Source organism: Phaseolus vulgaris, chromosome 3, assembly GCF_000499845.2.
Source record: "Phaseolus vulgaris cultivar G19833 chromosome 3, P. vulgaris v2.0, whole genome shotgun sequence".
NCBI classification, from domain to species: Eukaryota; Viridiplantae; Streptophyta; class Magnoliopsida; order Fabales; family Fabaceae; genus Phaseolus; species Phaseolus vulgaris.
In genome coordinates, this window is record NC_023757.2 from 25,538,496 (window position 1) to 25,610,584 (window position 72,089).

General features: G+C 36.6%; 3 protein-coding genes and 2 pseudogenes across 3 annotated transcripts; 2 read left to right on the forward strand and 3 right to left on the reverse strand.

Moving 5' to 3' along the window:
• Window positions 1–3,617: 3,617 nt before the first annotated feature.
• Window positions 3,618–3,977, reverse strand: LOC137839433 (uncharacterized). Its single transcript, XM_068648549.1, has one exon. It carries the CDS (start codon window positions 3,975–3,977, stop codon window positions 3,618–3,620), a length of 360 nt encoding a protein of 119 aa, XP_068504650.1.
• A 7,230-nt stretch (window positions 3,978–11,207) lies between these two features.
• On the reverse strand, window positions 11,208–11,681 carry LOC137839434 (uncharacterized). Its single transcript, XM_068648550.1, has one exon. The coding sequence runs from the start codon at window positions 11,679–11,681 to the stop codon at window positions 11,208–11,210; it is 474 nt and encodes a 157-aa protein (XP_068504651.1).
• A 963-nt stretch (window positions 11,682–12,644) lies between these two features.
• LOC137808886 (small nucleolar RNA R71) lies at window positions 12,645–12,750 on the forward strand (annotated as a pseudogene).
• A 7,944-nt stretch (window positions 12,751–20,694) lies between these two features.
• LOC137806935 (uncharacterized) lies at window positions 20,695–21,448 on the reverse strand. The gene is made up of 2 exons (XM_068607333.1): window positions 21,219–21,448; window positions 20,695–21,141 (listed from the first exon to the last, which is right to left on the reverse strand). Exons 1-2 carry the CDS (start codon window positions 21,364–21,366, stop codon window positions 21,014–21,016), a joined length of 276 nt encoding a protein of 91 aa, XP_068463434.1. The 5' UTR covers window positions 21,367–21,448; the 3' UTR covers window positions 20,695–21,013.
• An 18,308-nt stretch (window positions 21,449–39,756) lies between these two features.
• Window positions 39,757–60,496, forward strand: LOC137839435 (G-type lectin S-receptor-like serine/threonine-protein kinase SD1-1; annotated as a pseudogene).
• Window positions 60,497–72,089: the final 11,593 nt, after the last annotated feature.

The following is a 72,089-nucleotide window of genomic DNA, read 5'->3' on the forward strand; positions in this document are numbered from 1 at the left end:
TAAATAAGTGTTGTACAAAATAAATGTCATTTTCATTTATTATTAATTACTTTTTATTTATATTCTAATAATATTAATGATAGGAAACTAAAACTGTAAATAGATTAATGATGAGTAGTTAATTTTATATAACTGATATCTCTCTCATTTAAATATTATACATCTATATTATAATTATATAATTATTATCACATCACAAGGAAATCAATTTTAGAGACAAAAAACAATTAGTTGTTATAGTAACAAAATTAGAAACCATTTTAAAGATTTAAAAAAATGGTTTCTAAATTAGTTTCTATTATTGTTGGTAGCAAAAACTTTTTTTTGCTAATTAGATACCAATTTAGAAACCATTTAAGAATAATAGAAACTAATTTAGAAATCATTTTTTTTTTAGTTTCTAAAATGGTCTCTAATTTAGTTATTATAACAACTAATTATTTTTTATCTTTAAAATTGGTTTCTATTTCATGATTTTCTTGTAGTGTTATTAAATGAAGAGGATACATCATTGCGTAACTTTATTTAATATTATCTTTTAATTGGAGATTATATAAAGATACACTATTTTGGTAACTTTCTTTGATATTATATTTTAATTGAATAATTTTACCATTTAATAAATAAATAATTATTTATTTAATAAATTGAATACATTTTTTATTTTAAAATAACTTAATAACTTCCTTTTTAAAAATAACAATTACATAATCTATTTAATACCAGTTTTATAAAATTATATATATATATATATATATATATATATATATATTCTCGAACAGGTTTGGAGCCTAGAGAACGATTCCTTCTTCTTTTACCTTCGGTCGGTCACTGACGTTTTAAGCTTTTTGTTTCTCCTTCCTCCTCTCGGTCCTCTGGCTCCACCGACGAGGATGGTACCTGCAGAAGGTACTCCAACGCTCAAGTCAGTTAGGGTGTCGGCACTCGGGTGTCAGAGTACTATAGATAATGATGTACCTTTCTCCTTGGAATATGTGTTATTTATATTACCTTAATGGGTCTTCAATGGTGGACCAAATTAGGAGGTTGGTTCATGTTTAGGGTTGTGCTAAACAACCCTTAATCGTAGATTAACCTTGCTGACTTGGTCAACCCATGGCTCGTCTCCAAGGGTTGGTCGGTCACATGTCATCATGTGACCTTCTCATCGTGGTTGATTGGTTGAGTGGTGAAGTTCCTGACCGAGTCATTGAGTCACTCGGTCGTCCTAGTACACTTGCCCCCCAGGCTTGAGAGCTGGTACAGCCAAAGACTCTAACTGAATGGCCTCGGTCGGTGGGGTGATGATGGGTGAAGAGACTGGAGGCGACGCTTGAGCGGGTGATGTGACGTGAATTTATGAGGGGTTTTTGGGCTCCAAGCAACGTTGACCATTGGATCAAGCAGATCCAATGGTTGAGATTTTGTGACGTTTGAGATCTCGAGACACCCTCGAGTTATAAATAGAGGTTGGGAACAGTGGCCTTTCACGCTTTTTGAAATTTACTGAGCTCCGAGACCCGAACGAATCCGATCGATTTGCGCTACGTTCTTCATTCGTCTAAGGTTATTCATGTCTTCTCATTCGCGTCCCACGTCCTCTTCTTCTCCCGCTCGGTCTCCTCTTCCTGAACCCCCTTCCTATTCGTCCTCTTCGTCTTCCACCTCGGTCAGGGCAATTCAAACCATTGCCCCACAGGTGGAGGAAGTGAGGGGTGATGACGTTGGTAACGCATCAGACCGGTCGAGCTCATCTGAGCGACTGCGCCCTCACGAGGGCCCTGCCTGGGTCGATCCCAAGGTGTATGGGATCGCGTCTATGTTCCATACGGATGCCTCAGTAGCTGATTTTTTGATTAAGGTTCTTGTCTTGAAGGCTTCGGCCGAGGAGTCCTTACTGTCGTTCGGCCCTTGTTCGCTAGACGACCAGGTGTACAAGGAATGGTTATCTACCGAACCCCCCTTTTTCTTCATGTATAACTGTCTTTTTTCAGACTTGCACGTGTCGCTTCCTTTCTACAAGTTCACGGTGGGCATTCTTCAGGCGCTTAACGTAGCACCGAGTCAGTTGCACCCGAATACATGGGCGTCCATGCAGGCTTTTCGCATGGTATGTCGGGCGTTTGTGGTGCGTCCCCTTCCAACCTGTTTTCTTCATTTTTATGCCTCTCACCCATTCAAGCTGGTTGAATGGCATTCCTTGGTCAGCCGGGCGGGCAACGTCCTGTTCAAGGCTTTCATGACCTCCTATAAGAACTTTAAAGAAAGGTTCTTTAAGGTTTTCGTGGATTCGGCGGGCACGTCCCACTTCTTCGACGTGGTCGGCCAGCCGAGGTTTCCCTTGTTTTGGACAAGGAGCCCCACCAGGATAAAGGATTGGCCACGTCCGGTCAATCCAAGTGATAGCGAGCGGGAGGTCTTTGCTTTGTTTGATAGCCTTACGAGGAAGCTCCTCGCTCGGTCATTGATGTCGTTGTACACAGAGATCGATCGTGAAGCGGCCTTTGAGGGTATGTTTCAAATCTGTAGACCTTCGGTCGTTCATTCTATGTTTATGACTAACATCTTGTTTTTGTTTCAATGATCGCAAAGAGAGAAATACCGCAGGCGGTCGGTATGTTGATGGTATGTTGATAACACCCGGCTGAGGAAGGCCCTAGAGGAGGCCGAACACAAAGGGGCATCCATGGAAGGGAAGATTGCCTCTATGCGGCAAGGGAAAGAGGCGGCGAAGGCTGAGGTGTTGAATACCATGGAGGATACCATGGTCTTAATTACTTAGAGGTTTGACCTGGCCGTCCAGCAGGCTGGGGTGTTGTACGGTGGGCCTCCACCCTCTGGTCAATTTGACCAAGAGATGGAGGTCTTTAACGGCCGACTGGTTCCTGCGGACGAGGTCCAGAATTTGCAGAGCGCCGACCAGCCTACCCCGAGCGAGGATGTTGAAGATCAAAGCCTAGGCTTTTAGGTTTTTTCTTTCGTTCATTTTGTTCCCTTGAGGTCGGGGTGTGGCCTCCACCTTTTGCTGGATGAATAGAATCGATCGTTTTCATTTTCAATAATTTGCACAAGTCTTTTCCTTCGGTCGGTGTGAGTGTGAGTTAATAATAACCAACCTAATGAACCTAATTGGCGTAAGTTGATGTGATTGGTCGTTTATAAGTAAATTGTTTAACGAATTGAAGGCAGTTGGCCATTAAAACGTAGCAAGATAAAAAGTGCCTAGTTTAGACAAGTAAAATTATGCGGTCGGTGTAGCTAGCGGTATCAGGAGGGAATGTCAGTTAAGGCTGCATCCTGGTTGAACCGTTGTGACTAGGTGTTAGGAGGGTATGCCGATTAAGGCTTCATCCTGGCCAAACCGTGCCTCTTAGGTTGATTTTATGGTTTGCACGTTGTTTGATGAAAATGCTTCTTTAAAACCTCTCTGACCGCTGGTGTTACCGGATAAGGAAAGAGTGCGTGAATTTTATTCATTTGTTCAATTGAAATAAAATTTGAGGTGTGTGGAATTCCACGTCCTCGGTACAACCTTTCCCGACAACCATTCTAGGTGGTACGCTCCCCCTTCTCCTACTTCTCGAATTTGAAATGGTCCCTCCCAGTTTGATGAGAACTTACCGTCTGACTTCCCTCCAGACAAGGTCACCCTTGTGGAAGCTCCTTGGCCAAACCTTCATGTTGTACCTTCTTGCTGCTTGAAGCTTGCAGGCGGCTTTGCGGATCTTGCTTTTATCGCAAAGCTCGTTGATGAGGTCGAGCCCGACTGCTAAACTTTCCTGATTGAGGGATATGTCAAACAGCTGCCGTCTGATGGACGATTCGCCCACTTCTACTGGGATCATGGTCTCGGTGTCGTACATGAGGTTGTACGACGTTTCTTGTGTTGTGGTCTGAGGAGTGCATCGGTACGCCCACAAGACCTCGAGCAGTTCCTCGGTCCACCTTCTTTTCGCTGTGTCGAGTCTCTTCTTCATTCGTTTAAGAGAACCTTGTTGGCCGCCTCTGCTTGATCATTTGTCTAAGGGTGCTCGACCGAGCTGGTAACGGATTTGATGTCAAGGTCCTCGTAGAAGGTCTGGAGCCCTTGGTCAATGAACTGCAGTCCATTGTCTGACACGATCATGTTCGGTAGCCTGAACCTACAGACGATGTTCTTGCAAACAAAATTTTGGACGTTTCTGGCCGATATGGATGCTAGGGATTCGACCTCTATCCACTTCGTGAAGTAGTCCACTGCAACCAGCAGGTGCTTTGTCTAACCTTTGTCAAGTGAGAAAGGGCCAATAATGTCCATTCCTCATATGGCAAATGGCCACGGTGATGTCATGTTTTGGAGTTCTTCTGGTTTTGAGTGGTGTAGGGGCCGAATTCCTAGCATTTCAAGCATTTCTTGACGTACTCTGCGCAATCGCCTTAGACGGTCGACCAATAGTATCTTGCTCGGATGACCTTGGTCGCCATGGTTTTCACCCCGGAGTGATTGTCACACGCTCCATCGTGGATTTCCTGCAACACATATTGAGTTTGCTCCTTGGTAAGGCACTTCAGAAGTGGAATTGAGTACCCCCTTCGGTATAGGTCCTGGCCGATCATGGTGTAGCGAGCGCATTGCAGCCTGATTGCTTTCTCGTTGCCTGGTTTGCAGGTTCCATGTTCTAGATACTGGATGATTGAACTCATCCAGGTATCGACTTGGAGGGTAGTCCCTCCCTTTACGGCGTTCTCGGCGAGGATCATCCCCCTTCGGCCGGTGCGGTCCCTCTTCCTTGGTGCTTCTTCCCTACACGGGGAACGCCATGTAGTGCGGCCGCCCCGCACAAAACGACGTAAATGCCCGGCCTGAATTAGCTCTTCTATCTTGTCCTTCGGTTGAATGATCGGTATTCTGATGATACCGTCACTTCTTGCTACGGTCGGCACCATCCGGACTTAGAGCCCTTCTAGGTGGTGGCATCAGCTCCGCATTAAAGGCTTCCTGCAAGATTTTCCCTCTATCGGCGTTGAAGGGTGTGTATCGTGAGAACCGGAGTCCACGATTACCCCGTCTGGGATCACCTCGTCCAGACCCGGACCTTCCCTGCCGCTCTTTCTCATCCTTCTTCTCATCGTTGGTCTCCGCCCGAGCCTGGCTCCTGAATTCGCGTAGCTCTTCAAACTGCATGAACTTTGCGGCTCAAAGTCTAAGTTCATCCAAGCTCGCCGCAGGTTGCATGCACAAGCTGTCTACGAAGGGGCCCGGTCGGAGGGTCGTCAACATATGATGCATCGCCACCTCAGGACTGAGGTTCCGAATACTCATAAAGACCTTCCCGAATCGGTCGATAAACTTCCTTAGGGACTCTCCCTTCTCCTAGCGGAAGCTGACCAGGGCAATGGATGTTAGGTGATGGGGTCGGCTGGTTGCAAACTTGATATCAAACTTTGTCACCAGCGTTTCAAAACAATCTACAGAGTTCAGAGGGAGCTTCGTGAACCAGCTCAAGGCTCCTCCTTTAAAAGAAGTTGGGAAGACTCGGCACAAGAACATGTCATCGTTCGTATACAGACTCATATGAGTGGTATACGCATCCATATGTTCATCATAATCGGTGATGACTTTTTACGGCAAATGCACCGCGTTTGTCAGAAGTAATAATTGTCCCTAAGGACGGATATTGATCCCACAAGGAACAGTGAATTATCAAGTACAATAGTCGCTAATTATAACAATAGAACAATGAAAAAAGTGTTGAATTGAGTGTGTTGACAATGATCAATAAGAAAACAAACAAAGAATTAGTTGTTTCAGTTGGAAAAATAGGGATTAAGTTTCATCTCTCTCACTCTCATGTATTTTGATTAGCATGTCAATATTAAGTTCTTTGATTGAGATTGATGCCCGTAGAAAATTCATTTATATCGATCTCTCGCATATAAAATTCTTAAGAATGTTTCCTAAATTTCGATCTCTCGCATACTTATAAAAATAACTTAGAAATCACTACCAGACGTTAATGGCAATTAACATTTCAAGTCTATCTCTAGCACTCAAATATGCTAAGTATTGATGTTTAGGTCCGAACCCTAAAAATACCTCTCGGTCAGATTTAAGATTCTCAATTTGTCACGGAAAGTTAAAAGTAAAACAACAATACCAATAATCAATCAAGAACTGAATATTAATATATAAAATATCACCTCAATACATAAGAGTTTGAGCATATTACTCTCAATCCCAAAGGGTAGAATTAGTCATGCATACTTCTAACACCTTCCATTCTCCCATAAATTAAGGATTATTTTATATGTAAATTAGCAATAAATCCTCATAAGTGCCTATATTTTAATATGAAATATTACTGAAATTAGACACTTATCACTCTTCCCAACTTAGAATCTTGCTTGTTCTCAAGCAAAGTAAATGAATATATTTGAATTTAAATATCAAACAACTTAATTCATTAAACAATAGATCAAATTAAAAACTTATGATGCGTCCAAATTCAAATATTGAAAATATAAACACAGTCAACTTCCAGGATCAAATCAAAACAAATAAATGGCAAATTATCAAGGAATATCTTCTCATATGCTCACGGGTATATGTTTCTCTCTATTTTCACTGAATCATAACAAATCACAATTGTTTTTCATTTCATCCTTAAATCACAAACATATTAGAAACATGAATCTTGAGGTCTTTTCCAGGGTTGTAATGAGGTTGAGCTTCCAAAAAATATTGGTTTTTCTTAGATAACAAAATGCACATCTTAAAGAAGAAGAACATACCTACAATCCAATTTATAGAGAACATATATGTTATCTAATCACCGCTTTCTTTCAAGATCACACTTTTCCTCATTTTTCTTTCTACCTTTTTTATGATTTCCAACAACTTTTCTTTTCTTTTTTTTCTTTTTTTTTCTTTTTTTCAATCACTAGGAATAGATTTTTCCTATTTTCAACTTTTTGAAATTTCAACAATTAGAACCAACCATTCCCTTTTCTATATGTATTGCATATATGTTCTCCTTCCTTAAACATGCTAAAGGGTAGGAAAATATATCATTAAAGGTTAAGGTGCAATATTAACAAAAAATTTATTGGCCCAAAGGGGATATATAAAAAAAATGGAATTCTAATAAGATAAAGGTTGACTCTTTGGCCTTGGATTCCTAATTATCACAAACAAATGCCTCAATCATCTTCATGTTCTTTTATGATGTAACAAAAATAAAAATTAAGCAACTACAATTGTCAATTCATCAGTAAAACTCTCAAAACTGTTTAAGGTTCACACACTCACTTGGTTTAATTGGTCTCATTCCTTTTTCTCTTGTCATTATCTATCCTAATCAATCATCCTGTTAAATTTTCATGTATCATAATTTTAACTACATTTGAATAGGGATTCAATCATATTTTCTTTTCTAATATGTGTCTAATTTATCTCACTATTTAATATTTAAACACAAATTATTTTTTCCACAATTCAAAATTAATATTCTAGTTCTTTTTTATTTGAAAAAAAAAACTAGAAATAAACAAATTAAAAGTGAAATTTATTCAAGAAAGATAATTCAAAACCTAAAACTAACAAAAACAACAAATTTATTCAAAATACAAAATAAGCAATTAAAACAAACTAAAAAAAATAAGTAAATAAAAAAAAACAAAATAACCGAAAAATAAAATAAATAAATAAATAAACAGAAAATAAAATTCAAATAACTGAAAAGAAAAGAGAATTAGAAAGATAAAACCATATTTTTGCTCAATCCTCTCTTCTTAAGAAGTCATCCAGCTTTTTGTTAAAATCTTTATCTATAGTCTTGCTTCATTTGTTGGATCTGCCCCCTTGAATAATAGATCATGTCCCTAGGTCATAACCTGCAAAATGATTAGGAGGCATACGAGATTTTTTTTATCTTTTTTGAAAAATTAAATAAACAAAGGTAACAATATAAAACTAAAATGTGGTCTGGGTTGCCTCCCAGTAAGCGCTTGTTTAACGTCATATAGTTTGATGCCTGTTTATTTAAGGGTCATCTAAAAGGATTATCGTAGTGAGGTTTTCCTGTTCATTACCCAAGTAAGGCTTTACCCTTTGACCATTTACTATCCATCGTTCATGTGATTATGGATCTTCTAATTCTATTGCTCCATAAGGCTTCACTTCTTTCACCACATAAGGTCCTGACCATCTAGATTTTAACTTCCCAGGAAAAAGTCTTAATCTAGAATTAAATAACAGCACAGATTGACCAGGATGAAAATTTCTTTCCACAATCCTCTTGTCATGATATTTTTTTGTGCGTTCTTTATAAAGCTTTGAAGAACTGTATGCATTTAACCTCATCTCTTCAAGTTCCTGGATTTGAAGTTTTCTCTTTTCCCCTGATGCTTTAGCATCTAAATTTAATGTTTTTAATGCCCAATATGCTTTATGCTCCAATTCCACCGGAAGATGACAAGCTTTCCCGTAAATAAGCTGAAATAGGGAAAGGCCAGTAGGTGTTTTAAATGTTGTTCTATACACCCACAGAGCTTCATCAAGTTTGATTGACCAATCTTTCCTTGATGCAACCACTGTTTTCTCTAATATTTTCTTGACTTCTATGTTAGAAACTTCTGCCTACCCATTCGTTTGTGGGTGGTAGGTTGATGCTACTTTATGACTAACCCCATAATGCTCTAACACTTTCTTCAACTGGGTATTACAAAAATGAGATCCATCGTCACTTATCAATACTCTTGGAGTGCCAAATCTGCAAAAAATATTCCTTTTAAGAAATTTAATAATTGTCTTGGAATCTGCATGTTGTGCTGGAATTGCTTCCACCCATCTAGAAACATACTCAACTGCCACTAGTATATATTCATTTGGAAAAAAAAGATGGTAAAGGCCCTATAAAATCAATGCCCCAACAATAAAAAACCTCAATTTCTTGAATATTTTGCAATGCATCTCATGTCTTCTAGAAATGCTTCTTGTCCTTTGGCACCTGTCACATCTTTGTACTAATGCATGTGTATCTTTAAACAACGAAGGCCAGAAAAAACCTGATTGAAGAATTTTTGCAACTGTCTTTTCCCCATTAAAATGTCCTCCATATGCTGAATTATGGCATTGCCATATAATTTTCTTGGCTTCATCTGAAGAAACCCATCTTCTCAGCAAATTATCTGCACAAATTTTAAACAAATGAGGATCATCCCACACATAATGATTGGCATCCTTAAAAATTTTTCTTTTTTGATGCCAGTCCAAATTCTCCGGGATTGTTCCAGTAGCTTTAAAATTGGTCATGTCTGCAAACCATGGCCTCTCTTTGATTATCAGTAGCTTCTCATCTGGAAATTCAGCAAGAACCTCCGACTCCAATGTGGTTACCTCATCATTTGCTAGTCTTGATAAATGATCTGCTACATTGTTCTCACATCCTTTCTTATCTTTGATCTCCAAATCAAATTCCTGCAACAAAAGTATCCATCGTATAAGTCTTGGCTTAGAATCTACTTTATTCAATAAATATTTTATTGCAGCATGATTAGTGAAAACAATGACTTTAGAACATATCAAATAAGATCGAAATTTCTCAAATGCATACACTATAACTAGTAATTCTTTTTCTGTTGTGGTGTAATTACTTTGAGTTTCACTCAAAACTTGACTCGCATAGTGTATTACTTGAAAAATTCTTTCTTTCCTTTGTCCTAAAACTGCTCCTATTGCATAATCACTAGCATCACACATTATCTCAAAATTAAGTTTCCAATCAGGAACAATTATGATAGGTGCAGAAATGAGTTTTTCTTTCAAGATATTAAAAGCAGTTAAACAATTATCATCAAATTTAAAAGGAGTATCCTTATTGAGAAGGTTGCATAGGAGTTTTGAAATCTTGGAGAAATCTTTAATAAATCTTTTTTAAAATCTAGCATGCCCTAGAAAACTTCTGATTCCTTTGATGTTGACTGGTGGAGGTAACTTCTCAATGACTTCAACTTTTGCTTTATCTACCTCCAACCCTTTATGAGAAATTTTATGGCCTAAGACAATTCCTTCAGTGACCATGAAATGACATTTCTCTCAATTTAGCACAAGATTTGTCTCCACACATCGCTTCAGTACGAGATCAAGATTAGCTAAACAATCATCAAAAGAAGATTCAAACACAGAAAAGTCATCCATAAAAACTTCAATGCATTTCTCAATCATATCTGCGAAAATAACAAACATACACCTTTGGAAAGTTGTTGGCGCATTACATAAACCAAATGGCCTTTTCCGATAAGCAAAAACGCCAAATGGGCAAGTAAATGTTGTCTTCTCTTGATCTTCAGGATTGACCACAATTTGATTATATCATGAATAAACCATCCAAAAAACAATAATATGCTTTACCTGCCAATCTTTCCAACATTTAATCCATAAAAGGTAATGGATAATGATCTTTTCGCGTAGCTTGATTCAGTTTCCTATAATCAATACACATCCTCCATCCTCTAACAGTTCTTGTAGAAATTAATTAATTTTTTTCGTTATAAATAATTGTCATACCTCCTTTCTTAGGTACCACCTGTACTGGACTAACCCACGCACTGTCTGAAATGGGATAAATCATTGCTGCTTCTAAAAGCTTTTGTACCTCCTTTCTAATAACCTCCTTCGTGGAAGGATTTAAGCACCTTGGTGGTTGAGCCACAGGTGTGAAATCTTGCTCCATGTGAATTTTATGCATGCAATATGATGGGTTTATACCTTTCAAGTCAGCAAATGTCCATCTATACCTTTTTTATTTGCCTTCAACACTTTTATCACTTTTTGTTCTTCCTCTTTGGATAAATGGTTGCTTATGATAACTGGCTTCTCCCCATTTTCTTCAAGAAAAACATTTCAAATGAGTTGGCAACTGTTTCAACTATATTTTCTAAGGGGTGTTGGCTTTGTTCCGTTCTAATTCATCAAAAATCCCTTGTTGAACTTCTTTTGCCTTTCCCAACTCTGACAAACATTTCTTGACTTCCTTCTCCTCCCAGTCCTCGCAATTTCCATTATCAGTTAGGACTGCTTTCATCAATGAATCATCTATAAATATTTCTCTGTGATTTTCTAAATACAGTTCATCCAGTGCATCCATCCTAAAACAATTCTTCTGATCAATCGGATGTTTCATTGCTTCAAATACATCAAAGCTAACTTCTTCATCCTGCACTTGAACCTACAACTTTCCTTCATCCACATCAATCATAATTTTTGCAGTCTTCATAAATGGGCGTTCAAGAATGAGAGGTACTTCAACATCTTCCTTTATGTCCATGATCACAAAATCAACTGGGAAATAAAATTTGTCTACCTTCACCAAAAGATCTTCTACTATCTCATGTGGATATTTTATTGATCTGTCAGCTAATTGCAATGTCATCCTTGTAGGAAAAATTTCAACATCCCCGATTTTCTTCAACATAGATAGTGGCATCAGATTTATGCTTGCCCCAAGATCTAGTAATGCTTTGGCCACTGTAAAATTTCCTATTGTGACTGTCAAAGTAAAAGTCCTAGGATCTTTAGATTTTTGTGGCAATGATTTTTGAATAATGGCACTACATCCTGCTTCTAGCTCCACAATTCCTTGTTCTTTTAATCTTCTCTTCTTGGTCAACAAATCCTTCATAAATCTGGCATACGTAGGCATTTGTAGGCATTTGTTCCAAAGCTTCAGTGAACAGAATACTTATCTGTAGTTGTTTTAGAATTTCACAGAATCTGATAAACTGTCCTTCTATATTCTTTCTAGAGGGAGCATGTGGATAAGGTAAATCTACAATTGGAACACTTATTTTTTCATTCTCTTTTTCCTTTTTTTCTTTTCTTCCTGTACCCTATCATTTTTTTCTTTCTCTTCTCCCTCTTCACTCTTGTTTTTTCTTCCTCTTCTTTTTTCTCTTCCCTCTCAATTTTTCTTTCCTTACTTTTCTCTCTTCCTCACTCTCTATGTCTCTTTCCTTACTTTGTATATTATCACCAATCCCCTTTCCTACAACTACTCCACTTCTAGTAGTGATTGAATTACATTTCTCCCCGAGTTCCTTCAACTCTTGTGTAAGTTGCTTAATTTGTGTCTCCAGATTCTCAACGTTCTTTTGCACGACCAACATGGTGTGTAGATTTTTCTGTAAAATCTTCCATTTTGCTCATTCTCTCTTGGGACACAGGATCTAATAGTTGGAGTTGTTGAAAAGTGTTTTGCTTTCCTTGATCTTCCATGTAAATTACTTTTTCTTCAGAAGAAATATTTTGGTAAGCACATTGCTCACTAGAATGCTCACATTCACACAGTTCGCACCTTAATTCTTGATTATGACTTTGAATAACATGTAATTGTCGAGGCAATTTTGCCATTTTTGTGGTTAACTGCTCAATCTGCTGTGTCAAAATTTGATTTTGAGCCAATAGTGTATCTTCCCTCCATCCTTTCTTCTGAGTACTTCGTCCATCATACTGGTCTTGAGAATCTACTAATTCCAATGCATTAATAATCCTCGTTGCTTGTTCTGCATCAAGAGTCATCATTGTGCCACCAGCTGCGGCATCTAAGAGCATCTTCATAACATATTTGAGACCATTAATGAATATGTTCAGTTGAGCAATGTCTTCAAACCCATGATTTGGGCAATTTCTCAATATCATCTTGAATCTTTCCCATGTCTCACAAAAAGACTCATCTGCTCCTTCTCTGAACATAGAGATTTCAGACTTAGCTTTAATGTAGCGAGACATTGGAAAAAAAATTTGCATAAATTTTTCCTCTACATCCTTCCAGTTAGTGAGGCTTTGAATTGGAAGTGATCTAAGCCAATTTTTAGCCTTTCCTGCCAATGAAAAAGGAAACAAGCGCATACAACATTATCAACATCATTTGATTCAAAGCCCATTACTCCCACCAATTCATAAAATGTATTCAAATGTGAATATGGATCCTCATGTTCCATTGCTGTGAATTGATGGGCATTGATAAAAGTGAGAAAACCGGGATCTATTTCCAAGGCCTTGGCGGTAGCAGGTATTGCAATACTAGAAAAATGCACGGACCCTTGATACATGACATAATCTCCGATTGTCTTCTTTGCTTGTTCTTCTGCCATGTTGCTTTCCTAAAATATTAGTGAAAAAAAAAAAGAATAGAGTATATTTTTTTTATTTTTTTTTAAATAAACAGGAATTTAAATTGCTAACTAAAATAAAATCAATAACCGTCTAAAGTACAAATTAAAACTTAAAGATAAAATAAAACAAAACACTAAAATGATACTAAGAGAAAATAAAACCAAAATAATCAGAAAAAAAGAAAAAAATATAAATAAAAGAAAAACAGAATAAAAGAAAACAAGAAATAAAAAAAGAGTAAAATAAATACTAGGAATAAAATAAAAACAAAATAAAATAAAGTTAAAACAAAATAAAACTGAAAACTATAGTTGTAAATAACTAACTAACTAAAATTCTACACTAGCTTACGTAAGAATACGAATTAAAACTTGTAAAGAAAATAATTAATTAAAACAAATAAATAACAACTACGTAAACTTAAATAAAACTACGAAAACTAAACCAAAAACAAAAAAATTAAAATAAAATATAATAAAACAAAACAAAATCAAAATCAAAATCAAAATAAAATAAAAATAAAAATAAAAACAAACTAAAATAAAATATAATAAATTAAAATCAAATCAAAGAAAAATAAAAATAAATCTAAAAATAAATAGAAACAAATAAAATCAAAATAAGAATAATAACAGCAAATCTGAAAATTAAAAATAAAATTAAAACAAAATAAAAAAGTAACAAATATAAACACAAAACATTTAAAATATTCACAATATTTATGAAACTATACTCAATAAATCAAATTTGTTTACGATAAGGTGCCAAAATCTTGATGATTTTTTACGGCAAGTGCACTACGTTTGTTCGAAGTAATAATTGTTCCTAAGGACGGATATCGATCCCACAAGGAACAATGAATTATCAAGTACAATATTCGCTAAATATAACAATAGAACAATGAAAAAAAAGTGTTGAATGGAGTGTGTTGACAATGATCAATAAGAAAACAAACAAAGAATTAGTTGTTTCAGTTGGAAAAATAGGGATTAGGTTTCATCTCTCTCACTCTCATGTATTTTGATTAGCATGCATGTCAATATTAAGTTCTTTGATTGAGATTGATGCCCGTAGAAAATTCATTTATATCGATCTCTCGCATATAAAATTCTTAAGAATGTTTCCTAAATTTCGATCTCTCGCATACTTATAAAAACAACTTAGAAATCACTACCAAACGTTAATGGCAATTAACATTTCAAGTCTATCTCTAGCACTCAAATATGCTAAGTATTGATGTTTAGGTCCGAACCCTAAAAATACCTCTCGGTCATATTTAAGATTCTCAATTTGTCACGGAAAGTTAAAAGTAAAACAACAATACCAATAATCAATCAAGAACTGATTATTAATATATAAAATATCACTTCAATACATAAGAGTTTGAGCATATTACTCTCAATCCCAAAGGGTAGAATTAGTCATGCATACTTCTAGCACCTTCCATTCTCCCAATTGGGTTACAATTCACTCTATGGTGTTTTCCTCTCAATCTAGCACACTAGGGTTGAGCCTCTAGCCCTCTATTTATCCTAGTTTTCTAGGGTTATTTCGCTTCCTATGTCGCGCTAATGGGCTAAGTGATAAAACATAAAAAGGCCCAATCTTTCTTGGCATCTTTTTCCATTTTGGGACCTTCCAGCTTTCTCTTTTTAGCTCTAATTATTCTCCTTTACTCCAAATCTTCAATCCTCCCTCAAAATCTGCAATTAACACCAAATTTGGGAATAAAATGCTCTTATTCGAATAAAACTCATAAAAAATGTAAAAAAGATATAAATTCATAAATTAAGGATTATTCTATATATAAATTAGCAATAAATCCTCATAAGTGCCTATATTTTAATATGAAATATTACTGAAATTAGGCACTTATCAATCGGTCGTCCCATCATAATGGTCTCTATTGAATCCCTTCCATTTGTCCGGCAGAGGAGCCTCCATGACAAAGTCAGTGAAAGAGTGATGACGATCGGTCACAACGAACACCGTTCGTGTTCATCGTTTTGTTGGGGTAAGACTCACCATCCATCTCCAAGGTGAGGTTCTTGTTCTTCGGCTCTCTCTTGGTCTGAGGGCCGACAGAGGTGGCGAAGGATCTGTCGACTTGGTTGGTCGGGGCTAGGGACGGTTCTCCCTCCACTAACTTCTTCATTTCTTGATTCTCCTTTCGGAGATTCTTGATTTCTTCTTCATTCTTCTTGGTTGCCTCTTCGTGTGCCTTCTTCATCTCAGTTAGCTCCTTTTGTAGAGCTATCATCATTGCTGCTTGATCTGCTTCTGACATCCTTTCGCTAACCATACTACGAGTTGATACCATCTACTGTTGCTTCCTCACGCTATCCTCTCGGCCCCATGGTGGGCGCCAATTGTTCTCAAACGGGTTTGGGGCCTAGAGAACGATTCTTTCTTCCTCTACCTTCGGTCAGTCACTAACGCTCCAAGCTTTTTGCTTCTCCTTCCTCCTCTCGGTCGTTTGGCTCCACCGGCGGGGATGGTACCTGTTGAAGGTACTTCAACGCTCAAGTCAGTCAGGGTGTCGAAACTCGGGTATCAGAGTACTGTAGATAATGACGTACATTTCTTCTTGAAATATGTGTTATTTATATTACCTTAATGGACCTTCATTGGTGGGTCGGATTAGGAGGTTGGTTCATGTTTAGGATTGTGCTAAACAACCTTTAATCGTGGATTAACCCTGCTGACTTGGTCAACCCATGGCTCGTCGCCAAGGGTCGGTCGGTCACATGTCATCATGTGACCTTCTCATCATAGTTGATTGGTTGAGTGGTGAAGTTCTTGACCGAGTCATTGAGTCACTCGGTCGTCCTACTACAATATATATATTAAATTGTATTGTTTTTTAATTAATTATTCATAAAATAATAAAATTTTAAAAATATTATTTATATTTCAATCTGATAAAAATGTGAAAACACATGCACTATTTCACATGTGTAATGTGTTTTCTAAACAATTAATTTCTTTAATAAATATCTAATCTTAATAAAGACTTATTTATAATGAAAAATTATATTTAAAGTATATAATCATTATCAATATTTATTAAATATGTAAATTAAAAGAGGGTATTTAAATTAAATGTAAATTATTTAAAAGTTGTAAATATTATATGTAATATAAAGAAAAACATTTTTCATTTATCTAAAACATTTCACATTTCTCTAAATTATAAAACCTTTCACTTTTTTAGATTTCTGAAGTTGTTTTTTTATCTCTTTCTCTGTCAAGGCGTTTATATTAGAAAGGGTCAAATATAGTACAATCTTACTCGATCAATTTTGGTTTTAAGTAAATATTCTTTTTTTTTTCTTTTTTCTTTTTGGGTATCCATAGATGGGTCTTTGTGTTTGCGACAAATAAATGAACTTCTGCTGCTTTAATTATGTAATTGCATATTTGGTTTGTAAATTAAGCTTTAAGGTTGGGAGTTTTCTTACTTTTCTAATGATAAAAAAAACTAACTTAATTTGCTATTTTTGAAAGAATTGATAATTATGATAATAGAATCTTGAAGAACCAAAACTATAGGATAAACACTTCTATAATTATAGGATTTTGTTGAAATTGAAGTTTAAGTTGTTGGATGATAGATCTTGAATAATGTGAAATTTGGTGATTAAATGAGAAGTATATTTTGATAGGAATTATCTCTTAGATAAAAATTATTTTAAATATAACTGTTTATAATTGATTTTTATAGTTAAGAGAAGTACATTTGATTACTATATGAAGAAATTTTTTAGATTCAAGAATATATTTGTTATAATTTAATTAGAATAAAAAATACTTGGGTGTGCATGTTATTTACCTCATTTAAATGACTTTGTGTGACTAAAGCAATTAACTTCAATTTTCAAGATATGGATGGTATATCGAGAGAAAAAAACATGTATGAATTATCTCTATAAAGTTTTGGTTGCTTAGGCGATGAGTGATTGCTCGAGTGAGCAAAAAGTCAACAATTTTCTCTTTTTTAATAATTTAGTCGCTATAGTGATATCTCTAATGATGCTAAAGTAATAATATGTTACACTCAAGTGACAAATGAATGTTTGAGTTAGTAAGAGGTCAAACAATTCTATTTCCTTTTAATGGATGACACTGACGTGATAACACCTAGCTAGCTCAAGCAATGATATGTTACACTTAAGTGACAATTGAATGTTTGAGTCAGTCAGTAAGAGCTCAAACAATTCTATTTTCTCTTTAAGGGATGACACTTACGTGAGAACACCTAGCTCAAGCAATTACATGTTACACTCAAGTGACAGTTGAATGTCTGAGTTAGTAAGAGGTCGAAACAATTTTATTTCCTCTTAAGGGATGACACTCACATGAGAACACCTAACTCAAGCCACCAATATTTATGAAAATTTTCCTTCGTTCTTGTTTTACTTGAATTAAACAATGTATATGAATGTCTTATATGGTATTTTATGAGATACTATTTGAAATTAAATATGAATGATGAGAACATTTTAGAAATCATGAGCATGTGTGTGATTTAACAATAAATCATATGAAGGTGATTTATGAGAAATCGAATGTGGGTAAGTGGTTTTAAATCACATGCGTAATTTATGTTAATTATTTATCATCACATAGGTAAAGATATATTTGATAATATAGTGTAAGTATTGAATTGTTTTAAGCACTAAATTAGTTTAAGTATAGTGAGATTTGATGTTACATCGATAGTCTCAATCATATAAATGAAGGTATAAGGTGGTGAAGAATCAATGGAGGTTTTTGCTAATTATGCAATATTGATTGAGGGGTTTAAAAAGTTACATTGTTAGTAATGTGGGTTGTCAGTGGGCATTGAACTAAGAAGTCACTTGATAGTAAGGATGACAATTAGACAGGTGCACATTTGATTATACTTGTCCTTATCACTAAAGTAAAAAATTATACTCGTTCCCTTTCCTAACCCCATCCAATGTGAAATTTGTGTCTCACCTCATCATTGTTGGGTAATGAGCATATCAATAATTGTGTCTACCCTGTCCAAAATATTAATTCAATAATTTAAAAAAAAAATCACAACAAAAGGATATTTGATATTATCAATGATTTAATATTAAAAAAACAAACATCTTTTATTCTTCGATTTCAAATTTCAAGAAAAAATTTATAATTGCATAAATCTTAAAATAGAATACCAAATAACAATTGCATATAATTCAATAGTTGAAATCTCATAACATTTAGAATATCTATTATTTTTGAAAAATTTGAGAGAGAAATTAGGTGGATATCGATAGAGTTAACCCATTAATAGAGAGAATGAAAAATTTATAGTGAAAGAAGAGTTCTTCGTATGAAAAAAAAAAAACTAAAACCAAAGAAAAAAAATATAATTCATTTTTTATTCAATATTATGCAATTTTTATAAATTTGATGAAGGTCAAACCAACAAACGTGGATTGTGGATCATCATGCAGTGATAGCGGGAAAGTAACTGATTTGTGATAAGTTATAATTGTTATTGTAATTCCTATATTTGTAGCACATCTATTATTTTTTTAATATTTGTTGTTAAAGATGTTTCTTTACATATTATAATTTTTTTGGAATTATATGTAAAAGTTCTCATCTTTATCATCAAAGAAAGTTATCAAAGTTAGACTTATTTTAATCTCTATTGTTAAGGGTGTTTCGTTACGTGTTGTAGTCTTCTTTACAATAATATATAAAAGTTCTCATATTTGTGATGATGGAAAGTTATAAAAGTTGACCTTTGTCATTTATTTTAAACTTCAATTTCTTAGAAATTAAATATTAAATTTTTAATTTCACATACAATTTTTATTTTTTCCACATTTCTATGTGTAGAAAACTATTACACATGACATAAAATATTCACTTAATCAAAATTAATCCATTCATTTTTATCAACTCCAAATTTTTAACCAATTATATTTTCTACTTTTTTAACATTTCCCAGATATCATTTTGTATTTATAAACAAAGACCTACTCATATTATTTTACATTTAAAAACCTACATAATTACTTGTTTGTTTACTATCTTTCTCCAAATTAATATATCACATACATTTCATTACTTTCTTCTATTCTTTAACAAAATTGTTTATTTATATTTCTTTAAAATATATCTATTTTTAAATATTTCTTTATCTAACTTTTACTTATCTAAAGAACTATATCCTACACACTTACTAAATATAATTATTATTTTTTTAAGATTTCCTTCAAATAATTCTGACCTAAATTCAAAAACATGTCATCCGTGTAAATATAGTGTACTGTGTGTCATGTGAGAAAAAGAAGAAGAGAGAAACCATGCTATGTCAGAAAAAAATTCTCACTGTGACCATCTTTGTGTTTCTCTGGTGTGCCTTCTGTGTCAGTTCTGCTGTTGTCCACTCTAACGTAAAGAAACCAGCAGGTGAGGACGTAAAATTCATACCAACTTCATAGCATGTGAGTAGTACCAAAGAAGCCCCCAGCATAAACGTACTTTATTATCATTGGCCACATATGCATTCACTCCATTTTTACTAGATGTATATCTATGATCCTTCCTCCATTAACCCTCGCCGAACAAGAGAGTATAATAAGTTTCTTGGAGAGAATAAGGTTATTTAATAATAGATAAAATTGCAACAACCCAGCAAAATCAGCAATTTGCCCTCGATTATTTCAATTGTCAGCATGTGTTTCATGTAAAGGGAAATAAGCAATGGTTTTAACCAAATAACCAGATATTTGGCTTGTGGTGACACTTCCAGTTCCTAAAGAGGCCTATGAGCCTCTACCTACCATGCAATAGTGCATAGAAGAAGGCCAAACAAGATCAAACTTTGATTGGTTTGGGCATGCAATCAGCAGATCCAAACCCAAGACAAAGTTCAAGATAACTAAACATATCCTTTATCGCGCAGAATACAGAAACCCAGTAGTGCAGTGATAGTATACGACAGAAAGAGACTGCAGCACTCACATTTAATGGATCCTGCCATTAAACAGCTTAAGGAATAAATAAGCCTCTTTAACTTCCTGTTCCCGGGACGTACCTTTCCCTACTTAAGGAAAGAGATCTATACTTAGTATGAAATGTCAGTGATCTGAATGATGCAGAAGAAACACCAAAAATTTGTAGAAAACATTATAAAAAAATGAGTATCGTAAGATAAATGAGCTTAGACATAAGCTGAAGCGAACAACTGTTCTATTTCTGTGATATTGACACATTGCCTATTCCTATCTTACTCCTAATCCGTTGAACCAAATCAACCTTTCCATTCCCAAATTATCGAACCCTAAGAAGTCTCAATTTAATAATTTCCATGGTATTCCTAGTATAATCTGGTGTTATTCATTCAAGCAACCAAACTAACTCTTACAAACTCTTAATAACCGCAACAATTGAATTTCAATTCCACTGAATATTCAAACTTTAAGCCAAGGTTCAATCAACAATCTTGTAACACACATGAAGCTAAACAATCCATGTCAGTGAATAACTGATGCCAATTTGATGAACACTTCACATCCATAGAGAACATAAAACAGCTTTACTTTTGGATCGATTCATTACAAAATCCAAATTATTCTCCACGCTTACTCATAAAACACACAGAATCAACCCTTAAAATAAATCACATAGATACAACAGAAGAAGAGAATAACCCCCAAAATGTAAAATAAGACGGTCGTTATCTAATTGAATAAGATTCGATTGGATTCGATTAGTCTACCTCATTATTGTCCCTATAAAAGAAGAACCACCTGAGCAAATCAGAGAATTGTGGAAAAATAAAATGTGGAATGACATGTATGCCTGCATGTATGTATGTAAGTAAGTATCTGACTAAGCAAAAAGTGTAGAAAGGGGATTGTGAAGAAGCAGCTTTCGATTGGCGGCACGAACCCCTGAGTCGGACTCGTCGTGATACCACCCCACAGATTTCTGAGCCTCCATGACGATTTGGGAAAGACCTGAAGAAGCGAGGAAAAGGGTAATTGAAAATTGGGAACAGAAATTGGAAATTGGAATCGAAAAAGAAGAGAGAAACCTTCTCTGACAGTTTGCTTGTTGTTGCGGATGTCGTGGACGGTGGCGGAGATTTTCCAATAGAGAGGGCGACCAATGTAGAAGACAAGAAGAAGCAGAAGCGCAACCACTACAGTACGGAAAACAACCCTTGATGTCGGTGAACCCATTTCTCTTCTCAATCACACAAACACAAACAAGAACAGCAAAATAAGCCTTCTATCTATTATATCTATCTTATGTTCAATGACTCCTTTTCTTGGTGGGAAAATTGCTAATACTTTATGAAATACATACAATTATATTCATATCATATAGTAAATCAAATAAAAAATACATGCCAAAATTTATGAATTGTATCTCTTGAGTTATCTCAAATTCGCATACAAATGTTTATCTTGTTTCTCTATTAAATTAAGATAAATAAGATTCACTAGGATTTTTATTTTTAATAAACTTCAATCAATAAAGACTTTTGAGAGAGTAAAAAGATGTATCTAAACTTTTATGAGTATTAAAAAACACGAGTTAAAGTTGACAAAGAAATATAATTATATTTTTAGGTTAAATTTTGAAGATGGTAAATAAGATTACTAAAGATTACATTTTATTTTCAAATTTAAATGACTTGGAAAATAAGATATTTTTTTAAGTTTATAGTTTGAAAATTTATAATAATTCAAAGAATAAATAAGTTATATAAATTATCTTTTTTCATAGAAAAATATTATTCAAGAAGTTTCGTTACTTATCAACTTAGATAAGTTGTTAGTATATATTATTCCATATTAGATTATTATTTGACATAGATCTCCCTTTTCAACTACATTCTTTTATTTAAGAGGATTCAAGCTAAAAACTTGTTAAAAGAAAATGAAGTGTTATTCTGATCTTTAAAAAATATAAGCATAACGTGGTCACAACAAAAATTTGTTTCCAACAACGAAAACATATCAAGTGAAGAAATATGATTATAGTTTTGAGAAAAAAACAAGAAAAGCTTCTTTCTCGGATTTTCCACTTTCATTTATGAAGAAAGTCACCTTTTTCTAAAAAAATTATAATCAAGTAAACAACAAAGTTAATCGATTAAAATTAAATAAAATATGATAAAAAAATATTATTTTATTCTAACATATTAAATTGTACTGGACTAGACATCGTCATCAGGCATCGGACATCGACACCTATGAAGTAGGTCAACTTGGTGTTCTGGTCGAGATAGTGGGTCAAGTAAGTGGGCCCTCAGAGATGCGTGTGTTGAAACTCGTATATATATATGAAAGGTCTAGTCAGTTAGAAAGTGCATGTGGTGTGTATAGTACATTTGGGTCTAGCACAAGTAAATATCCCCTGAAGATGTTGAGGCCCAAGAGCGCTAGGGTTTTCAAGGGAAAGTTGCATGCATGATACAGAAGGACTAGGGCACCTACAGTAACAAATGGGCCCCGTGATGGGTACATGAGTTTGTACCCTGGCGGCCATGCTGTTAAGATTTGCACTCCAAAGAGGAAGATTTTGTGCGGTTGTTGCGCTAAGATTGTGTAACAACAGAATGTCCTCTGACAAACCTAATTTTACTAGAACATTTGGCGCCCACCGTGACGCCTGATAAAACTAGGTCTCATCCACAGTCGTGTTTTGAGCCATCTAACAACATGATGAGAAATACAAGTCAAGGTACATCTGCACTTGAGGAAGGAGGCAACGTCACCATGCAACAACTCATGGAGACCATTCACGCCCTTCAGCAAACAGTGGTGGCGTCCAAGGCCGACTAGGACAGGATTCTGGCTGAGGTTCAGGTCGAACAGACAGCCAGTCAAAACCGATTCCAGGTCGATTTGGATGCGTTACGAACAGACAACGAAGAACTGCACAGGGTCAATGAGGAATTGCGCAAAGAACTGCAATGCATGGGGGAGCGCGCAATAGGCGAGCAAAGCCCGCCCATTCCAGTTAGGGCTCGCCCCATGCCATTCTCCCAAGTGATCATGAATGTCGTGATACCCACAAATTTCATGACTCCAAAAATCACCTTCACGGGAGTCGAAGACCCGGAGGCCCACATTACGACCTTCCACACTCAGATGATGATCTTGGGAGGGACCGACGCTATGCACTACAAATTATTCATGGGAACATTCTTGGGCACAACTTTGGATTGATTCATTAGTCTCCTTGATGACACATCACTTCATTTGACTAGTTCTCAACATTGTTCAGGGAACAGATCATTGTCAACCAAGCCCTCTCTTTCGACCTCTTTGATGTGAAGCAATACTAGGGAGAGCCCTTGAAAGACTTTCTGAATCGATTCGGGACACTAGTGGTAAAGTTGCACATCAAAGACGAAGTCATGATGGTGCACGCCTTCAAGCGGGGAATGCTATCAGGACCCTTCAACGATTCTCTAATAAGGTGTCGTCCAAAGACGTTTAGCGAGATTCGTCGTCGAGCTGTGATCCACATCGGCACAGAGGAGCACAGAGGAGGAGGTGACGAAAAAATTAGGTACATCATCATCCAGTACCAATTGCACTGTGTATCGAGTGCCCAAGTGTTACTTGAGGCGTCTTAATCATGAATTAAATCATTAATCAGACACAATAACAAAGCGTCCATGATAATTATATAAATAAACATAAATTCCAAGAATCAGGTATGTTGGAGTGCCTTTTGCAGGTACTATACGAGTCCAGAGATCACGTAAGCGAGGAGTACATAGGCAAGATATGGCAAAAGAGTGCATTCGAGAGGGAGGGAAGAGCAGACCGACAACTGACAAGGAGGGCATCATTCTCTTGGTCCCAACCCCGTTCGAGAACAATTGGCGTCCATCGTGGGGCCGAGAGAATTTGAAGGAGGAAGTGATCAGATGGTGTCTACAAGAAGCAGGGTGAACGAGAAAATGTCGGAGGCTGAGCAGATGGTGCTGATAATGTCTTTGTGGAGGGAGATGGAGTAGATGAAGAAGAAGAACGAAAAGGAGATTGTGGCCCTACCAAGAGAAAATGAAGAAATGAAGAAAAACTGATCGAGGAGGGTCCCTCTAGCGGGCCAAGTAACCCTGTGGGGAGACCTGATGCAACCCCAACTGGCACAAAGGTTGTTGAAGAGACAAGGCCCACTCGTACTCAGGAGAGTGTGGGCGAATCATACCTAAACAGGTCATTTCCCCCGTCCAGCATGTTGGACACATCTCGAAGGCACCCATTCATTGGTTATGTGATAGGAGCGCAACTTCCACCTACGTGGAAGGGGCTAAACACAAATCCTTACGAAGAGACGAACGACCTCGGTGAGCACATAGACATATACACTACTAATATGAGTTTGTATACCTCAGACAAGATTGTTTTGTGTTGAGTGTTCCCAACTTCGCTGAAAGGAGGAGTGTTCTTGCCAGTTGACCTAGTCGCCGGTTGACGCTGGTGACAGGCTCTAGCTCCGTCTGTCTCTGCTGGAATCTACTCTTCCCTTGGTTGCGTAGGAAAGTGGCTTCGTTGAAACAGAGGGGACCCTATCTGTTGATTGCACTCCGACGATCAAGTCAGTACAAGGCTTATAGAAACAATAAGTAAGTAAGTAGTTTCAGTCTTAGAAACAGTGTCCCTTCACCTGGGATCTCAAGTCCCTTTTTTATAGACTACCTTTAGGTTACCTCTTGTAACAACCTTCTCTCACGAGAACCTTATCTTAAGTGAAAGCATGTTTAATAGGAGAAGATTCTGTTACAATGCGCACAATCTTATGTAAGAATTGATGGCTTAAACAAGAGGGGGTGAATTGTTTATCAAAGATTTTCGCAAAGATTGAATAAGAATGAACCTTTATGAAACAATCACAGATAAGCAATTAAAGAAAGCAATCAAACAATGATACAAAATCTGTTTACAGAATTTTAACCGATTGAAAATACGTTTTAATCGGTTGTAAGGAGTTAAAGAGAGAGAATTACACAGCCAATTTTATACTAATTCATTGAACCTTAAGCTACATCCTGTTCCCAGAACAACCACTGGGTTCCACTAGTAATCACTTACAGATTACAACAACACAACCACAAAGAGGTGACCTTAAAAACCACAAGACCCACTCACCCTCTTTGCAACCACACACCTCAAGTCAGAACACCCTCTGACTTTGCAGGATTTCACACACACTTACAAGTTTATGAAAGTACAATTACAAGAATCATTAAAGGAATAGAAACCACATGAGATTACATAAACCAGGAAGTCCTATGGTCAGATCTTGTACCAGTGCAAAGCTAAACAACAATCTTGCAAACTTTTGAAAACCTCTTTCAAAAACTAATCTCAATCTCACTTTGATTTCAAACTATGTAAAAAACTTCAGTATTTTGTTTTCAAAGAAAGGCTATATTTATAACACTCAAAATCTAGCCGTTCAAGGCAACATTTATGAGTCAAAGCAGTTTTGATCACACCCAAAACAGATTAATAGGTTTTCAAAAAACTGTTAGGCAATGTTACAATCAACTGGTTGAAAAGTCGTTTTAACTGGTTGAATTGGTTAGGCAGTTACATAACCAAGTCAAAAACAGTTTTAAAACCTTCAAACAAGCCAAGTGACAAACAAATGATTATTTTGATAATTCAACCGGTTGTTTTTCTCTTTGCTTAGAAAAACACTTTTCTTTTTAAAAGAGATTGGGCAAGCTTTGTGCAAGGGTCAAGAACTGATCTTTACATAGATTCTAAACACACTAATCTAAACCCAAACCAAAAGCAGCACAACTTCAAGCTTCATCATGGATTTGAAACATCAAAGGTCCCATGCTCTACAATCTCCCCCTATTTGATGGAGACAAATCCTTGGGATGCTTTTTGGAATGTTCTTGTTTAGAATCTGTACAACCTGCATCCATGAGCAGATATAGAAATACAGGATAATCTATTCCAATCAAATAAGCACCACAAACTAGTTCGCACTAGGTGATTTCTGTTGAAGCTGGAGGAAGCTTCTTCCCTACCAAGGCTTGATGTGTGTTTGATGAAGAAAATGGCTTGGGTGCTTTGAAGATTGTAATAGGTTTTTAGATTCATATGTAATTAGGCTTGTAAGTGTGTATGATTGCCTTTTGCTGTGTAACCTATCCTAGATGCCTAACCAAGTCTAGATCAAGCACATGATGTGGTTAAATGGTTTTTGAAAAGTCTTTTGAAATGTTTTTAACAGTTTTAAAACAGTACACAAATAAATCTGTTTTATGGAGAAAGAATCTGTTTATTTCTTCTCTGTTAAAAAGGCTTTCGTTTAACGGTTTTTGAAAAGCTTTTTAAAATGGTTTTAACAGTTTTAAAACAGTACACAAATAAATCTGTTTTATGGAGAAAGAATCTGTTTATTTCTTCTCTGTTAAAAGGCTTTTCTAAAATTTCTGTTAAGGCACTAAGGGAAAGCTCAGTTCGTTATATCAGTTAAGCTGAGCTGGCCTGTGTGTTATACTTTAATCTGTTTTACTGTGAAAGAACAGGTTTATTCCTTGGTGAGTTGAAAGGTTTTTCACAAGTTAGTTAGGGCTCCAAAGGTACCACTCAGACAGTTATTTCTGTTAAGCTGAGTTGGCAGTTTTCACAAAATAAATCTGTTATGTTCAAAACTGAATCTGTTGTTTTCTTAACTGCTTTTCAACTGTTTTTTGAAAAGAAGTTAGAAACTGTTTTCTATATAAAGAAAAGTCTCTCTCACATGAAAAAGTGCTGAGGAATTACGCTTTTGACAGAGATCAAACAATTTCCATGTGAGAAGAAGGATTGAAAAGAGTTTTTGAAAGGTTTCCAAAGAGATTTTCAAGTGTGCTTGTTCTAGGAAACCTTGAATCTTGGTGAAGGTGCTGGTGCAGTTTCTGCAGCAAATTGAACTACTGGTTTTGAGTTCTTGCATCTTCTTTTCAGGTGTAATCTTTCCTTTATTCTGTTTTGTAAAGGTGTAAGTGTTAGTCACTCCTTGATAGGGTTTCTTGGAGTGCAAGGTGTGCTGAAATAGGGTTTTTCAGCATTGTGTGTGGTGTTCTTGTAGTGTTCAAGAACTGCTGGTTTTGTAAGTGATTGGCACTGTTTTTTAGTGAATTCCACCTTGGGGTAAGGTGAGACTGGATGTAGCTCTGTATGAGTGAACCAGTATAAAAACGTGTGTATCTTGCATTCTCATCCCTGCACTCTTTTCTGTTTTTGCTTAATTCTGTCAAGAACTAAATCTGTTCTTTTTAAATTGAATCTGTTAATTCTGGGTTAAGTGAAAACTGTTCTTCCTGTCTTGTTAAAGTTTTCTGATCATAAACAAGGTTGCTGCATATAATGGCTTAAGTGAATTGTGAACAAACTGACCATTCATTAAAACCTGTGAAAGGATCATTTTTCTTGAAATCTTGTGTTGTGTAATTTTGGTTGATCTCTAAGCATAGCTATATCCTTTATCCTCACAATATTAATCTGATCTGGTTCTGTTCTGATTCTCTGTTGATCACAATTTTACAGTGAACAAAATTCAAATTGTGCCAATACTGCTCTGAAAAATCAATCTGTTTCATATAAAAACAATCTGTTCTTTTTGCCTCTGGAATACTGAAAAATTGTGTGTTCTTGCGAAAATTTTATAAGCTCAATTCACCCCTCCCCTCTTGAACTTAGACACTAATAGACCCAACAATTGGTATCAAGAGCTAGGGCTTGTATTTTGCTCAAGTGTGTGTATGATGTCTAAGTTTAAAATGCCTTTTGCTGAAGGTGCATCTATTAATAGACCTCCTATGTTTGGTGGTGTTAACTATGCTTTCTGGAAAATCAGGATGAAGATCTTTATGGAATCTATTGACATGGGAATCTGGGATGCAGTGGTCAGTGGACCTTTTATACCTATGCAGGTTGTCAAAGATGAAACAATAAAGAAGCCTTGGTCTGAATGGAGTGAAACTGAGAAGAAAAAGGCCCAGTATGATTCTTTAGCCAAGAATATCATCACATCTGCACTGAATATGGATGAGTTCTTTAGAGTCTCTCAATGTAACTCAGCAAAGGAGATGTGGGATGTACTAGAGGTGACTCATGAAGGAACTGATGATGTGAAACGGGCAAGGAAGCACTCACTCATTCAGGAGTATGAGCTGTTCAGAATGCAATCTGAAGAAAGTATTGCAGATGTGCAGAAACGATTTACACACATTGTAAATCACCTCACTGGCCTTGGTAAAGTCTTTGACAAGGAAGAGCTTAACATTAAGGTATTAAAATGTCTTGATAGGAGCTGGCAGCCAAATGTAACAGCAATCTCAGAATCCAGAGATTTATCCAAGATGTCCACTGCTGCACTTTTTGGAAAGCTGATAGAACATGAAATTGAGCTGAAAAGATTGAAAGAACAAGAAACAGTGGAAAAGAAGGCCAAAGGAATTGCTCTGAAAACTACCATAGAACATGATGCAAGTGAGGAAGAAGGTGATCCAGAAGATGATGAGACTGTGAGTCTGCTCACCAGGAAGTTTAGCAGATTTCTTAGAAAGAAAAACCGTGACAGAACTCAGCAGAGAAAGAGGTATTCCAAACAACCTATTGATTCAAATTCTTCCAATTACACGTGTTTTGGATGTGGTAAACCAGGTCATATAAAAGCTGATTGTCCAAACAATCAAAGTAAAGAAAAATCAGCAAGCAAGAGGAGTGACAAAGTGAAAGGTAGAAGAGCATATATCTCATGGGAAGAAAATGATGTATCCTCATCTAGTGATTCTTCAACTGAAAGTGAAAAAGCAAATCTTTGCTTCATGGTGAATGATGAGGGATCCAACTCTGACTCAGTAAGTAATTTCTCCACTGATTCTGAAAACTATGATCAATTGCTATTAGCCTTTAGGGAAACACATGATGAAGCAAACAGGTTGGCTGTTATGTGCAACAGATTGAATAAAGTAAATAAGGTACTTGAACCAAAGGTCAAAGCTCTTGAAGAAGAACTGCACAAAGCTAAAACTGAATTAATTAGTCTTGAATTGACATGTTTGCATGCATCAATTAAAACTTGTGATAATTGCAAAAAGCTGGAAAAACAGGTTGAGTATTTGTTAAAAACACTTTCAAATTTCACTAAGGGAAGAGAAAATCTTGAAACATTATTAGGTTCACAGAATGCTGTTTTCAATAAAAATGGGTTAGGATATAATCCTGGAATGAAAGGTAATGTGAAAAAGCTGTCCAGTTTCTTTGTTCCTTCCAAAACAGTTTTTTCCTCTTTCAGTAATTCAAAAACAATGCATACTGCAACATGTTTTTATTGTATGAAATCTGGTCATGTATCTAGAACATGTAAGGCTAGGAAATATTTTGTTCCTAAAGGTTTAGCCAAATGGCTTCCTAAGGAAAGGTGTTAATCATGCTGGACCCTAGACTAAAAGGGTACCATATGTGCTAAATCTGTTTTGTTGCAGAAAAACAGCAGGAGAAACCAGTGGTATCTAGACAGTGGCTGCTCAAAGCACATGACTGGTGATGTGACTCAGTTCATAAATCTGAAACTCAAAGCTGAAGGGCATGTCACATATGGAGATAACAATAGAGGAAAAATTCTTGGAAGAGGAGATGTTGGTACTAAAGATTCAACTACTATTGAGAATGTCCTATATGTTGAAGGGCTAAAACATAGTCTTCTAAGCATTAGCCAGCTGTGTGACAAGGGATACAAGGTCAATTTCGAAGCCAATACTTGTACAATTTCAAATGAAAATTCTGGTAAGGTGCTGTTCACTGGAAAAAGGGTAAACAACATTTATCTCCTTGACATTGTAAAGAGTTGTTCTGAAAATGAGTGTTTGCTATCTAAAAATGATGAGTCATGGCTGTGGCATAGGAGACTAGCTCACATTCACACAAATCACTTGAACAAGCTAAAATCTAAGGAACTTGTTTCTGGCTTACCAAACATAAAGTTTCAAAATAACAGATTGTGTGATGCCTGTGTAAAGGGAAAACAGATTAGAACTTCTTTTAAATCAAAAGATATGGTTTCTTCAAATAAAGCTTTGGATGTTTTGCATATGGATTTGTTTGGACCATCTAGGACTGCTAGCTTAGCTGGAAATTACTATGCTTTGGTGATTGTTGATGACTTTTCAAGATATACATGGACTTTGTTTCTTGCTTCTAAAAATGATGCATATAAAGCCTTTAAGAAACTTGCTAAGGTTCTGCATAATGAGAATGAAAATAGGATAAAACAGATTCGTAGTGATCATGGGCGAGAATTTCAAAATGCAAAGTTTGATAAATATTGTGAAAAACATGGGATCATACATAGTTATTCTGCTCCTAGGACACCCCAACAGAATGGTGTTGTTGAAAGAAAGAATAGATCACTAGAAGAGTTAGCTAGGACTATGCTAAATGAATCTGGTTTACCTAAATATTTTTGGGCTGATGCTGTATATACTGCTTCTTATGTGCTTAACAGAACATTGATTAGACCATTCCTTAAGAAAACTCCCTATGAATTGTATAAAGGAAGGAAGCCTAGCATTAGTCATCTTAGGGTGTTTGGCTGCAAATGTTTTGTTTTAAATAATGGTAAGGATAATCTAGGGAAGTTTGATCCTAAATCAGATGAAGGAATACATATTGGTTATGCTATAAATGGTCATGCTTATAGAGTATATAACAAAAGATTGCTTGCTGTTGAAGAATCTATACATGTTGTGTTTGATGAAACAGATTTTTCTGTTGCCCAAATCTGTTGTGGATGAACCTGGTATGGATGATTTAAGAACAATTATGCAACAGAATCAATCCAGTGAGCTTGATGCTACTAATCCAAATTCTGTCAAAGAATCTACTGTGAATGCAGGACTGCCTAAAGAATGGAAGACTCCAAGGGATCTCACTCTTGACAATGTGATTGGTAAAATTGAGAAAGGAGTCTCAACAAGGAATTCACTCAATAACTTCTGCAGAACAGTAGCTTTTGTGTCACAGATTGAACCTAAAAGCCTGGAAGAAGCACTGCAAGATAACAATTGGATAACAGCAATGCAGGAAGAGCTGAACCAGTTTGAATACAATGAAGTATGGACCTTGGTTCCAAGGAAGCATGAGATGAACATCATAGGAACCAAGTGGGTGTACAGGAACAAGATGGATGAACATGGAGCTATCACTAGAAATAAAGCAAGACTGGTTGCTAAAGGGTATAACCAAGAAGAAGGTATTGATTTCGGTGAAACCTATGCACCAATAGCACGTCTTGAAGCTGTCAGACTTCTTCTAGCATTTTCCAGCATACAAGGCTTCAAGCTATTTCAGATGGATGTCAAAAGTGCATTTCTAAATGGCTACATCAATGAAGAGGTGTTTGTATCTCAGCCTCCAGGGTTTGAAGATCACAAGAATCCAGAACATGTGTTCAGGCTTAAGAAAGCCTTATATGGATTAAAGCAAGCACCTAGGCAATGGTATGAAAGGCTAAGTGAATTTCTACTGTCTCAAGGTTATAGCCGTGGCAATTCAGATAAAACTCTCTTTCTAAAGAAGAAAAGTGAAGATATCATACTTGTGCAAGTCTATGTAGATGATATTATCTTTGGATCCACAAATGAAGAGATGTGTGAAGACTTTGTGAAAACCATGAAAAGTGAGTTTGAAATGTCAATGCTAGGAGAAATGAATTTCTTCCTTGGTCTACAAGTTAAGCAACTCAAGGATGGGATTTTCATAAGTCAAGAAAAATACTGCAAGGAACTGCTCAAGAAGTTTGATATGGACCAATGCAAAGCAATCAGCACTCTTATTTCAACAAATTGTCAGCTGGATCAAGATTCTGCAGGAAAATCAGTGGATCAAACGAAGTATAGGGGTTTAATTGGTTCCCTATTATATCTAACTGCCAGCAGTCCTGACATTATGTTTGCTGTATGTCTATGTGCTAGATATCAATCTGATCCAAAGGAATCACACTACAATGCAGCAAAGAGAATTCTGAAATATTTGCAAGGATCTAAGGATGTTGGATTGTGGTATCCTAACAAGGTATCTTTGAATTTGATTGGTTTTTCAGATTCTGATTTTGCAGGTTGCAAAGTTGATAGGAAGAGCACAAGTGGGACTTGTCACATGCTTGGATCAAGTCTAATCTCTTGGCATTGCAAGAAGCAAGCTTGTGTTGCTCTCTCCACAGCAGAAGCAGAATACATAGCTGTTGGAAGTTGTTGTGCTCAAACCTTATGGCTAAGGCAGCAGCTAAGTGATTTTGGTATTCTGTTAAGTAACATACCTATAAAGTGTGATAATACAAGTGCCATAAATTTGTCTAAGAATCCTGTCATGCATTCTAGAACTAAACATATTGAAATTAGACATCACTTTTTAAGAGAACATATAGCTAATGGAACATGTGATATACAATTCATTGGTACTGAATTTCAATTAGCTGATCTATTCACTAAACCACTTGCTAAAGACAGGTTTCACTTTCTTTTAAATGAATTGGGTATTATTAGCTTGAATTGTCCTCTGCAGTGAAAATTTCAATCTGTTGTTTTATGTTTTAACATGTTTCATTGCTTGTTTCAGAAATCACAACTGTGACTAGCAAAGAGAAAGATTTATTTTTCTCTCTCTCACTTTATTGTTGACTGCTTTTACGGTTATTAACCAGCAGGCCTATGCCAATTAGCTTGTGGGTATCCCAACTGATTGGATTGTGTGTAAGTGCAACAGATTTGATTTATCAAATTGAAATCTGGTTCCAATATATTCTTGTGCAAATCAATACCTGAATCTGCTACGCCACAGGAATAAAATCTGAAGCATATCAAATTGATTTTATTTTCAATCCATAATTGCTGAAATCTGATTTAATTGATTTTCTTTTACAATTGGTGATTTCTAAAATCTGATTTAAGCTCTATATAAACCCTGCTCAAATCAGTTCTCTCTCATACTTTCTCATTTGTGCTATAAGCTGTCCAGGTTCACACTTGCTTCACCACAGGTTTCGTTTCTGTTCTGAGTGATGATTTGTGCTGTTTTTTTCTTCTAGAATTGTATGTTAATAAACTGGTGCAGGGAAAAACAGATTGAGCATGGCATCCTCATCACACAAAAGGAAGAAATCCAAGGAGCAATCCAGCAGCAACCAAGGCATTCTGGAGAAATGGTTTGCTGGAGATTCTGAAGCAATGACAAGATACATTCATGAGACAAGCAGGAAGCAAGTCAATGCACCCAAAGTGCTGGAATTTTCCTGGCTGAGAGAAGAAAATCTGACTGAAGCAAAAACCTTGCTCAAGCATCAAAAGCTGAGGAACTTTCTAGAGATGACTGGAAATGTATATCCAGATTTGGTGAAAGTTTTCTACAGCAACTTGGTTCAAGATGGCAAAAATCTGGTCTCCCATGTGAAAGGTGTGAAGCTGAAGATTACAAGGGAAATATGGAGCAATGTGGGAGGAATCAAATATTCTGGAATGAAGGTAAGCAAAGGGAATACTGCTGGAATCCAGGGATTCAACAAGATGCAGTTTTACAGAAGTTGTGTGAGGAATCCTGCTGAACCAGTGGCTAGATTTCATGCTGGAAATCTCACAATCATTCCAAGACTCCTTGCCTACATCATTGCTTGGCAGCTCACTCCAAGAGGAAGTAATCATGCAACTCTCCATGAAGAGGACTTGATTTTACTATACTGCATCATGAATCAACTCAAGGTAAATTGGGTAAGTACTATGGTGGAGCATATGCTCAAATCCACAAGGTTACCAGACTATCGCTTTCCATATGCAATTTTTGTGTCAAAGCTAATTGATTACTTTGAAGTTGACACTACAAATGAAAAAAATGACACAATTAAGGCAGCAAATGAGATAGACAACTCCACTCTCCTCAAGATGGGATTTCAAAAGGAAGATGATAGCTGGATATTCAGAAGGAATGCTGCAAACAGAGCTGAAAATGAAGCTGCTAATCCAGAAAATGAAGAAGAAAATGTTGATGGAGTGCAGAACATGGATGCATCACCAGTACACTCTGCTGGACATGAGGATATTGCTGCTACAAGCCAAAATGCAATGGTTACATATGAGGCACCTGAATACAGAGGTGAACCTCTGTCTATGTTTGAAAGACAAGTGCTAAGCAGGCTGGACACACTCACATATGAGCAGAAAGCACACTATGAAATGACCTACGCCAGGTTTCAACACTTGGATGACCAACTTGAAGGAGTTCAAGTGCAGCTAGCTGAGCTTTATTACAACAACAAGTGATCCTATTTCTAAGTCTTTATCTTTTATATGTTGTTGAGCAATTTGGAATTAATCTGTACTGTTTCGTTTCCGCACTGGTGTTTAGTTGTTTTGTGATTTGTAATGAACCTCTATGGTTTATTGGTTTTATTTGAACTGTTATGTATGGCTATTATTGTTTCTGTGGTATTTTGTGCTCCCATTCTGTTTGATGAATCCAAAGGGGGAGAAGAATAGCCTAGAGAACAGCCTAAGAATAGCCTGGTACAGGTTCTGCAGATGATATTCACAGTGGCTGCTGATATGATTCAGATGTTAAATCTGCAGGTATATCATTTCTAAATCTGTTGTTCTGCTTTAACACCTGTTTTCTGTGTATATGGCTCTGTACAGATTTGGTCATGATCTCTCTTCAAAGTTGTGCAAAGCAAAGGGAATTTGTCTCCATCAAACAGGGGGAGATTGTTGAAGCTGGAGGAAGCTTCTTCCCTACCAAGGCTTGATGTGTGTTTGATGAAGAAAATGGCTTGGGTGCTTTGAAGATTGTAATAGGTTTTTAGATTCATATGTAATTAGGCTTGTAAGTGTGTATGATTGCCTTTTGCTGTGTAACCTATCCTAGATGCCTAACCAAGTCTAGATCAAGCACATGATGTGGTTAAATGGTTTTTGAAAAGTCTTTTGAAATGTTTTTAACAGTTTTAAAACAGTACACAAATAAATCTGTTTTATGGAGAAAGAATCTGTTTATTTCTTCTCTGTTAAAAAGGCTTTCGTTTAATGGTTTTTGAAAAGCTTTTTAAAATGGTTTTAACAGTTTTAAAACAGTACACAAATAAATCTGTTTTATGGAGAAAGAATCTGTTTATTTCTTCTCTGTTAAAAGGCTTTTCTAAAATTTCTGTTAAGGCACTAAGGGAAAGCTCAGTTCGTTATATCAGTTAAGCTGAGCTGGCCTGTGTGTTATACTTTAATCTGTTTTACTGTGAAAGAACAGGTTTATTCCTTGGTGAGTTGAAAGGTTTTTCACAAGTTAGTTAGGGCTCCAAAGGTACCACTCAGACAGTTATTTCTGTTAAGCTGAGTTGGCAGTTTTCACAAAATAAATCTGTTATGTTCAAAACTGAATCTGTTGTTTTCTTAACTGCTTTTCAACTGTTTTTTGAAAAGAAGTTAGAAACTGTTTTCTATATAAAGAAAAGTCTCTCTCACATGAAAAAGTGCTGAGGAATTACGCTTTTGACAGAGATCAAACAATTTCCATGTGAGAAGAAGGATTGAAAAGAGTTTTTGAAAGGTTTCCAAAGAGATTTTCAAGTGTGCTTGTTCTAGGAAACCTTGAATCTTGGTGAAGGTGCTGGTGCAGTTTCTGCAGCAAATTGAACTACTGGTTTTGAGTTCTTGCATCTTCTTTTCAGGTGTAATCTTTCCTTTATTCTGTTTTGTAAAGGTGTAAGTGTTAGTCACTCCTTGATAGGGTTTCTTGGAGTGCAAGGTGTGCTGAAATAGGGTTTTTCAGCATTGTGTGTGGTGTTCTTGTAGTGTTCAAGAACTGCTGGTTTTGTAAGTGATTGGCACTGTTTTTTAGTGAATTCCACCTTGGGGTAAGGTGAGACTGGATGTAGCTCTGTATGAGTGAACCAGTATAAAAACGTGTGTATCTTGCATTCTCATCCCTGCACTCTTTTCTGTTTTTGCTTAATTCTGTCAAGAACTAAATCTGTTCTTTTTAAATTGAATCTGTTAATTCTGGGTTAAGTGAAAACTGTTCTTCCTGTCTTGTTAAAGTTTTCTGATCATAAACAAGGTTGCTGCATATAATGGCTTAAGTGAATTGTGAACAAACTGACCATTCATTAAAACCTGTGAAAGGATCATTTTTCTTGAAATCTTGTGTTGTGTAATTTTGGTTGATCTCTAAGCATAGCTATATCCTTTATCCTCACAATATTAATCTGATCTGGTTCTGTTCTGATTCTCTGTTGATCACAATTTTACAGTGAACAAAATTCAAATTGTGCCAATACTGCTCTGAAAAATCAATCTGTTTCATATAAAAACAATCTGTTCTTTTTGCCTCTGGAATACTGAAAAATTGTGTGTTCTTGCGAAAATTTTATAAGCTCAATTCACCCCTCCCCTCTTGAACTTAGACACTAATAGACCCAACAATTTCCAGAGAGGAACATCAACCAAATTAGTGTGAGAAACCAGTCAACATACAAAGGTGCAAACACAGATAAACAATTAGTTATTTCGTAGGAATAACTGGTTAAAATTTTGTATAAGAGTTTTATCAATTGTAAAATTTCAAACTTAAACCAGTTATAGCAGTGTTAAGCAATGTTCAAAGGCAGTAAAAGTGCAAATAATAAGAACATTGCATATCCCAACAACTTCTTCCCCTATTTGTCTTCACAAATAGACCAAAGGAATGATTAAAAACAGCATAAAAGAAAAAAGAAATTGTTCAGAGATTTAAACCAGAAAATTAGAAAGAATGATTGTTCTCCCTTTCAAATTGTAGCTCCAGAAGTTGATTCTGAACCTCTTCTATTTGTTCATCCAAGTTTGAAAAACGTGAACCCATATGATTGAACCTTGACTCACACAAATCATGGAGATTCCTTTGATTTTCAGAAAATGTGTCCATGCGGTTGATCATTAATCTTTCAAAAGGAGACATTGTAGTCATCATTTCTCCTATGTAACCATCACTAGGACCAGCCTCTTGAGTCTCAACAGCAGGTTCCTCTTGAGTTGTTGCATCTTCAGGTTCATCACCATCATTGGTTCCACTTGGGCCAACTTAGTCACCATCTTTGCTAACCCATCTCCCACCAATTTTAGTAAATCTCATTTTGATTAGGGATCCACTGTTCATCACACTTGAAGGCTTGATAATTTCAGCTAGCTCTTCTTCAATATCCACATCAAAATAGTGTAGAAATTTAGAGATTAAAATTGCATAGGGATAGTGGAAGTCACTTAACCTTATGGATTTTTGCATATGTTCCTTGATGGTGTGGATCCAATTGATCTTCACTTTATTCATAATGAAATAGATAAACAACAGGTCTTCCTCAGAAAGAGTGGAGTGCTTGCTTCCCCTTGGTGTGATGATCCATGACACAATGAAGGCTATGAGCCTTTGATCAAGCTTTAACCCTCCAACAGAAAAATTTCTTACTTTGGAGAGGGGATTCTCGAGACAACTCTTGTAGAATTGCATCTTGTTGAACTCTTCAACTATCCCTAGATTTCCTCTGTTGATTCTAACCCTAGAGAACTTCAATCCAGTCACAGTAGTCCACACATCATTGGTGATGACCATGTCTACACCTTTCACATGAGAGACAAGTGAGTCACCATTAAATTGAAGGTTAGCATAAAATACATTCACCTAGTTTGGATAAATGTTTCCAGTGAGCTCAAGAAATCTCTTCAATCTTTGCTCCTTGAGGAGGCTTCTCACAGTAGACAAATTTTGTTGCTTCATCCAAGTGAAGGAGACAAGCTTGGGTATATTGACAATTTTCCTAATTGTTTCATATAGGTATTTGTTGATGAGTTCAAATATTCCTGAGAACCATCCTTCAAGCTTCCCACCACTCCTTACAGCTCTAGTTTTCATCCTTTTAGCAGATGAAGTGTTTCGAAAAGACATTAGGGTTTGAAAATTTGAAAAATATAAATTTAAAGATTTTGAAATTTTAAGTGTTTCGAAGCGGTTTGTTTTAGGGTTTGAAAATTTAAATTTTAAATTTTTTTAAAAATTAGGAAATGACGCAATGCCCATAATAATGAAATAAAATTAAATATTGATATATCGAAAAAATAGGAAGAAAAAATATTAAAGAAAGTTAGAGAGGAAAATATTTTGAAAATTTAAAAAATTTGAAAATTCAAAATTTCGAAATTTAAAAAGTTGAAAATTTAAAATTTTTATAAATTTAAAATTTTGATAATTTAAAAATTTGAAAATTTAAAAATTTAAAAATTTGAAATTTGAAGTGTTTCAAAAAGGCTTTAGGGTTTGAAAATTTGGAAAAATTGTAAACTTGAAAAATTTATCATATTTGAAAATATTAAAATTTGAAAATTTTGAAGTGTTTCGAAAAGACTTTAAGGTTTAAATATTTAAAAATTTTGAAAAAATAGGAAATAACACAATGTCCATAATAATAAAATAAAATAAAATATTGATATAAGAATAAAATAGTAAAAAAATGAAAGAAAATTAAAGAGAGAAATCCTATTTATATAATTAATTGTAAGTAATTGATAATGTAAAATATACAATATACACGAAAGTTAACATCATATATTAAAATTTATAATTCAAACTTGAAAACTGAAGGTACCAGCCATGCCAACAACACCAACACTGTCAGGAATACTTCTTTTTGACATTTGTAGGATACCAGTTGGGAAAAACTTTCTTGGATATTTTCAATTCCATATTGCAAGCATAATAGTCCAAATTTACATCATGAACATGACCCATGCTTTCTAGAGACCCATCACAACATAGTACCAGGAAGGAAATGACCCAAGAATAACAAGTTGACCTTCATTAACACTTCTTTATAAAGCCTTACATCTTGATCCCAAAATATCAGAAGTCATATGGTTTTGCTAGAGTAAGTTCAACCTCACTCAACCTCACTAGAGTACACACCATATGACTTATGATATTTTGGGATCAAGATAAGGTTTTATAAAGAAGTGTCAATTGAAAAGTCAATTTGTTATTCTTCGGTCATGTACTAGCCATCACCGAGTTCAGACCCAACCACTTTGTTTATGATAAAAATCGTACCAAAATCAATGGAGTGCTTTGACATGTTTGGTTTGTGCGTTTTGTTCCTCTCTTTGATAACCTTGTCCTCCACTTTGGAGATGATTACTCCCACCCAACCCGTGAGAGATCCTGTGAATGAGAATGTAACTCTTGTCTCAACAAATGGAACCTTCGAAGCAGGATTCTTCAGCCTTGAAAATTCCGGTAGCCGTTACCTAGGAATTTGGTACAAAAACATATCCCCCAGAACAGTTGTTTGGGTGGCCAACAAAGAAACACCACTTCAAGACCACTCCGGAGTCTTAGAAGTAGACGGTGATGAAGGGTTTCTCAGTATCAAAGATGGCACAGGAGCCAAAATATGGTTCTCAAATGCATCATCACACACACCAAGCAAACCAGTTGCGGTGGAGTTGTTGGAATCAGGAAATATGGTTGTGAAAGATGGCGACAACAACTTTTTATGGCAAAGCTTTGATTACCCATGATACTTTTCTTCCAGGAATGAAACTTGGAACGAACTTCAAAACTGGTCATCATCGAGCTCTAAGATCATGGAAATCCTTCAAAGATCCTACTCCAGGTGAATTCGTATTTGGTGTTGATACTCGTGGCCTTCCTCAACTAGTCATCACAAAGGAGCCTAGTGATTACGTAGTTTATAGACCAGGCTCTTGGAATGGTCTTAGTATCACAGGACTACCTGGAGAAATAACTGACCCATTAATCAAATCCTTTTTTGTTATGAATGAAGATGAAATCTTCTATCAGATTCAACTCTTGAATAGTTAAACTAAGCTGAGAAGCAGATTGATCCCAGAAGGGTATCAAGTGCGTTTAATATGGTCAGATGAGACAAAAAGATGGGATACGCAATACCCTGGTTCATTTGATGAGTGTGAGAGATATGGTATATATGCAATGTGAGTGGAGCACATCAATCAACACTGTGAATGCTTGAGTGGGTTTCAATCCAACTTTGCAGATTCAACCTGTGATCGAACTACACCTCTGGACTGTAACAAGGGAGATAAATTTCAGAGGTACGAGGGAATGAAATTGCCAGATACATCTTCTTCTTGGTATGATAAGAGTATTAGTCTTGGGGAATGCGAGAAATTGTGCTTGAGCAACTGCTCTTGTACTGCATATGCTCAACTGAATATCAGTGTCCAGGGAAGTGGCTGCTTGCATTGGTTTCATGACATTGTTGACATCGGGGTACTAGCACAGGGTGGACAAGATTTTTATCTGCGAATTACAACTTCAAAATTTCAAGTTACTTTCAATTTTACAATTCATTCTTAACAAAAATCTATCGTCTTTTCGTGAAGATCTACCGTGCTTGTAGTGGTAATTAATTGGTTTATCAGGTTCCTTCACTGAAATACAAAGTTATGTCGGTGCAGTAAGCGTACGGCAATTTTTTTGAAATGAAAATATGGGTACGGTACAAGATATACAGAGGGTGTGCTAATTTAATTTTTTAGCAATATATGCAAATGAGGAATATCAAATATTTGTAGATTTTATTGAAACTAATTATTTATTTATCTATAACAATATAAACAAAGGGATTTCCTTTTTTGATGTATATATTTCGTTTTTTAATTTATCCTTTATAATATTAAAATATAATAAATATAATAATTGTTTATTTAAATTTAAATTTTTTTAAAAAGTTTAAATTTGAAAAAAAAAACAAAGAATTCAATTTCTTACAATTTTATACTTTAAATAACTTTTTTTTTAAATTCAAATAATCCTTTCCAATAAAAAATCACCTAGACAATAAAAAATTTGCATACAACAAAATTAAAAAATTATTTATTTTATAATCATTTAAAAAAATATTTTTATAATAACATGATAACAAATATAATAACATATTTTTATTTCAATAGTTATTATAATAATAATAATATTTTTTATCAAAAGAAAAAAAAGTGTACTTATTCATCTTTAAATAAAAAAATATTTATTCATTTATTTAATAAAATAAATAATTTATTTTTATTTTAAAATAATTAATCTCTTTTTAAAAATAACGGTTACATATATAATAAATTTACCTTTTAATATATAATTTATATATAAATAATTTTTATGGTTAGAAGATTATCAACTTTAAATTTAAGTCATATATTAATTCTAATTTTATTAGAATTATTATAATCTTCTAATGACAACAAACCTTTTAAAATATATTTAAGACATTTCACGTTGGTAAATAAGTTTCAATTAAATTGAGAAACACACCCGCTGAAATCGAATAACGGACACAAAAAAAATCTAAAACTACTATAAAAAAGGAAGAAGAAAAGTAGAGGAGTAGAAAAATAATAGAAATTAAATGTGATGATTTTGAAATTATTTTCTAAGAAAACAAAATAAAATATACATGTAAATAAAATAACAAATATTTTAAATAAAAATTAGAAACAGCTTAAATCGTTATATTTCTATCATTTTCTTTTAAAGCTCTTTTTTTTTTTCTTTCAATTTGAAAGGACACATATCCCTTAAAAAGGTTTCACTTCCACAAAGGAGGAAAAATATATATATTTTTTAAATGTAAACCTATTTCTGCAAAATGGGTAGATCCCACCATCCGAAAAGTTTATCACTCGTAACCCAATTCCTTAAAAAAAATAGTTAAATAAGTATACCCCCAATATATAATAGAGAATAGGTTTCACAAAAATAAGTATTATCCATTAAGATACAAATAATAGTGTTATTACCGAAAATGAATTGGAATTGTGAATGTACAACCTATACTAGTTTATTTACCTTTCGTTGAAGCGCTACTTAGCTTCAATGATGAAATCGAATGATAGTTCAATGATAATGATAGAAGATTCTCTAATGCTTAATTCACTAAGAGCTTAGAGATAGATAAGTAATAAAGTGAGTAATAAGTGTTGAGAATTTCTCCTTAATCAAATGAATGGAAGGCTATTATCAATAAATCTTGGTAATTGATTCATTGAATATATATTTAATGATGACATTTCAATGTCTTGAAATTATATACGTGAGAAGCATTAATTATCCATTATCTCTTTATGATGAAGCCTTTTTCTCCTTCTCTATATAAAGGAAACTTGTGAGGAAGAGAAATGCAAGCAAGTGAGAAGAGCAACATAGATATTAAATGAGAGAATTGATATCCACCATAGTGTGAGATTAAAAATCCTAGTGAGGCAGAGAGATATTATATTTCATCCTTGTTGGGTGAGATTGAGTGTTACCCTTATAAAGTGAGAAAAACCGATATTGTAATCTTACTTTCATAGTGAAGACATTTTTTGGACTAGGTCTCGTGGGTTTTTACTTCTCAAGTTGAGGAGGTTTTCCCACGTTACAAATACTCGGTGTTATTACTCTATTTTGTTCTATTTTCTTTTTTCTGCTTATTGTTTTTGCAAGTGTCCATTTTGTATCTACACAAAGGAGGGAGAATTAGTTATGATTTTCCCAACAGTCACTAGTACAAAAGTTTAAAACAACGACCCATTATTTAATGCGTTTTTGAAACTAACTTGATTTAAGAAGGCAACTAATTGTAATAGCCTCATTCTTAAAACCTTTTTTACCTTAACTCAGAAGCGCGCCACTTACGTTTTCATACTCTCCTTTCTCTCGCGCTTCGTTTCTCTTTTGTGCTTCTTCCATTAACTATGCTTCCTCATTTCTTTATCTCTTCTTTGCATTGTCTTCGTGCCATTAGTAAGCATTGTCTTCCTCTCTTCTTCTTCACCATTGATTTTTGTATGTTTTCTGTTTCTCTTATGTTTTCTCTTATGCCATTGCTAAGGTCACTGTTTCATTGGAAAAGTTTTTGTTTGCTCTCTATTGTGCCTTCCTCGTCGTTGTTGCCACCTTAATGACATGTTCAATAATGACATGTTGAGAACTTTGATTAGAAACCCAAACAACAGCAAAAAAGAAAAGAAACCCTAAATGTCATTCGTAAATGCGATTTATAAATTCGACTATGGTAAATAGCTGCATTTATAAATCAATTTTACGAATGCGGCTAAATAGTCGCCTTCTTATCTCTTCGATTTAAGACTACGTGTACATCAAATGCGGCTATATAGCCGCCGTTTTAAATTGAAAATAACTGCCGTTGTTTTTCCTTTCTGCACCAGTGAGTGGTATCAGAGATCTGATACAAGATGGAAGGATTCTTTACTAATGGATACATGTTCAAGTTGATAGTAGACAACTATTCCTATTGGAAGCCCATGATGGAGGATCATTTACACCGTAAGGATATGCACGAGTCCATTTCTTGAAAAGACAAGCCAGAAGGCAAGAATGACAAAGTTTAAGAACTTTTGAATCGAAAATTTGTTGCAATGATTCGAAAGTATATTGATAGAAGTTTGTTTGAGCATGTGTCCACATACACAAATGCTTATGAGTTGTGGTCAAAACTTAAATGTATGATTCAAAAGAAACTCCAAGAAATAAAGTATCTCTTATAAGAAGACTAATGAAACTTGACTACAAGGATGGTCAAAGTATGATGGAGCACTTAAATTCATTAAAGGATCTTGCTAATCAATTTACAAAGATAGATATGGAGATTGATGATGAGTTGCAAGTACTTTTGCTACTCAATTAGTTGCCTCAAATTTGGGACACGCTGGTGGTCATGCTCAACAACTCAGTCCCATATAGGAAGATCTCAATGGACACCGTTTTAGACAATCTGTTGAATGAAGAATCCAGAAGGAAAGAAAGAAGTACAAATTTCTAATTTGAAGCAAATGTTATAGAGAAACAAGGAAGAAGTGAAATAAGAGAAATCTCGTGTAAGAAATAAAAACAAAGTCAAATGCCGATCGCAATCTCACAAGAACAATAATATGTTATTATTGTAACAAAGAAGTTCATAAGAGACTTGGAAAAGACAACAAACATAAGAAGAATGCAAATGAATAGAAGTGGATGGATGTAGAAACCGAAAACAAAAAAAGTATTTTGTATGGTACCTTTATGATGGTTCTTATTACGTAAAGCGGGTAAAGGGAACACCATAGGAAAAGGAAAAAATAATGTAGAAGAAGAAGAACTAGAATAGGAAGAAGAATTTCCTCGATTAAGGGACACAAACATGCAAAATATTCTCTGGGTTGAGGTAATATGGTCATCTAATTTATGTGGTTTTTGAATTTTAATATTTTCTTGATCAAGTTTTGTTTAGTTTACTAGTATCCTCTCGAACCTCTTTGTGGTTAAGAGATATAGGAAAAAATTTGTTGTTTTGTCTAGGGTTAAAAATGTCCCTATAAAAACAATAAAAAATTAACATGAAAGAAATATGGACAATAAAAGGAAGAAGAAAAATGGAAAACATGTACTTTGGTTCAATGGTAAGGTACTTCTTTCTTAATAGGTTGATAGAATAGATGTAAGGAGTACTTTTTTTATTTTGAGTTTTCAGTTTTGCTATCTCATGAAATTGCCTAAACTTTTGATCGTGTTGTTTTATTACTAGCAAGTCTTCACAAGATGTTTGAACAAAATATTGGCTAGCTTTAGACAAAAGATTTTCAAAAGGAAAACTAGTCACAAAGTTATTTCATTTGTTAGTGAAAGTAATTTTAGGAAAACAACCCTTGTAAAAAAATGTACTTGAAAAATTCTCAGGGTTGTCTAATAAAAACTCACAAACTTCTATAGGGATAATGGGACTTAAAACGTTTTTTTATCATAATGTCCTAAAAAAGGCTTGACTTTTACTTGTTGAGTCACAACGAAATCCCCATCATTTTGAAGGAAAAGATTTTATATGATGGAAAAAGGGTATTTATGTTGTATTTCAATATTTGAATAAGCAAAGGTATACAGAGATAACTATCCATAAGAGAAAACCTTTGAAAATGTGACAAGTATGATGAAAATCATTTTCTCTATGGAAAGTATGAAGTTGATTAACATTTTGAAACAAAATATTGGAATCAAGGGAAAAGTCATTGGAAGTAACATGAACAATACTAGTATTAGACTCCTCTCCTTTATGCTCAATGTTAATAAACTATTTAGAAGATATCTTAATTTTTGGTTTAGCATATCTTAGAGTTGTAGGAGATTGTGTGGTTAGTGTCTCTATAAGGTTAGGTACCTCCTTTTGAGTTTTTAGGGATGGAGATTCTTCTGTTGTCAACTCTTCAGAAAAATTCTTTATCTTGTCTAGTTTCTCTATCGCTCTTGATTTTTCCTTTTCGCTCTTCTCATTGGAAATGGGTCCAAAGAAAAGATTGGCATCAAGTAACTCCTCACAAGATTGGTCTAAGGAGAAAGAGTTTTTAATGTCTAGTTAAGCTCTAGACAAAGAATTTTCTTTGAGTTTGGTTTCGTTTGTAGATTCCAAAACTGGAATGTCAAATATTTCCTTTTCATGGAAAGAAAGGCCAGTATCAATGGAATTGTTATCATCATGATGTGTGGAACAAACTGTGTTAGTGGAAGAACATTCAAAAAATTGTTGTTCCCGACTATAATAAGAAAAACTCAGGATATGGAGATATAGGTAGAATATCTTTATTAAATATAAGAGAGGGAGAAGGAAAAGAAGTTTCAAGTGTTTAAGATGGTACAATAGGATAAAAAAAGAAACTTTTTTAGAACTCTTCTCCCTAAAGTGTGATTTGGATGATTAACCTTTCCTTTTGTAATCCGTCCTAGGGTAGGAGGAGTTAAAATATTAATTCACGGTATAGGTATTATAGGATACCTCTTTACATGGAGAATATGGTTGCTTATAAGGTTTAGTGTTTGGATAATAACCTTCCCCATGTCCACTCCTAGGTCGATGTGAAATGTCTCCATATATACTCCTAGACCTATGTATTTGACTTTCTTGATGTTGTTTATATTGTATAAGGAGTTCTTTTATCTCAGAAACATTTTGAGTTTGTTGGTCTAGTCGTGAGCGGATATCTATTGGAGTTTGAGCATTTATAGTGCCATGAACACCAAACTGATAAAATGGTCCACTCATGGTTGATTGTAAATAAAATTTTCACAACTGTTAGAAAGAAATCAATTATAGTGATTTTGTTTAAAACAATTTTATGGGTGAAGTTTAGTAAAGGAAGCAAAAGTGAGAAAGTTTCAAGTTCATTCCCAGGAAAGCGAGGTAAGTCATATGGACTTCTTAAGTACCAAGGCTTTCCTAGCCAGAGCTTACCTTAAATGTATCTCACAAAATTTTCCAAAAGAAAACTTCAAAACAATTTTAGAAAACATGAAAACAAATATGTAGATATGAAAATGCTTTTAAAAACCAAAGAAAGGTTTATCTAGCCACAAGAAAAGAAATAAAAGAAGGAAATTGTAAAGATAGCAAGAAGAAATGTAAACGTTAGTTCAAGACCTATGGTGATAATGCAGAGAACACAAAGACTTCACTGGCATACTACCAGACTAATGCACGAATACTATTACAAAGTTCAGTGAGATTTCTTAACACAACATTTTCCCAAACAAAGAAATGAAAACTAATACTTGAGGAAAAAAATTAAATGCAACACAAAATTATGTCCTTTGAACTGAAGTATGCTGAAAATTTCTCTGGGATCCATCTTTCTCTTCTTGATAGTAAGTCTATATAACCAAGGAGAAGCCTCATGAGATTGGGGCCACCCCACTTCTTGAAACACCTTTCAAGCATCACAAACTTACTAAACACAAAAGTAGGAATCCAAGTAAGAAAGCAAGAAAAACTAAATTTTGTGGAAAAGCTAAACTTAAAGGAGATAAGTTGTAAAAAACCAGAACAAAGATCCAAGAGAAGACAATACAAAAATTAAGGCAACCAAGAAAAGGAAGCACCATCAAAAGGACCTAAGAAAAACTCCAGAAAAGATTAAAAACCAAAAATCTAGAGAAACTGACAGGGATTGTTCCAAAAGTTATATAAATTAATTTACAAAGCAGTTTTTTGAAATTTTTATGGTAAAACTACACTCAATGATGAACAATATGGCATAAATTTGAGGCCAATTGGTTCAGTAATCACGAAGAAATAAATGCAACAAGGGCACACAAATCGCAAGCAAAGTGGACTAAAAGTGAAAGTAGGTTTTAGGAATGGCCACTAAAAGTGTAAGAATTATGGTAATTTTGATACAACGAATTTGAAGTTGAAATTTTATCTGGAGATTGGTAACATATTAAACAAGATATGGTAAAAGGTCCAGGATAAAACATCAAGGGAATTAGGTGCAAAAAATTTAAAACTAAGAGCAAAACTAGCACTGAAAGAGGTTCTCAAACATAAAAACGTCCTGACTTTTGAAATTTATAAAAAAAATTTGTAGGTACAATTTGGAAGTTCCTTTTTTACTGAATACAGGTAACATGTTAATGGTGTTACACAAAAAAATTTCACAAGTTTTGGTGATAATATGAGATCAAGATAAATTGTGCAAACTAAAAGTAAATCATAAAGTAGGAAACAATGCAAGGAATCACCAAGGAATCAATGGCAAGGTATGACACTTAGATGTAGGTAACACAAATTGCACACAAAAATTGATGCAAAAAGCAACAGAACTTTGAGCAAACAATTGATGTGCACTAAACCAAATATCAAACAGCTTGCATGCAACAACAACACACAATGAAATTTGACAAGATTAAACAAAATTGGAATGTGACAATGGACATGCGACTAGTAGAAACACAAGAGAACACCTAAGTGTGCACAAAAATGAATTAAACACAAGACTTATCAAGAAATAGAAGTATAAGTAAAGAAAACAACAAGAACACCCCTGGTTTTGACAGGTTTTGGTGCGGATGGTGTGTGAACAAATTGGCACAAATTGAACTGAACAAACAATAAGGAAATCAAAGGAAAGGCACACAAAAGTGAGATAAACGGTGTAACACAACAATGAGACAAAACTAACCAATTAAAACAAAGAAATCAGCAAGAAAACGGAAGAACAATAAACAACACATTAGGTTATGCAACGGAACAACAAAGGAAACTTTGGATGCAAGTTGTACTCAAATTAAACGGTGAAAAATGGATTTTAATCAGTGGAAACTGTAAAGAAAATAGTGGAAAATGTAAAGAAAATAGTGGAAACAAAAGTAAACGGTAGATGATAAAGATACAAAGACAAAGAATCAAGAACAAATGGAAACTGTGACAAACACAAAGCTGAACAAATTTTTTTTGCAAAAACTTGGCTTAGCTTGGCCAGATCTTGGTGTGCTATGATCCACCTGATGTAATCCAAGTTCTTGATTGTTGATTGGAATGGAATGAGGCAGCGAAAGGCTTTGGAAAAGGAAGAGAACCGCGAGGCAATGGTGAGGCAAGGGTTTCGGCAATGTTGAGTGCAATGGAGGGGAAGAAGGTGTGGCCAACCTTCCAAGGTTCACTAGGCCTTTTAGGCTTACTAGCAAAGATAGATTTGGGAGATAATGAGTTTTTTTAATTAAGAATACTTCATTCAATATATGTCAAATCTAGATACAAAATTTTTATGTAAGGTATTTATAAATGACAAAAGTGAGGGTAGATTGCTCCTTAAGCTACCATAACCCTAGTTAAGTAAGCTTAACTATGGTGAGATTTGGTGGCTTAAGAAGAGACGTGTATGTCCTCTTAAGATGCTTTAAGGACCCTTGCTTGTGTGATAAGTGAAGGCTTTTAGAGTGTCTTTAATTCATCTACAAAATACTCTTGAAAGTAATTGAAAATACAAGTCCTATACATGAATATTCTACTATTTATATAGATAGTTCTTCTGTCTTTATTCTTGTGTATGGTGGCTTGGATGGTCCTCCATCACCTTGGGTCTCCAAAAGATGAATTTGGGTACAGAATGTGGGATCCTATAAATAAGAAAACTGTTACAAGTAGAGATGTTGTGTTTTTTGAGGATCACACAATCAAAGGTATTCAAAAGACAAATCAGTGCACGTCCAAAGTTCACATTTATTTAAGGGTGGAAATTCCTTATAGATCTTGATCAGATAGACCAATAGACAAATTCTTCTCAGCGAGTTCCTGACCAGACTGATGAACAACCAGATCATGATTAGATAATTTCAGACCCTCAAATACAACAAGAACTCGAGCCAATGGAGCAACAAATGCAAGTTGAATTGAGATGCTATGAAAGAAGAAGAATGTTGTCATCAAAGTATCTTAAAGAAGATTATATTACTTTTAACATATAATGGTGAACTTAAAAACTTCTAAGAGGCTACGGAGTCAACTGAGAGAGGAGATTGGATTAAAGTCATGGAAGAAAAGATGAACTCTTTACATAAGAACCATACTTATGATCTGGTCTAGCTACCTAAAGGAAGAAAAGCCTTGAATAACAAATGGGTGTACAGGCTTAAAATGAATAAGGAAGCTCAAGAACAAGGTACAAAGCTCAAATTGTTGTGAAAGGGTGCAATCCACCTAGCTAAGAATCCTACATTTCATTCTCGGACAAAACACATTGATTATCGTTATCATTAGGTACAAAATGCTTTGGAGGATGAGGAGTTCTAGTTAGAGAAGGATCATACAGATGACAACTGGTCTGACATGTTGACCAAGGCAATTTCAGTTAAAAAGATAACAAACTGTTGTAGGGGAGTTGAATTAGTGATACCCTTAAATTAAGTCATGAAAGGGGAGATTTGTAGGGAATCCATCCTTAGTTAAATGGGAGACAATGACCAATGAATCTTGGTAATTAATCCATTGAATATATTCAATGATGGACATTCCAATGTCTTGGAATTATATACTTCTTCAAGACTATGAAGTTCAACCTAGAAAGTTGAAGATAGCTTTCAAGGTATCTTGAAAATGTGAGAAGCATTAATTATCATTATCTCTTTTTGGTGAAACCTTTCTCTCATTTTGTATATAAAGGGAACTTGTGAGGAAGAGAAATGTAAGCAAGTGAGAAGAGAAACATAGAGAATAAATGAGAGAATTGATATCCACAATAGTGTCAGATTATAAATCCTAGTGAGAGGCTATAGAGACATTGTATTCCATACTTGTTGGGTGAGATTAGGTATTCCCTTCATAGAGTGAGAGAAACAAATATTGTAATCCTACTTTCATAGTGAAAACATTTTCTAGACTACGTCCCGTGGTTTATAGTTCTCAAGTTGAGAAGGTTTTCTCACGTTAAAAATTCTTGATGTTATTACTATGTTTTTTTCTATTTTCTTTTGTCCGCTTAAGTGCCCATTTTGTTTTTTTATCAGCAATGAATAAAATAAATAAAAAGAAACACTTTAGAGGTGTCCCAACCCTTTATAAACTTTTGTTTTCCTACTCTTACACATACCAGACTAGGCAATGCCTATATTACTTGGCATAAACAAAAGCTACAACTGCATAAATCATATAAAGAGACCCCTTCAAAAGACTTTGTACAACAAGTAATGCAAAGCACTGGTTTGCATCGTTATAACACCACAAAACTAAAAACAGAATTTGAATTCTCTTTAATAAGAAGAATTTGACAAAAAGCACATTCCTACAACCACATATAAAATTTTGCAGCCTTATAAAAAAGATTTGAGAACTTACCGGTATATGCTGTCTCCCATTATTTTTTCTTTTCTGTAGAATAACCTTCCAACTTCTATGTTACCATCACCTTGTCAACATGGCTGCTTTGTTGGCTTTGTTTCCCATTCCTTGCTTTCCATATACACACATTCTCCCCAGCTGGATGTCTTGCTTTCTTACAAAGTAACATTTTTCATATCTATTTGCTTTCCTGCACCACTAAAAATTTGTTCTGCATAACATCACATTTGGTCTTCTGTTGCATAAAACCTAGCTTTTCCATCACATGACTAAACCATTCTCCTACTTTCAAACTGCATTTCTTCTATTTCAGCTGCTTACAGTGTGCCTTCATACTTTCCTTCATAGCAATTCTGAGTTGCTCCCTACCCATACCACAAGCCCGTTTCCTATATAGCTTTAGAATAGTTTTCCTCAACCTATTAAAACCAAACAATAACCACCAAAACAGAAAAAACAACCTTGGTCTTATTGTTAGACAAATAGATTACAAACAATAAAGCTATTTGGTTGTCATATTGATACAAGTGATGTGAGGTTAAATCCAAGCCCAATAGGAAAAGTTATCTTTATTTACCTTATGTTTCAACCAAGCCCAAGACTGCGCCTGTGCCATAGTTAAAATCTCCATTGTGTTAATCCTATCTTGATTAAAAACTAAACCATTCCTATGTTTCCATATGCACCAAATGATGGAAGCCCACACATATTTCCATAACCTGTTACCTTCTTTATTAAAACACATACAAGAAAAATGGTCAAAATTATTAATCATATCGTTTTGATTCACAAAACTTACCCCAAGCCATTTGTACCACATATTCCAAACAACATTTGATATGTTACAAGATATAAGGATGTCGGATGTTGTTTCCTCTTTCCTCCCACAAAGAGTACACAAAGTATCCCCCAGCTGAACACCTCTTATAAACAATTTTTGCTTGGTTGCTATCCTATTCAACATAGCCCTCCATGTAAAGAACTGGGCTGAAAGCGTCACCTTTTAACCCCTTAGTGAATCTATAGCTTCAGATGGTTGCCCATAATCATTATTAGCTAACATTTTATATGCTAGTGGGAGAATCTCTCCATAGCCATTTATCCTCACTGTCACGGAGCAATGTTTCTAGTGATAAACATTCCATGAAATCTGTTAGCATTGTCCTTTCCCATTCAAACCAAACTCTTCTCCAGCTGAACACCCATTCCCAACCCTTTGATGAACATCTTCCAAAATTCTCTATTGTTTTGTCTTTGATCAAAGAGTTATTAAAAATTCTAGGATATTTTTCTTTTATCTTAATGTTATCTATTCACTCATCTTCCCACAATTTAAACTTTGACTCAAACCCACTTGCCATACCACATTTGAGTTAAACCACAAGTCCCCCTGCTCAGGGGTGCAAACTTTGCTTAAATTAGACCACCACCTTGTGTAAGACTATTTAGGCCAGAACTGTTTAGATTCAACATCCTTCATGACCCATACTTTGATTCTACTACATCCTTCATGACCCATACTTTGATTCTATTACATCCTTCCAAAGACCTTCCTTTGAGGACCCCATCCTCCATTTCCATTTTGTATCTACACAAAGGAGGAAAAATTAGTTTTAATTTTTCCAACAATAAATATTGAGTTAATAAATATTGAGTTAAGATGAGTATTCTCTTATATTGTATTTATAGACCTTTGAGTTTTTCTAAATATTCAATTAACTGATATCTGTTACTAAGTATAAAGTTGATTTACACGATAATCGAAGTTAATTTTTAAAATATATGTGTAAGTTGTTAAGGTCCATTATCTCAAGAGAGTACTTAAGTATTTTTCGATAATGAATAGTATAAGTAGAATTTATCGCTACTAACTATGCTGCAAACAAAATAGTTTCTTTATGTACTTCTATACATATTTGGTCAGATTCACCAAAACTAATCTGTGACTCGTTTTAATACATTACTTAAACAAAAAAGATGGTGCCTATTGAATGCTTCCTCCTCCCATATTATGCCCTGTTTCCTGTTTTACCTTTTCTGCCCTAATTTATTGATTTTTAATTCAACTATAAAATATTGACACTTATTATGTTTCCAAGGTTAAGTTGTACTAAAATTTCTGCATATTTATGTTTTTATGTTTCGTAAATTATCCAAAGTTTGATTGTGTGACTGTTGATTATTACTTGATTGAGTTCTTAATCTTTTAGATCACGCCTTCAATAGAAAGATAGGAGTGTTGAATAAACGTTAATGTAATTTGTGGGTTTTTAAGTTAGAAGTTACTAGAAAAAAGTAGAATGGGAGTTTGGATATGTAAAAGGTCAAAAGTTGAGAATGGGATTTTAATTATGTTGTTAGTGGGGTTTTAAGGCCATAATGAAGATTTTTCTAGAAGAGCTTCCTAAAGCCTATAAAAAGGATGCTCTCTCAATTGTAATATGCACCACAGAAAGAAATACAATAGAGAGAAATGCAAAAGAAGAGTGTTTTCAATAAAGAGAAAATTCAAGTGTGAGTGATTGCTTGTTTTACAATTTGGTATCAAGAGCCAATGGCGAATGTGATGGGTCAAATACCGCTACCACGGTTATTGAAGGCGACCACATATGATAATTGGAGCATTCAAATGAAAGCTCTTCTTGATTCTCAAGATACATGGGAGGTGGTCGAAGAAGGTTTCGAAGAACCAACAAATACCACGGGTTATATGGCAGCTCAAACCAAGGTGTTGAAAGAGATGCGATCAAAGGATAAGGCGACACTATACATGTTGTTCCGAGCGGTTGATGAGTCGGGCTTTGAGAAGATTGCCAGTGCAACTACTTCAAAAGAAGCGTGGGACATCCTAAAAAAGGTGTTCAAAGGAGCTGACCGAGTTAAGCAAGTGCGTCTACAAACTCTTCGTGGCGAGTTGGAGAGCATGAAGATGATGGAGTTGGAAAGTGTATCTGACTACATTACGCGTGTACAGACTGTGGTGAATCAACTTAACCGAAATGGTGAAAAGTTGACCGATGCACGAGTTGTGGAGAAGATTTTGATAACATTAACCGATAATTTTGAGAGTATTGTGTGCGCAATAGAAGAGTCAAAGGACCTAACGACACTCACAATCGACGAGCTTGCCGGTTCTCTCGAGGCACACGAGCAACGAAAGAAGAAGAAGAAGGAGGAAACACTTGAGCAAGCACTTCAAACGAAGGCGTCAATCAAAGACGAAAAGGTACTCTATCATCAAAATTCTCAATATAGAGGGCGTGGTCGTGGAAGTCGTGGTGGAAAAGGCAGCAACCATGAAGGGTATTATAAGGAAAAGGAACAGTCGAGCCAACCAAATTGGCGTGGAAGAGGACGTGGTAGAGGAAGAGGTGGCCAATCGAATTATTCCAACATCGAGTGCTACAAATGCCACAAATATGGTCACTATGCGAAGGATGGTAACTCTGACAAATGTTACAATTGTGCTAAAGTGGGGCTTTTTGCAAAAGATTGTCGTGTCGATATAAAGATAGAAGAAACAACCAACCTAGCCTTGGAAGTCAAAACGAATGAAGGTGTTCTCTTGATGGCTCAAGATGAAGTCAACATTAACAGTGTGACACTCTGTGGTACCTCGACTCAGGAGCAAGCAACCATATGTGCGGTCACGAGTACCTATTCAAAGATATGCAAAAGGTTGAAGATGGTCATGTGTCATTTGGAGATGCATCAAAGGTGGAGGTCAAAGGGCGAGGTACGGTTTGCTACTTACAAAAGGATGGCTTAATTGGGTCACTCCAAAATATTTATTACGTACCAGACCTCAAGACCAACATATTGAGTATGGGGCAACTCACGGAGAAAGGTTACTCGATTTTTTTGAAAGATCGGCTACTACACTTGAAGAACAAGCAAGGGCGTTTGGTTGCTCGAATCGAGATGGAAAGAAATCGGATGTACATGCTGAATTTGAGAAGCATACGAGAAAAATGTTTGCAAGTCAACATAGAAGACAAGGCATCGTTGTGGCATTTTCGTTTTGGTCACCTACATCATGGTGGACTAAAAGAGTTAGCGAAGAAGAATATGGTGCACGGGCTACCCAACATGGACTACGAGGGAAAATTTTGTGAAGAATGTGTGCTCAGCAAGCATGTGAGAACCTCGTTTCCAAAGAAGGCTCAATATTGGGCTAAGCAACCTCTTGAATTGATTCATACCGACATATGTGGACCAATTACTCCAGAATCCTTCGGCGGTAAAAGGTATTTCATTACCTTTATCGATGATTTCTCACGAAAGACTTGGGTTTATTTTCTGAAAGAAAAATCCGAGGCATTTGAGGTGTTCAAAAAGTTCAAGGTGATGGTGGAAAGGGCAACTGATAGACAGATCAAAGTTGTACGATCTGATAGAGGTGGCGAGTATACTTCAACGACTTTCATGGAGTATTGCGAGGAGAAAGGCATAAGGTGATTTCTAACTACACCATACACTCCTCAACAAAATGGTGTGGCCGAAAGGAAGAACTGGACCATTCTCGACATGGTTCGATCAATGCTTAAGAGCAAAAAGATGCCAAAAGAATTTTGGGCGGAAGCTGTGCAATGCACCATCTATGTGCAAAATCAATGTCCACATGTGAAGTTAGATGATCAAACACCACAAGAGGCATGGAGCGGACAAAAGCCAACAGTTTCTCATCTCAAAGTGTTTGGTAGTGTGGCTTATGCACACGTACCAGATCAACGAAGAACGAAGCTCGAAGACAAAAGCAAAAGGTATGTTTTTATTGGGTATGATGAGAAGACAAAAGGATACAAGCTCCTTGACCCGATAAGTAAGAAGGTAATGGTGAGTCGTGATGTGCGAATAAATGAAACAAGCAAGTGGGATTGGAACAATTCTTCAGAGGTTATGATTGAAGTTGGAGAATCATCAATAGTTGCACCGACAAGTATAAACTCCGAAACAACCGATGATGAAGATGAACCACGACAACCTAAAATTCGAAGTTTGCATGATTTGTATGATTCGACAAATGAGGTACACCTTGTATGTCTTTTGGCAGATGCAGAAAATATCAGCTTTGAAGAGGCGGTGCGAGACAAGATGTGGCAAACTGCCATGGATAAGGAGATTAAAGCGATTAACCGCAACAACACATGGGAGTTAACAGAATTGCCAGACGGAAGTCAGCCCATTGGTGTGAAGTGGGTATTCAAGAAAAAGATGAATGCTCAAGGCGAGATAGAGAGGTATAAGGCGCGACTCGTTGCGAAGGGTTACAAACAAAAGGAGGGAATTGACTACGATGAGGTGTTTGCTCCCGTTGTAAGAATGGAGACAATTCGATTGCTCATTTCCCAAGCGGCTCAATTTAAATGGCCGATATTTCAAATGGATGTCAAGTCGGCATTCTTGAATGGTGTGCTTGAAGAAGAAGTCTACATCGAACAACCACCCGGGTACATGAAAATCGGAGAGGAGAAGAAGGTGCTAAAATTGAAGAAGGCACTTTACGGGTTGAAGCAAGCACCGCGGGCATGGAATACTCGTATCGATACATACTTCAAGGAGAACGGGTTCAAGCAATGTCCTTACGAGCATGCTCTTTACGCAAAGAACAATGGAGGTAACATGATATTTGTTGCTCTTTGTGTTGATGATCTCATTTTTATGGGTAACAATAATGAGATGATAGAAGAGTTTAAGGGCACAATGAGACGGGTATTTGAGATGACAGATTTGGGATTGATGAAGTTTTTCCTTGGCTTGGAGGTTAGACAAAAAGAGACGGGTATTTTTGTATCACAGGAGACATATGCAAAGGATATTTTGAAGAAGTACAAGATGGAAAATTGCAACCCAGTATCAATACCAATGGAACCAGGTGCAAAACTCTCAAAGTTCGATCGAGGAGAACGTGTCGATGCAAGTAGATACCAGAGTTTGGTAGGAAGCCTTCGTTATCTCACATGCACGAGGCCGGATCTTCAATTAAGTGTCGGCATCATAAGTCGATTCGTGGAGGAACCGGTTTAGTCACACTAGAAGGCGTTGAAGCGAGTCCTACGGTACATCCAAGGTATTGTATCACTCGGATTGTTCTACTCAAAAGCAGAAGATTACAAGTTGGTGAGTTACTCTGACAACGATTGGTGCGGAGACATAGATGATAGGAAAAGTACACCGGGATATGTATTCTTTATGGGGAACACAACATCTTCTTGGCTTTTAAAGAAGCAACCGATTGTGACGCTATCGACGTGTGAAGCTGAATATGTGGCAGCATCTTGGTGTGTATGTCATGCGATATGGCTTAGAAACTTGTTGAGCAAGATGGAGCTAAAGCAACTAGGTGCAACCGTGGTTCAAGTTGACAACAAATCAGCAATTGAGTTGGCAAAGAACCTAGTGAACCATGAAAGAAGCAAACACATTGACGTTCGTTTTCACTTTATTCGTGATCATGTGAAGAAAGGAAGTGTGAAATTGGTGCATGTGGCAAGTCAGGATCAAGTTGCAGATATCTTCACAAAATCGCTACCGAAAGTCTTTTTCGACAAATTCAAGAAGATGATTGGCATGATGGATGGTAGAAACATTTAAGTTTATGGGGGAGTTTTGTTGAATAAACTTTAATGTAATTTGTGGGTTTTAAAGTTAGAAGTTACTAGAAAAGAGTAGAATGAGAGTTTGGATATGTAAAAGGTCAAAAGTTGGGAGTGGGATTTTAATTATGTTGTTAGTGGGGTTTTAAGGCCATAATGAAGATTTTTCTAGAAGAGCTTCCTAAATCCTATAAAAAGGGTGCTCTCTCAATTGTAATATGCACCACAGAAAGAAATACAATAGAGAGAAATTCAAAGAAGAGTGTTTTCAATAGAGAGAAAATTCAAGTGTGAGTGATTGCTTGTTTTACAAGGAGGAATTGTAGTTGGCTGCACTATATTCATCATTGCCGTTGCAGTATTTGGAATCATATTTTGTATTAAGAGGAAGAATCTCAAGCAGTCAGGTGAGCTCATGATAATTAAATATTGCCACACTAATTTGTGTTATATTTTACTTTAAACTGAGCAATAATGAACCAATCTTCATTTCTATGTTCTGATTACACTAGTGCAGAAACATAAAACAAATATAGCTATTTCGAATTTATAAATGCGGCTTTATAGCCATCAACACGCACTTGTAAATCAAGAAATAATGCGGCTATATAGCCGCATTTATAAATACCATTTACAAGTGCGGTTATTTGCTTTAACCGCACTTGTATATGCCAAATCATTAAAAAAAATTAAAAATTTTAAAACATCGTTAATCTTGTGTAAATCCAACGTTGATGAAGAGTCATGAGAGCGCCAACAACGGTGGCGGCAGCAGAAGCGACGGCGGACAGGGAAGCAGCAACGGAGCAAACCAAAAAATCCACAAGAAACCACGAAGACAATGAAAGAGTATTGAGCGATGCGAGAAACCAAACAATGTAAGAAAAACGAATGTCAGCCAACGAAACAGTGCTTCGAGACCACCAATGCAAGGAAAAAAACATATATAAGAAAAAGGAAAAACATTTATGCATATATTTGTGAAGATGAAGAGGAAGAAAGAGAGTTCAAGAAACTTACATTGCACAAATGGAATGCAGATGCAGCAGAAGGAGACGAACTCAGAGTGCGAATGCGAAACGAAGGCAAAGACGAGAAATAAAGTTTGAAATTGTGTGTGGCGTGCTTCAAAATTTAGGGTAAAAAAGGATTTACGAATGCGGTTAAAGGTAAAACCGCATTCGTAAATCAAAGAATTTTGATTTACGAATGCGGTTATTCAAATAACCGCATTCGTAAATCAAGCGCTTTGATTTACAAGTGCGGTTATACAAATAACTGCATTCGTAAATCAAGTGCTTTGATTTACGAATGCGGCTATTCAAATAACCGCATTCGTAAATCATAATAATTTCAAAAATGCCACCGCGTTTTTTACGAAAGCGGGTAGCGCAAAAGCCGCACTAAATAAAGTGTATCCTTTTCTTTTTTTTGCACTAGTGTTAATTCTTGTTACAATTTACACAAAATTATTTTCTATTGTATTTTTTGCTTTGCATAACATCTGATAGATTTTTAAGTAGCAGAAACAAATTACTAGAAGGAGAAGAATGAGAAGGATGACATTGATTTACCCATATTCGACTTTTTATCCATCTCCAATGCTACAAATAACTTTTCTGAGAGTAACATATTGGGACAAGAGGGATTTGGACCAGTGTACAAGGTATGAAAATAGATTTTACTTACCATTCATCTTCTTCACAGAAATAACTTCAATGTTTTCAAAATTATTGTCAGGGTATATTATCAGATGGGCAAGAAATTGCAGTTAAGAGGCTTTCCAAAACCTCGGGACAAGGTTTAGAAGAGTTCAAAAATGAAGTAATGTTGATTGCAAAAGTTCAACACCGCAATCTTGTAAACCTTCTTGGTTGTTCTATTCAGCAAGATGAAAAGATGCTAATTTATGAATTCATGCCAAATAGAAGCTTGGATTATTTTATTTTTGGTGGGGCTTTTGTAAGAATCTAGTTTTTCCAATTTTGTAAAATTTTCCATCAAACTGTCATGCTAACTTGGTAGTGAACTTTCTCATTAGATTCAACAAGAAGTACATTAATTGATTGGGCTAAGAGATTTGAAATTATTGGTGGAATTGCTAAAGGACTTCTTTATTCATAGGGATCTCAAGACTAATAACATTCTTCTTGACAGTAATATGAAATAAAAAATATCAGATTTTGGTATGGCTAGGACTTTTGGCCTGGATAAGATGATGCAAACACAAATAAAGTGATGGGAACATAGTAAGTTTTTCTATGCTTGTTTTTTTCTTTCTCCTAACAATTCTAAATTCTCATGTTGAGTCATGTGTTTTTTTTTCAGTGGCTATATGCCTCCTGAATATGCTGTGCATGGTTCATTTTCAGTCAAATCAGACGTATTCAGCTTTGGGGTGATTGTATTGGAGATAATCAGTGGGAGGAAGAATAGAGGATTTCGTGACGCAAACAATCAGCTAAATCTTCTTGGACATGTAAGTTAAGAATCAAATATGTAAGTGAATAATAAAACTTTGATCCTTCTTGAAAAAATGAACATTCTTGGAGTCGCAAAACACACTCTATACCTATATTTATTTTCTTTCTGTAATTTTCTGGTTTTTGTCTTCCCTATTAAAGACTAAACCTTTCTGTTGTAATTTTTGCAATGAATTTTGAAACAATGAACATTGCTTGGTTAGTAGTTTCCAATATGGAAAAATAAAATTATCTATTAATGGGTTTTATGTATTTGTCTTTTCATAGGCATGGAGACTATGGATTGAAAAAAGGTCAATGGAACTAATGGATGACTCAGTGGACACTACAGTTGTTCCATTTGAAATATTAAGATATATTCATATTGGTTTGTTATGCGTACAACAAAGACCAGAGGATAGGCCAAACATGTCTTTAGTAGTTTTCATGTTGAACAGTGAAAAATTATTGCCTGAGCCAACTGAACCTGGATTTTACACAAGAAGAAATAATTCGACCACGACAGATTCTTTTCCTCAAGAAATTGTGATGCGTATTCCCTCAACGAAATGTCTGAGACATTGGTTGAGACAAGATAGATGATTTAAAATAAAATAAATGATATGGGAAGTACAAAATATTTTTGAACCACCAATCTCTGCAAGTACTACCATATATCTAGAACATTATTCAACTTGAGTGTTTGAGTGTGAGATAAGAATTTTAGAATCATGCCATGCTACTATTTGTTGATAATTTTCATCATCAGTGTGTATGATATTTGGACAAATAGTTCTGCTACATTATATTTTTCAGAGACAAGAGCTTCCTTATTAGTTGCTTATTTTGGAATATAAAAATTAATTTTCTCAGTATTCTTATTTTAATTCAGAGTATATATATTCGTACCTATTTACAGTGTAAACAGTTACTTAGTGGATTAGTATGTATAATTGTTGGACACTCCCTCTTAGGAAATGGAAATGTGTAAGAAAAAGGAGGAAGGAAATATATCTTTAGAGAAAAATATGAGAAATTGAAAAAAGAGAAAAATAAAAATGAAAAAAGAAATCGAAAAATGAAAATAGCAAGTGAAATGTGTTCCGTGATTATTATTTTTTTATCACTACTTGTTCTATAATGGTACATACTCCTAATTGTTTTATGATTGTCATTTTACTAAAAAAAAATAGTTTTAGTATTATTATAACTCTAATAAAGCACATATAAAGTTGAGGTTTTTAAAAGCTCTGTTAAGTGTCAATGATTTTTTCCTAAATGAATCTGTCAAGTACTAGAATATGTGAATGTGAACCTTATAACAACACATATACTTTGATAGTATATGTTCTCGCCGATTGACCAGGGTCGTCTTTATGCGTGACTTGTCCTCACGAGCAAGTGCACATTCGTTCCGCTCCATTCATGAGTATCTGAAAAGAAGTGAACAAAGGGGTGCCCTCGCGGCCGTTTGCACTCCGATGATCAAGTCAGCTAGCGAGAAACATCAAAGACGACACACCTCCGTATCGGAACACCGTGACTGGATGCTCTGAAGGTGGTCGAAAATACTTAGTAACTAATGTTGTGTTGCCCTAATTGCCTGTGCGCACAGTGGGTGCGCCGTGAAACAACTAGGGTTTTTGTGACTTTGTGTGAATTAGGTCAAAACTCGGGATCCCGTTTCCAACGTCCCAAGGCCCTTTTTAAACACCTCCCGCACTTTAAACGCGTTAAAGCGCATTGAAATCGTATCAAAATATCCCTCGAAACATTCGAAACGTAATCTAAATTAACGCGTACCTTAGAGAACTTTCAGGAGAATATTGATATTCCAGTGTTTATTGCCACGTGTTCTTCTGACTTGATTGTTATTCTACGCAGAGAGCCTCACAGCGTCGTAACCCAACTTAGGGTTATTTCATTGTGCGAGTCCTCTTTCCTCGAAGTGCGTCTGGCGCGTGGGGCGACTCTCTGGGTGTCAACTCAGACCCCCCAACCTCTAGTCACTTCCCCTGGGAGTGTATCTACCTTCCTCTCGCACTACGCACGTGGTTTGCCCCTGGGCGTGGCCCTCTCATGGGTCGTATCTATCCCAGGGGCCTCCCAGCGGTGGCATGAGTACTTCACGAGTCAGGTTACTCCCTACTGGTACTAGAACTATGGCCTTGAAGCCACCTTTCTCTTCTCTTTGTTACTGTTCTGGGCTACGTCTTAACCTGGCGACACCCTCTCCTGGCGACGCCTTACTTTGGCGACGCCTCATCTTGGCGATGCCTCGTCTTGGCGATGCCTTATCCTGGCAACGCCTCATCTTGGCGACGCCTCAAGCGGTTAGTCTGTTGACTTCCTTCCTTGGGTCCCTTGAGGGGCCCCACTGATGTGAATGTAACTACAAGAACACATGATTCTTGACATTCTTAGGAACAAATTGAGCTGGATTTGAAAGGCACTTTACTTTAGAATTGGATCAATGTTCTAAATTCAAGAACTCACCAAAACTTAGCACCAACCAAGACTCATATGGAAGTCCATGTATTGTCAAATTCAACCAAAACACAAGGAAAGAAGAACAAGAATTAAAACTGGACAGAATTTAAAGGCTAGCTACTGAACCAAACAGAATTAAGAACACAAAGCTGGAAACACAAAATTAAACGGTAGAAAAAGAAGTAAAACTCTAGGAATCAAAACTACCGAATGGAAAATTGAAGAAAAGGGAAGAAAAACACTTATAGGAAGATGCTTGCTGGATTTTGAGGATTGGAAGAAGCCATTCACGCCACTTGGAACCTTGAACCAAGATAAGTGATGGAGTGCCACCACTTGAAGCTCACCATAGCTCACAAGATAAGGCAAAGAAGAAGAAGACGCAAAACTCTCAATTTCTCTCCAAATTTGAGTATAGTCTCTCTACTATAAAATTCCAATCTGAATTGTACAAGCTAAGCACCTTTATTTATAGCCTAGAGGTGCTGAAAAATAGGTGGGAATTTTCAAATAAAACTCATTTGAAATTCCCAACAAAAACAAGTCACAAGGGAGGTGTGACCTTTTTCTACTATGACACCTCCTAAAAACTACACCTACACCCCCTACTAAGTCACATGGACAAAGTGACTCTCTCTAATACATTCACACCTATTTATTTAATATCCACACCTCCTACAAGAGTCATTCAAATGATGCTCTTTTATTTAATGCTTGGCCTTGCCCCTCATGGTTTGGACATGGGCTTCTTGGGCTTGGGCCTTCTTGGGCTTGGGCTTGGGCCTCATCTTTTGCAAAGACTAATAAGAAGAACTTTAAATGCTTTGGCCCTTGTCCATTTCTTCTATTGATAACATCTTGTGTGATGTTGTCCCAATGGAAGCCACACATATTCTTTTAGGTAGGCCATGGCAATTTGATAGAAAAGTTTTTCATGATGGCTTTACCAACAAAATGTCTTTTAACTTCCATGGGCACAAAGTCATTCTTAAGTCTCTCTCTCAAAAGGAAGTTCATGAGGACCAAGTTAAAATGAGAGAAAAGAGAGAGAAAGAAAATTATATAAAAAATTCCAAGAGAAGCCTTCTCATGTCCACACAAGTTACAAAGGTAATAGTTACTCAAAAGCCTATTTTTTTAGCTATTCCTAGGACTATTGGATGTGAGTCGGCTAAGGATAGTCCCACATGTTTGGACAATTTGGTAAAAGAATATGAAGATATGTTTCAAGATCCTCCTAAAGGCTTACCACCTCTAAGAGGGATTGAACACCAAATAGACTTCATGCTCGGGGTTTCTTTACCAAATAGCCCTGCATATAGGACCAGTCCCAAAGAAACTAAAAGAGAAAATGAAAAAACAAATGAAGTACATGCTAAACCGAGTCATAATACCTTCTCAACTAATTCAATTTTGTTGACTTGTGCTACGCCTACAAGGTATCCTTCTTCTTTGTCTTGTTCATTACCCAAGGTTCCTACTTATACACCATATTGGATGAAGAATGTTAAGGATGATTTTTTCATACCTTCTAGTTTTTGAAATAATATCATTTCTAAACAATCTTTTCCAACATGGGCTATGTATAGGACATCTTTTTCTAAACTCCCAACATTTCAACGTACTAAGTCATGTTTGCCTATTTTTTCTTGTATTCTCTTATCTAATTGCACACTGACTTTGTTTTATGCAGGAGTACTGAATTCATGGACGAATTCTCTCCAACTTGGGGAGTATGATGAGAATAAAAAAGATGTTATCAATAGAAGAAATGGACAAGGGCCAAAGCATTTAAAGTTCTTCTTATTAGTCTTTGCAAAAGATGAGGCCCAAGCCCAAAGTCCAAGCCCAAGCCCAAGAAGGCCCAAGCCCAAGAAGCCCAAGTCCAAACCATGAGGGGCAAGGCCAAGCATTAAATAAAAGAGCATCATTTGAATGACTCTTGTAGGAGGTGTGGATATTAAATAAATAGGTGTGAATGTATTAGAGAGAGTCACTTTGTCCATGTGACTTAGTAGGGGGTGTAGGTGTAGTTTTTAGGAGGTGTCATAGTAGAAAAAGGTCACACCTCCCTTGTGACTTGTTTTTGTTGGGAATTTCAAATGAGTTTTATTTGAAAATTCCCACCTATTTTTCAGCACCTCTAGGCTATAAATAAAGGTGCTTAGCTTGTACAATTCAGATTGGAATTTTATAGTAGAGAGACTATACTCAAATTTGGAGAGAAATTGTGAGTTTTGAGTCTTCTTCTTCTTTGCCTTATCTTGTGAGCTATGGTGAGCTTCAAGTGGTGGCACTCCATCACTTATCTTGGTTCAAGGTTCCAAGTGGCGTGAATGGCTTCTTCCAATCCTCAAAATCCAGCAAGCATCTTCCTATAAGTGTTCTTCTTCCCTTTTCTTCAATTTTCCATTCGGTAGTTTTGATTCCTAGAGTTTTACTTCTTTTTCTACCGTTTAATTTTGTGTTTCCAGCTTTGTGTTCTTAATTCTGTTTGGTTCAGTAGCTAGCCTTTAAATTCTGTCCAGTTTTAATTCTTGTTCTTCTTTCCTTGTGTTTTGGTTCAATTTGACAATACATGGACTTCCATATGAGTCTTGGTTGGTGCTAAGTTTTGGTGAGTTCTTGAATTTAGAACATTGATCCAATTCTAAAGTAAAGTGCCTTTCAAATCCAGCTCATGTTGTTCCTAAGAATGTCAAGAATCATGTGTTCTTGTAGTTACATTCACATCACCCACTATACGTTGACTTTGACTTTGGTCAACGCCCGGGGACGGGACGGTACACAAGCCCCTAGTCTTCAGCTGATACTTGTTTTCAGCAAAAAGACTAAGGCCTCGCCCTATTGTCCACGTGGCACTCTGATGACGTGGCATTTCCTGAGTGTTCTTGAATTTAGAACATTGATCCAATTCTAAAGTAAAGTGCCTTTCAAATCCAGCTCAAGTTGTTCCTAAGAATGTCAAGAATCATGTGTTCTTGTAGTTACATTCACATCACCCACTATACGTTGACTTTGACTTTGACTTTGGTCAACGCCCGGGGACGGGACGGTACACAAGCCCCTAGTCTTCAGCTGATACTTGTTTTCAGCAAAAAGACTAAGGCCTCGCCCTATTGTCCACGTGGCACTCTGATGACGTGGCATTTCCTGAGTGGCTGGCGTGACATTCCCTTGAGCGGCTGACGTGACATTCCCTTGAGCAGTGGATGTGACACTTCCTGAGCGTCTGACGACGTAACATTCTCTGAGCGGGAAAAGTGACGCTTTGGGTCATGCTCTAATCTCTTAACACGTGGCTCGATCGTATGGCCAGCGCTTGGTGCCTCTTGCCCTTCAAGTTAGCGCTTAATCTCTCGACACGTGGCTCAATCGCACGGTCCTAATCCAGTGCCTCTTGAACTTCAGTCGTAACGTTTAAGTCTTTGAAATCCCGCGCTTCAACTACTGTTCTATTCTCTCTTGCGCTCTTCTCCAGTGTTCATTCTTCTTTTCTTTGAAGCTCCCGCGATCCCTCCCCTCTTCGTTCAATAAGGTCGTCCCTTTCCATTTCCAAATCACTAGAGGTATGGTTTTTCTACTCCGATTCCCCTTGCACTTTACTGTATTGAATTCATAACTGCCTGGGCCTGTTTATTTCTTCTGTATCTCTGTGTTCTTCCCCTTTCCTCTGCTTTCTCGTTCTTCCCTCTTTTCTGGATCTCTCGCGTGGGTAGGGTTTTTCTAGGGTTTCTCTTCACCTTTCTATCTTAACCTCATTCGTTGAACCCTTCCTCTTCTTCATTCTTCAACTCTTCTCATCAAACTATGGCGCGTACAAAAACAACGCCCAATCCTCCCCCAAAGGTCGACTATAAGGATCAGTACCCCTGGGCCCCAGATGAGCTCTTGGCTGAATGCACCAGCCTAACCACCGTAGAAGACATGGTGAAGCATCAGGGTGACCCACATTTATACAATTTTAACGCCTTCTGTAGCACCCACGACTCCCACATCTCTGTTCGCCATGGCACCCCTGGGGAACCAGTCTGTGTGGACAACCAGTTTAATGGCAGGAAACCCTTCATCTTCATGTACCAAGCGGTTTTCAAGCACGTTGGTGTGCGCCTTCCCTTCACGTCCTTTGAGAGGGAGTTACTCACCGAGATTAACACAACCCCTGCCCAGCTACACCCCAACGGCTGGGCCTTCGTCAGGGCTTTTCAAATTCTATGTGGGCACCTGGGCGTCCTACCTTCAGTGGACGTTTTCCTTCATTTCTTTGAAGTGAAGAAGCAGGGGAAGAGCCTCTGGGTAAGCTTCTCTGGAATTGCCGGAAGAATCCTCCTAACCCTCTTCCAGAACTCCTTCAAGGGTTGGAAAGGCCTCTTTTTCAGGGTGTGTGCGAACAAGCGCAACCCCACAGCTCTTGATGGGTTCCCCCTGTATTGGATGGAAAAGCCCAAACTGGTTAAACCCAAATCTTTGGACGAGCTATCTTCCTCTGACAGGGGGGTGTGCGAGGCCTTGGTTGGCCTGAAGATCGTTTTCAGCACGTTGAAGCTCATAGCTTGTGAGTTCAATGCACGCACCTTGTTTTCATACTTTGGTAGGGAAACTTCCCCCTTTCTTTGTCCTCCCTATCCTTGCCTCTTAATCGTGCTTTCTATGACTCATGCATGCGATGCTTGACTGTTTTTAATTTCTATACTTGTTGTTGATCCACAAATTTGCCTTAATAGTATAATTGATATTCTGTACTCCAAATTTCCGCGTTAATATCAGCCCTAACCTTTGTTGCTTGATTTGTTTGGTGCAGCGTCAGTGATGGATTCCGCCACGCGAATTGAACTAGCCAAGTCTTTAAAGGCCCGTTTTGAGGCAAAGGGTGGCGCCTCCAGCACCTCCCCTATTCAGTCCAACTTGTTGCTACCATCTCCACTACCCCATGCTGCTGAAACACCCAGCTCTCCCCATTCCCTACAAACACCAAACTCTCTTCTCACCCTCCCAACACCCAAATCACCCCCTCCCATTGCTGCAGTCCCACTGGCTGTAGCTGAGACTCCTCCTACAGCCCCCCTTGACAAAGGCAAGAGGGTGCTCACCATTTCCTCCGAGGATGAAGACTCGGATGTGGGACCTGCCTATAAGAGGAGGAGGACGAACCGTATTGTTTACTCACGCTCCCCTTCGCCTTCACATGGGGGGTCTTTGATGAACAACCCTCCCAGTGCCACGTCCCCCTTGCCATCTCCCTCGCCACTAACAGTCCAAGAAGAGGTGGTGGTGGAGTCTGTTCCATTACCACCAATACCAACACCAACACCAACTCTGACACCAACTCCAACACCAACCGCCCCAACACCTGCCCCAGAGCTTATAGTGATTCCCCCTCCCATTGCAGCTGATGAGGGGTTTCAATGAGAGGCTGTCACCAGGGGAGTCTTCCGAAGTGCCACGGTCAGAAGGCATGCCTTACTATCTGGGGGCCTTCTTGGCCGTCGCCCTTGAGTGGCGCGCCCAAGCAAAGTCCAAGACTGACGAGGCACGCACCCTCCAAACTCTCCGACAGGAAGTGGCTACCTTGAAGGAAGAAAAGGAGAGCCTGTGCCGCAGCTGGGCGTGCCAAGAGGAGGTTTATAAAGCCTCTTTGAGAAGTGCTCGAGAGGCCAATGCGGAAGCCTGCAAACGGCTACATGATGTAGGGCAGGTTGACACTGAGCTCCTTGCACAGGTGGCGTCTCTCCAATCCAAAATCGTAGCTCTTAAAGCGGCGATGCGAGCTTCCGAGGCACAACAGAAACGACTTGTTGATCAATGCGCTGCCCGGGAGCAATCGCTGGAGAAGACCGAGGTGGGAGCTAGCTGAACAGATGGAAAAGCTCAACCTTCTCCAAACTGAGCATGGCCAGTTTCGGACTGAATTGAACAGGCTCCAGGTGGAGAAGGAGGTTCTTGAGAAGCAGCTAGCCTTTAGGGACTCCGCGATCGAGGAGCTGGAGAGAGCCAAGAAAGAGCTTATTGCGGAGAGGGAAATTCAAGATTCCACCATCAAAAAACTGGAGTAGGCCAAAGGGAAAATTATCGACGATATGGCTGATACCTTTGCAGTGGGTTTCAAGGAGGCCCTAGCTCAAGCCGCCTGCGAAAACCCGGGGATTGACACCTCCAACGGCAGCCCTTTCAGCCATATTGTCGATGGGAAGGTTGTCCCCCTCGACCTTGGGGAGTGAACTCATGCATATCTTGAACCCTTTCCCTGTAACTTGTGCTTATACATTTGAATTTATTCGTAACTCTGACAATTGGCCCTCGTTTAAATACTTATTCGACTTTTATCTTTACCTCCTTGTTTGCTTTAACTTCTTTTGCACTTTTTATCTGTTTCTGTCTTCTTTACTACATCGAATGCGTTTCCCTCGATACATTTCTTCATCGTTTCACCTTTAACTCTTTAGGTAGCACGTGACTTCTTCTCTTATTCTTTCTTTCTAAGTCGTATTGCCTACCCTTCTCTTGGTCTCTTCACTCAGAAACTGGCTTGGCCTTCGTATCTGCGAGGAGTCTTCCTCATGAAGGCGTCGCTTGCCCCACCATTGCCCAAAAAGGCAAAGGAGGATTTAATTTTTCGTACTTTCTGGCCTCTGGCACTTGTGCTTTCACGTTTCTTCTTCTTGCTCTCTGATTTTCTCTGGCCTTCTGGGCTCGTGAAATTTTTCAGTTTGCTCTCTACCTTACTTGTTTCGAGCCCCTAGGCGCTTACTACCAAAGGTCGCGCCCTCATCTCTTTTCTAGCCTCGACATCGCTCAAGGGCGAGGAGGACTTACCTTTACCTGTACTGGGTATCCACGCTCGAGGAGAGACCTGATCTGGGTGTCCTCAGGGTACCTATACGCGTTGGACAACAATCGTGCTCTGGTGCCCACGCTTATGGAGAGGCCTATACAACAACACCGCATCATCCATGGAGTGTCTAAAACACCAGGGCAGCTTTAGCCCTTATCTCTTTACGTTTGGTGCCCACGCCTGAAGAGAGGCCTACTATAGTGGCGCCGTATCGTCCTCAGGGTGTCTAAAGCACCAAACACCGATGCTAGCTATTCATACCTGAGGAGGGGGCGTCCCGAAGGAATCCCTTAACCCCTGCTCAAGGACTAGGCATCCGAGTTTTAACTTACACTGACATCCGGTACCGAGGCTAGCTATTCATACTCGAGGAGGGGGCGTCCCGAAGGAATCCCTTAACCCCTGCTCAAGGACTAGGCGCCCGGGTTTTATCTTACACTCCACATACCTGTTATCTTGCTTTGCGTCTGATCCGCCTCTTTATCTGGCGATGCCTGCTTCTGGCAACGCTTTATCTTGGCGACGCCTCATCTTTTCTTTGTCTTTGTTCCTTTGATCTTTGATCTTACATGAAAGGGGAAAACTAAGGCAAGAATATCTTAAACTTTTCTTTTCTTTATTTGGGTGATCTCGTTAAAAAACCCTCGGGGGGGGAGAGTGTCCCCTTTACCAAGGTACATTCTCAGAGAGGCTATCTGTGGAGCGGACTTGGAGGGCACGTGGTGTCAAGCTGGTGAGGAAGATCGTGACGAGGCAACGCTCTTGCGCTAAGTCAACCGGCAGGATCAAGTACAAAAAATAAATCTGTTTTATGGAGAAAGAATCGGTTTATTTCTTCTCTATTAAAAGGCTTTTCTAAAATTCTGTTAAGGCACCACAGGTAAAGCTTAGTTAGTTATTTCAGTTAAAGCTGAGCTGGCCTATTTGCTATCATTTAATCTGTTTCACTGTGAAAGAATCGGTTTGTTCTTTGGTCAGTTGAAAGGTTTTTCACAAGTTAGTTAGGGCACCAAAGGTACAACTCATACAGTTATTTCAGTTAGCTGAGTTGGCGGTTTTTACAAAATAAATCTGTTAAGTTCAAAAATGAATTTGTTGTTTTCATAATTGCTTTTCAACTGTTTTTTGAAAAGAAGTTAGAAATTGTTTTCTATATAAAGAAAAGTCTCTCTCACATGAAAAGGTGTTGAGCAATTACGTTTTTGACAGAGATCAAACATTTTCCATGTGAGAAGAAGGATCAAAAGATTTTTGAAAGGTTTTCCAAAGAGATCTTCAAGTGTGCTTGTTCTAGGAAACCTTTGATCTTGGTGAAGGTGCTGGTGCAGTTCTGCAGCAAATTGAACTACTGGTTTTGAGTTCTTGCATCTTCTTTTCAGGTGTAATCTTTCCTTTATTCTGGTTTGTAAAGGTGTAAGTGTTAGTCACTCCTTGATAGGGTTTCTTGGAGTGCAAGGTGTGCTGAAATAGGGTTTTTCAGCATTATTGGTGTTGTTCTTGTAGTGTTCAAGAACTGCTGAGTTTGTAAGTAATTGGTACTATTTTTAGTGGATTCCACCTTGGGGTAAGGTGAGACTGGACGTAGCTCTGTATGAGTGAACCAGTATAAAAACTTGTGTGCCTTTCTTCTCATCCCTACACTCATTTCTGGTTTTGCTTAATTCTGTCAAGAACTAAATCTGTTCTTTTGAAATTGAATCTGTTAATTCTGGGTTTAAGTAAAAATTGTTCTTCCTGATTTGTTAAAGCTTTCTAATCACAAACAAGGCAGTTGTATATGATGGTTTAAGTGATCTGTGAACAAAGAGTCTATTCATTAAAATCTGAGAAAGAACCATTCTCCTTAGAACCTTGTGTTGAGTAAATTTGTTTGGTTTCTAAGCATAAGTGTATCCTTCATCCTCATAATATTCAGCTGATCTGACTCTGTTGTAATTCTCTGTTAATCACAATTCTATATTGAACAAATTCAAATTGTGCTAGACTGCTCTGAAGAATCAATCTGTTTCATGTAAAAACAATCTGTTCTTTTTGCCTCTGGTATACTGAAAATTGTGTGTTCCTGCGAAAATTGTATAAGCTCAATTCACCCCTCCCCTCTTGAACTTAGACACTAATAGACTCAACAATTGGTATCAAGAGCTAGGGCTTGTATTTTGCTCAAGTGTGTGCATGATGTCTGAGTTTAAAATGCCTTTTGCTGAAGGTGCGTCTATTAATAGACCTCCTATGTTTGGTGGTGTTAACTATGCTTTCTGGAAAATCAGGATGAAGATCTTTATGGAGTCTATTGACATGGGAATCTGGGATGCAGTGGTCAGTGGACCTTTTATACCTATGCAGGTTGTCAAAGATGAAACAATAAAGAAACCTTGGTCTGAATGGAGTGAAACCGAGAAGAAGAAGGCTCAATATGACTCCTTAGCCAAGAATATCATCACCTCTGCACTGAACATGGATGAGTTCTTTAGAGTCTCTCAATGTAACTCAGCCAAAGAGATGTGGGATGTACTAAAGGTGACTCATGAAGGAACTGATGATGTGAAACGGGCAAGGAAGCACTCACTAATTCAGGAGTACGAGCTGTTCAGAATGCAATCTGAAGAAAGTATGGCAGCTGTGCAGAAACGATTTACACACATTGTAAATCACCTCACTGACCTTGGTAAAGTCTTTGACAAGGAAGAGCTTAACATAAAGGTACCAAAATTCGTTGATAGGAGCTGGCAGCCTAAGGTAACAGCAATCTCAGAATCCAGAGATTTATCCAAGATGTCCACTGCTGCACTTTTTGGAAAACTGATAGAGCATGAAATAGAGCTGAAAAGATTGAAAGAACAAGAAACTGTGGAGAAGAAGGCCAAAGGAAT

Coding starts and splice junctions, on each gene's coding strand:
- LOC137839434 (XM_068648550.1), bottom strand. CDS start 11,681: ATGCCTACGTATGCCAGATTTATGAAGGATTTGTTGACCAAGAAGAGA.
- LOC137839433 (XM_068648549.1), bottom strand. CDS start 3,977: ATGAAGAAGAGACTCGACACAGCGAAAAGAAGGTGGACCGAGGAACTG.
- LOC137806935 (XM_068607333.1), bottom strand. CDS start 21,366: ATGGGTTCACCGACATCAAGGGTTGTTTTCCGTACTGTAGTGGTTGCG. Junction 21,142..21,218: donor CAAGCAAACTGTCAGAGAAG/GTTTCTCTCTTC, acceptor TCGCTTCTTCAG/GTCTTTCCCAAATCGTCATG.